This window comes from Cannabis sativa, chromosome 4, assembly GCF_029168945.1.
Source record: "Cannabis sativa cultivar Pink pepper isolate KNU-18-1 chromosome 4, ASM2916894v1, whole genome shotgun sequence".
NCBI lineage: Eukaryota > Viridiplantae > Streptophyta > Magnoliopsida > Rosales > Cannabaceae > Cannabis > Cannabis sativa.
The window spans coordinates 5391543-5463631 of NC_083604.1; the positions used below are offsets into that span (position 1 = coordinate 5391543).

General features: G+C 32.4%; 8 protein-coding genes and 1 pseudogene across 9 annotated transcripts; all 9 read left to right on the top strand.

Moving 5' to 3' along the window:
• Window positions 1–1167: 1167 nt before the first annotated feature.
• Window positions 1168–3445, top strand: LOC115714074 (uncharacterized). Of its 2 annotated transcripts, none has more exons than XM_030642609.2 (5): window positions 1168–1253; window positions 1343–1839; window positions 1942–2011; window positions 2627–3114; window positions 3205–3445. In XM_030642609.2, the coding sequence occupies exons 1-5, from the start codon at window positions 1230–1232 to the stop codon at window positions 3212–3214; spliced, it is 1089 nt and encodes a 362-aa protein (XP_030498469.2). In that variant the 5' UTR covers window positions 1168–1229; the 3' UTR covers window positions 3215–3445. The 2 variants fall into 2 exon arrangements, with proteins under 2 accessions (XP_030498469.2, XP_060969179.1); XM_061113196.1 differs by having other exon boundaries at window positions 2627–2882.
• On the top strand, window positions 3390–5108 carry LOC115714077 (protein DMR6-LIKE OXYGENASE 2-like; annotated as a pseudogene).
• Window positions 5109–5688: 580 nt separating this feature from the next.
• Window positions 5689–7298, top strand: LOC115714075 (protein DMR6-LIKE OXYGENASE 2). Its single transcript, XM_030642610.2, has 3 exons — window positions 5689–6226; window positions 6441–6768; window positions 6843–7298. The coding sequence occupies exons 1-3, from the start codon at window positions 5778–5780 to the stop codon at window positions 7119–7121; spliced, it is 1056 nt and encodes a 351-aa protein (XP_030498470.2). The 5' UTR covers window positions 5689–5777; the 3' UTR covers window positions 7122–7298.
• Window positions 7299–12105: 4807 nt separating this feature from the next.
• LOC115712786 (non-functional NADPH-dependent codeinone reductase 2) lies at window positions 12106–13636 on the top strand. Its single transcript, XM_030641144.2, has 4 exons — window positions 12106–12558; window positions 12652–12895; window positions 12971–13150; window positions 13239–13636. The coding sequence occupies exons 1-4, from the start codon at window positions 12236–12238 to the stop codon at window positions 13464–13466; spliced, it is 975 nt and encodes a 324-aa protein (XP_030497004.2). The 5' UTR covers window positions 12106–12235; the 3' UTR covers window positions 13467–13636.
• A 4368-nt stretch (window positions 13637–18004) lies between these two features.
• LOC115712788 (non-functional NADPH-dependent codeinone reductase 2) lies at window positions 18005–19580 on the top strand. Its single transcript, XM_061113197.1, has 4 exons — window positions 18005–18482; window positions 18573–18816; window positions 18904–19083; window positions 19176–19580. The coding sequence occupies exons 1-4, from the start codon at window positions 18160–18162 to the stop codon at window positions 19401–19403; spliced, it is 975 nt and encodes a 324-aa protein (XP_060969180.1). The 5' UTR covers window positions 18005–18159; the 3' UTR covers window positions 19404–19580.
• Window positions 19581–20239: 659 nt separating this feature from the next.
• Window positions 20240–28506, top strand: LOC115705601 (uncharacterized). The gene is made up of 11 exons (XM_061113475.1): window positions 20240–23195; window positions 23283–23412; window positions 25261–25899; window positions 26014–26151; window positions 26237–26378; window positions 26834–26940; window positions 27029–27136; window positions 27239–27331; window positions 27451–27591; window positions 27680–27865; window positions 27943–28506. The coding sequence occupies exons 3-11, from the start codon at window positions 25279–25281 to the stop codon at window positions 28192–28194; spliced, it is 1788 nt and encodes a 595-aa protein (XP_060969458.1). The 5' UTR covers window positions 20240–23195; window positions 23283–23412; window positions 25261–25278; the 3' UTR covers window positions 28195–28506.
• Window positions 28507–33642: 5136 nt separating this feature from the next.
• On the top strand, window positions 33643–34377 carry LOC133036745 (protein FAR1-RELATED SEQUENCE 5-like). The gene has a single exon (XM_061113476.1). It carries the CDS (start codon window positions 33643–33645, stop codon window positions 34375–34377), a length of 735 nt encoding a protein of 244 aa, XP_060969459.1.
• A 43-nt stretch (window positions 34378–34420) lies between these two features.
• LOC133036746 (protein FAR1-RELATED SEQUENCE 5-like) lies at window positions 34421–35536 on the top strand. The gene has a single exon (XM_061113477.1). It carries the CDS (start codon window positions 34421–34423, stop codon window positions 35534–35536), a length of 1116 nt encoding a protein of 371 aa, XP_060969460.1.
• A 5459-nt stretch (window positions 35537–40995) lies between these two features.
• Window positions 40996–42510, top strand: LOC115712787 (non-functional NADPH-dependent codeinone reductase 2-like). The gene is made up of 4 exons (XM_030641146.2): window positions 40996–41468; window positions 41559–41802; window positions 41882–42061; window positions 42151–42510. The coding sequence occupies exons 1-4, from the start codon at window positions 41146–41148 to the stop codon at window positions 42376–42378; spliced, it is 975 nt and encodes a 324-aa protein (XP_030497006.2). The 5' UTR covers window positions 40996–41145; the 3' UTR covers window positions 42379–42510.
• The last annotated feature ends 29579 nt before the right edge of the window (window positions 42511–72089 follow it).

The following is a 72089-nucleotide window of genomic DNA, read 5'->3' on the forward strand; positions in this document are numbered from 1 at the left end:
CACAATTTTGCTACAATTGTTTTTTCTTACAGCATAGCTACAACAACTTCTCACAGCACAACTATGCCAAATTGGCGCTAAACTAATGTACTAAGTATAATTAGATTATATGCCAAATTGGCCCTAAACTAATGTACTGAGTATAATTAGATTATGCGTGATTGGATTGATATGTAAACGATATATAAGATAAACATCTTTCATCAATTTGTCTTTTATAATGAAAAATAGTTTAGGGTGATTCTACAATGCACTCCCTTAAAAGGGATGTACTGATACACTCTTAACTTGTTTCGGCCTCCAGAAAATTTTTTTAGTCTAATTTTTTTTTCATATTCATGTACGTTATAACTATTTAAGATAACCTATAAAATTTTGAGAAATTCCGAATAATTTACAATATAGAAAACAATGTTCAAACAGTCTATTTTACACGCGTATAAAATAAAATAGTCACGCGTGCAATACACTGTTTGAACGTAGTTTTCGGCGTGTTAAACTTTTTCAAATTTTTTAAAATTTTGCAGGTTGTCTTAAATAACTATAACGTATATGTCCATGAGAAAAAATTTGACTAAAAAATTATTTCGGGTGCTAAAACAGATAAGAGTGCATCAATGTATTCATTTTAAGAGGGTGCATTGTAGAATTTTCCAATAGATTATTATATCACAATGATAATCATTAGTAGATCAACCTAAATATTGACTATACATTAACTCCTATTTGTGTTGATTGAATTTTTTATTCACCCGTTAAATTTTATCACTTTACTTTTGATCTTTTATATTTAGTTTCCCATATTTTAATTATTGTTTAAACTACATTAATTTTTTCCAAATGAAAAAACTCTACCTCCACTTGTCGATCAAATGAAGAAGAAAAAAATGTACGAGCAGTTGAGGATTACAAACTCTCGTTGATTTTCAAATAATAAAGATTAATTTGTTAATTCATATTAAAAAAAGTTGCTAGCAAAATATATATAAAAAAATTAGTTTGTTATTTATTAAAGAAAAATATAATTTGCTATATTATCAAAAAAAAAAAAAAAAGATAATTTGCTATTAAAAATAACATTACATATTATTTTAAATTCAAAAAAGCACAAATGAAGGATATTATTGTTACAACATATTCAAAATTATAACAAAGGTTATCTGTACTATATATTATTATATATCATCATCACTTATTTTCTGTGCATTCATAGGATCACCCTTCAACTCATGGAATCTAGCGTAGTAGTCAAGGTGAGCTTTTTGTTTTGTTTTGTTTTCTTTTTTTTTTTTTTTGGTTATAATTTCAATCTGTGATTTGCTTTATCAATTTAATGTTTCAGGTTAAATATGGGAATAGTGTTCGACGTTTTACAATTGTTCCAAATAATGGAATAACCAACTTGCGTGGACTGAAAGACAAAATTCTTCATCTCTTCAACTTATTTTCTTGGGAAGAACAAGACTTTTCCTTAAAGTACATTGATGAAGATTATGATGAAATCTCTCTTATTGAAGATGAAGATCTTTATGAGGCTTTTAGGTTAAATCTTAAACCTTTGAGAATCTTTGTAACGGCCATCAAACCTAATAATAGGGAAATTATAACCAAAGACAATCTTTGCCCTACTACTAATAATAAAAGTGTTATTATTGATAATAATAATAATAATCATGATGATGAGGAAGTACTACCACCACTCCAAATTCATGATCGTGATCAAATATTACATTTCATGAATAATGTTTCTTCTTGTGATAAGATTGATGAAGATGTTGATCAATGTGTTGAGTCATGTCACAAAGTATTTTCCAGTGAAGAAAATCCTTCTTCATCAATGTAAGTGAAGTCTTCATTGATCTTCTCCAATATTGATGATTGTTATATATGACCATTTGAGTTCTATATTTATGATTTGAGTTTTTTTTTTCCTCTTTGTAGGACGTCCGAAGAAATGGACAAAATTCTCAGAGAAAAAGCTAAAGATCTCATTGTGGAAGAGAAAGTGGATGTAAGTACATTACATACAATTTTATTTTAGTTTATATATATAGATAAATATATATACTTTTGCCCTAGCTAATATAACTTTTTTTTAATACGGGAAGATAATTCGAAATTGGGACCTCATAAAACCACTGTATCACACTTTTACCTCTATCGACACTTTTTTTTTTTGGATTTTTTTTCTTTTATGTTTTGTGTTATACCTTAAAGTTATGGTAAGTTACATTGCAAAAGAAAAAAAAAGTTACAGTAAGTTGCACGTTTTCAAAAAATAAAATTCAAAATATATAGTTAATTATTTGAGTCTTATTTTTACCATTATAAATTATTCAAAATTTTATAAAGAAGAAGTTGATAATATTTTTATATAAGAAAAATAAAAAATGCGTAGGAATAAAAGTCATGATCCTACCTGAAAATTTTCTTATATATAAGAGTCTTTAAGTTGTCTTGTATTTATATTTCTGAAATAATTTATAGTATTGTTAAATTTAATTAAAAATATTATTGCATTGATAATATATAGTAATCAATATATAGTATTCTCTTCTTATTATTATTATTATTATTATTATCAATAATTAACATTATTAACAATTAACAAATTATTATTTCACAGAGTGTTTCGTATAATCAACAATCGGATTGGACAGGATTTGTTGACAATGCTACACAATGGCAAAATAAAAATTTGAACTCGATTTGGATGGAGATTGAGAATGGTCATCACTCTTGTGAAGAAGAAGAAAATTCATTAGTACACCAGCTCATGGGGAAACTATTGTACCATGAAGTTATGGCTAAGAAGATTGATGGAGGAGATACTGCTAATTATTATCATTATCATCATGTTGAAGATGATGAACCAGATACTGGTAATAGTGTTGAAATTGATGATGGTAAATTTTTAATTAGTGATGATAATATAAAAAAAGATGAGGAAGCCATTCTGAATAAAGTTGTTGAAATGGGGTTTAGCTTGAACAACTTAACTGAGGAGATATTGAAAGTGAATGACTATAACTTAGAGCATTCTATGGAGTATTTGTGTGATGATTTTGAGTGGGATTTAATGCTTGAAGACCTCTTTGAGATAAGAGCTGAGAGGTTAATTGATCATCTATTTCTACTCCCTAATATATGTTTCTTCTTTTATCTTTTTCTTTTCAAATTGATTTTTGATGTGTTTGGTTGCAGGAATATGTGAACAAAAATGAAGAAGGAATCCAAGTGAACAATCTGTGGATTGTGCATTGCAGCTGCTAGATACTGAATCATCATAAATAAAGCTAGTTATTTAGTTAATTTGAGAACTTTTTAATTAGTATTTGGTTATGTTTTATTCTGTGTTTTTTGGGAAAATAAAAGGCACAACTTCTTTCATGTTCTCTAAGACATTTGTATGTAGATAATTCTTAGTAAATGATCTCCTTGCTAATTCTAAGTCTTTGTTACTTAATTGTACCTTAAACAATGCATAATTAAGGTGATCAATATTGAGTATTAATAAATAGCCTACACTTGCTTAATGCAACCCCTTAGTCTCTTTGTATGGCCAAAGACAGCACTCCTTTTTCCCTAACAGAGTAAAAGCCCAAAACTCTCAAAAATATCAACTCTGGACTCAATTCCCATCATTGATTTGAGTACTCTTTCTCAGTTCTACTTGATAAGATAACACAAGCTTGTGAAGAGTATGGTTTCTTCCACATCATAAACCATGGAGTCCCTCAAAACTTGTGCAAAAGAATGTTGACTGCCATTTCTGATTTATTCAAATTTCCTCCTCAAGAAAGGTCAAAGCTCTTCTCTAACGATCATAACAAAGAAGCCAGAATTTTGAACTACTACCTCAAATGTCAAAACCAAGAAAAAGTCACAATGTGGAGTGAAAACTTTCTCCATTCATGGGATCCTAATGGAGATTTCATCACTCACTTACCAGAAAATCCTCCTCATTATCGGTATCTTTCTACTTATATAACTCCTCAACCAACTCTGTTATCATTAACTCTTTCTTTTTTGGCTAATTTTTCTCTGTTTTTTTCTTTTAAAGAGAGGTTTTTGTTGAATATGCAAAGGAGATTAATAAGTTGATGGGGACAATATTTGGCCTAATATCTCAAAGTCTTGACCTAGAGAAGAACCGTTTGCTAAGAAAGTTAGGTGAGAAGCCAAGATTGAAAGCACAAGCCAACTTTTACCCACCATGTTCAGACCCTGAACTCACATTAGGACTGTCTGTTCATACTGATCTTCCTGGCAATCTGATGAAGTGAGTGGTCTACAAGTGATTAAAGATGGGAATTGGGTTGATGTTAAACCAATCCCAGATTCATTTGTTATTAATCTTGGTGATCAGCTTCAGGTACAAAATTTTCTTTGATTACAATTGCATGTATTAGTCAACCATTTTTGGAATCTTATATTATATTTATACACACAAAACATTGAAAAGAAAAAACAATTCCCCACTAGTTTATCCTTTGGAATTTTTAATCATAATATAGACTTAAATAAATGTCATGTGACATAACTCCTCACCTTAAAATCTAATGTGATAATTCATGCACACTACCAATTTGATTTATTTTTTTAGCAATAAGGTCAACATTCTTCAACAACTTACTCATAAGACATTATTAGGTATGATTTTTTTGACTCAAAAACATTTATTTGTGGTGGAAAGACTGATTCGATTCGAAAAGAAATTCCTTCCGATTAAGTGTCATTCCTATTAATCTGAAATTTTTTATCACATAAAATGATTTTTTTTCTTTGTATGTAGGTACTAAGAAATGGAAGGTACAAGAGTTTGCAGCACAGAGCTGTGACCAACAAAATGTTACCTCGAATATCAATAGCTATGTTTTATGGACCAAACATGAACACTTGGATTGGTCCAATTGAAGAGTTGGTTGATGAAGAACACCCTCCCCTCTATTCATATTTATAGAACAATCAATAGCCAAGAAGAAACAAGAAGAGTGAATTAAAGAAGCTAATACCATTTGATATGCTATTCAATTCTATGATTGATTTCATAATGTTTTATCTATTATCAACATTAATCCTTATTAACACGTTTTTTTGTTTCTTAATTAATTCTCTATTCCTTTTATTGTTTGTAAACCATGCGCACAACTTATTGCAGGAATTATTATAAAGGATATCTTTTTCTTCTTAAAATGAATATACATCTGATTTACATTTTAAAAAAAATTATATTTTTTAATTTGGACTAATTATTTTCTTATGTAGAAAATTATTCTTATTCTTATATTAACTAAAATAAAAGAAAATGAAGAATTTTTTAGCCAGGTACGTAGTTTTCTCTTGATTGAGGCCATTTACCAATGATATTTCTTCAAGCACATGGCTCTTAAGTATTACTAACATTATACCATATATTCATGCTATTGCTATTTAGTAGCAAGATTCACATATATTTCTTATTTAAATGACACTAATATGGACTTATTTTCTTCTTATGAATGATAATAGATTTAAGTGAGACTATAAGACTCATAGTTGGTTATCAATTAAGATGCTCAACAATTAGTCCAAAAAATCATTTTAATGGGAGCCCTTGAACACGTGGTAATACTAATCAATGCACGTGGTTGTTGAACTTGAACATGTGCTATATTTTCATCTATATTTTCTTGTTGCCTTTGCTTTTAAGAAATTACTTTGAGTGATGAGACTCTTATCAATATAAAAATATATAATCTCTCATAGTCTTTTTTTCTCTCTGTGTGAAGAAAATTATGGAGTCATTCCAAATGGCCAAAGACAACACTCCACTTTCACTAACACAAAATTTCATTGTCCCAGAGAGTAATAGGCCACAACTCTCAAAAGTATCAACTCTGGACTCAATTCCCATCATTGATTTGAGTACTCCTTCTCAGTTTCTACTTGATAAGATAACACAAGCTTGTGAAGAGTATGGTTTCTTCCACATCATAAACCATGGAGTCCCTCAAAACTTGTGCAAAAGAATGTTGACTGCCATTTCTGATTTATTCAAACTGCCTCATCAAGAAAGGTCCAAGCTCTTCTCTTCTGATCATAACAAAGAAGCTAGAATTTTGAACTACTACCTTAAATGTCAAAACCAAGAAAAGGTCACAATGTGGAGCGAAAGCTTTAATCATGTTTGGGATCCTAATGGAGATTTTTTCACTTTGTTACCTGAAAATCCTCCTCATTATCGGTACCTATCTAATTTTATATATAGTTTTTTAGTTCACAAAATCTTCCGTATTTTGTTTTAAAAAAAAAAGTTGAAATCCATAAAAAAAATATTAAAAAAAACTGTAAATTCCTATTTTTGCAAATTTATTTTCATTTTTAGATATTTATAAAAGTATCTCTTCTTCAAATGCTAATTAATTTTTCTTAATTCCCTATTTAATTTTCACTTCTAGGGAGACTTTTGTTGAATATGCAAAAGAGATTGATAAGTTGATGGGGACACTTTTTGGCCTAATATCTCAAAGTCTTGGCCTAGAGAAGAATTGTTTGCAAAGAAAGTTAGGTGAGAAGCCAAGATTGAAAGCACAAGCCAACTTTTACCCACCATGTCCAGACCCTGAACTCACACTAGGACTGTCTGTTCATACTGATCTTCCAGCCCTTACAGTGTTGATGCAATCTGATGAAGTGAGTGGTCTACAAGTGATTAAAGATGGGAAATGGATTGATGTTAAACCAGTCCCACACTCATTTGTTATTAATCTAGGTGATCAACTTCAGGTACATATATCAATGAATATTATTGTTAATGTTATGTTATATATTGGTGAATTTTATTACTAAGCCTTTTGTAGGTACTAAGTAATGGAAGATACAAAAGTGTACACCATAGGGCTGTGACCAACAAAATGTTAGGTCGAATATCAGTAGCTATGTTTTATGGACCAAATATAAACACTTGGATAGGTCCCATTGAAGAGTTGGTTGATGAAGAACACCCTGCTGTGTATCGAAGATATAAATTCTCTGAGTTTTTGGATGAATTTGCTAGACAAGAAGGAACAAGGCGGAGGGTCAAGGAAGCTTTTCAAATTTCTTATGATCATGGAATTTGTTCTTCTTCTACCCCTTAAATGATGATGCTCAGTAATAAGTTTTATGATCGATTATTTGTAATCACTCTACAATGATCCTATATTCCTAGCATGATTTACAAAGTATTAAGAAGAAAAAATGGCTAAGTAAATTGATTAGTAAAAATTCTATCTCAAAATCAAATAAATACATTGAAGTATTAATATTATGATCAAGTTATGGTAAACCCTATTTTGAATTTTGTATTTTGTAAAAATTACCAATTAAACCTTTTATGTTATTAAATGACAAAATGAATCTTATATTTTCTAAAATAGTAAAAATAAAAACCCGATGAACTCAATTTTTGAAAATTTTATTTTTTAATATAACTAACTTAAAGACAATTTATAACACAAACGAAAATGTAACCAGTTTTGTCATAACATCTCTAGATTGGATTATTATTAAGTTTTATTTTGACAAAAAATCAGTTCGGGTTCCTATTTGTACTATTTTATAAAATACAAGGTCTATTTTGTCATTTAACAAAACAGAGAGTCCAGTTGGTAACTTTTGAAAATACAAGATCCAAAATAATATTTAAAGTTATTAGATTGAGAGTTACTAACAGGGTCATCTTAAATATTTTGAACGTCATGTTCTAATTTTAAAAATTGCTCCCCTACAAAAAAAAAAATACAATTTATAAATAATATTTTTAAATATTATTATACGGTTATATATTTTACAAAATACCAAAAAACTCCAATGTATTTATAAAAATTGTTATTGATTTAATACAACAAAAAATGATTGAAAAAAAAAATATGAAAGGTTTGAAAAAAAAATAATAAATAGCAACTGTTCGGGCATAGGTTGGTCCAAAGAATGAGAGTCGGCTTCCTTAAGTCCGTTGTTCCTCAGTAGCTCAGTGGTAGAACCGATCTCATCCACTTGAAAATTCGTGTAAAAGTTAGAAATTCGACTTTCTAATAAAGTCGTTAGTTTCGCTGCTCTGCGAGAAAATTCCATAATTCAATTACTCTTAATAAAACAATTAATTTTTATGTTTTTGCTTAAAAGCAATGATAGAATTGAAAATAGATTTTAGAAATTGACATTGAAATGATCAATGATAAGTTGTTAGCCATTTTTGATGAATTTTTCGAAGTTTGTTGTCGGTGCCGGAAAAGTCGCCAGAGTAGCTGCCAGTGTCGGAAAAGTAGCCGGAGTTGTTTCCGGCGCTGGAAAAGTCGTCAGAATTGGCATTGTCGCCAAAAAAATCACCATGAAAATAGTTTCTTCATCAAGAAACTGGTTTCTTCATCAAGAAACCAGTTTCTTGGTGATTTTTTCAGTGATTTTTTCAACGACTTTTTCAGCATCAGCAGCAATTCTGGCGACTTTTCCGGCACCGGCAGCTACTCCGACGACTTTTCTGGCGCCTACAGCAAACTCCGGCGACTTTTCTGGCATCAGTGACAAATAAAACTCCCTAAACAAATAAAAACATTAAATATGGGCTTTGAAAACCTAATATACATATATATGACATATCAAATACCATAAAAATACTTAAAACAAAAAAATGACATATAAATTGGTCAAACTTAAAAGTGTCATATTGTAAACAACTTTTAAAATCGCATTAATAAGTGTAATTTCTGGCGACAATGCCAATTCCAACGACTTTTGTAGCGTCAACAGAAATTTCGACGACTTTTTCGACACCAGCAACTACTCCGGCGACTTTTATGGCGCTGTCAGCAAACTTTGTCGGCTTTTCCGGCATCAGTGACAAATAAAACTACCTAAACAAAAAAAATCATTAAATGTGAGCTTTGAAAACCTAATTTATATATATATGGCATATTAAATACCATAAAAATACCTAAAAACAAAAAACATATTATATAAATTAAATAAATTTAAAAGTGTCATATTGTAAATAGCTTTTAAAATCCTATAATAAGTATAATTTCCTCGTAAAAAAACAATGTAGTATAGAAAATTTAGTGACTATAAAATAAGTCAATAATAAAACTAATAATTTTATGAAAGTAATTATTTAAGTTTTTTATATGGAGTATTGTTAGAGCATCTCCAATGGTAAACTTTAGAGGATGCTTGATGAGGTGGACATATTATATGGAAAAATATTGAGATGTTATATTATTGGAGAGAAGAGAATATTATTCTAGAAATTTGCATGAATGTTATGTTGTAGCATCAATGCTATTCATTATTTTTTAATAAAAAATTGAAACTAAAAAGTTATTGTAGCTAAAAGTTAGGATATATATTTAATACTAATGTGTGAGATTATAATTATCATTTTTAAAAAATACTATAAATTGGAGTGTTTTTAGAAGTAAGAGTGCCAAAAATAATGTGGAAGAGAGATAAAATAAAATATTATATTTTTAGATGATGTGTAAATTTTTAGATCCTTTAAGAATGATATTATTGGAGATGCTCTTATTGAGTACTAATAGTATCTAGCACCTTTAGATATGTTGCCTTATTATTGACTAGCGATACTCTTTAAAAGTTATTATATTACACTATATAGACTCAATATTTAATTTAACCAATTACAATAAGAGGAGTGCTAAGGACACTCTCTATTACACTCTCTTTTGCACTCTCTTTCCAATTTAATGACAAATGTCATCTTTTAAACAATGTTTAATTTTACTTAATAACTAGTCATAATATTATACTTTTATTACAATAATGCCATTCTCACTAATTTACTCAAATAACTTCCATTTATTGAAAAAAAAAATATTTAAAAAAAATCATAATAATAAAAAAATAAGCTAAGCTTTATAATGTGACATATATATTTGGAAAATGAGAAATGACAAAGCTTATTTTAATAATTTTTATGTTATATAAAATTTATATCTTTAATGAAATAAAAGTTTTTTTTAATTTTTTTTCTTCTAGTTCATATTCTTAAAAAATATACCTATTAAATAAAAATAAATTGTACTTTAAATATTCCGACCAAAAAAATTATATAAAATTTTATCAGCAAAAGAAAAATAATAAAAATTATACATGGTTTAGAAAAACTATGAAAATAAATATTAAAATTAACATAAAATAATGTTAGAAAAAAAATTAAAAAAATATCAAGAATAATTTTTAAAAACGATTTTAAACTTCATTTTCTTGTACTTATTATTTTGTTGGGTGTAAATAGAACTCCACTTAAAAATTTAGTTATAATATTATAATCAAAACTTTAATGAATATAACTCTACTAGATGTATGTCTTTCACAAAATATTAGAAAATAAATTATTCGTCTTAAAAAACTAATCACAAAAAATTAATGCATACATAATAATGTATCATTTTTATTTTCCTTCCTCTTATTTTTTTTTTTAATTTTAATTGTTTATATTTTACTTATTTTCATTTCTTTATATACATATTAAATTATAAATTAATATCTATACATGTCACGAATTTGAGAATATTATAGACACGAGTATTTTTTTTCTTATCTACTGCTATTGATAAATAACATAGATATATTTTTTTAAAAAAAATAAAAAATAGATTTGATGTAAATATATGCACATTAATTTTGTATATATATATATATATTATATATTCAACTTTCACTAAAAATAATCAACAATAATATAATTTTACATACATATTATAGTGCAATACTAATTATGTTTATATAGATAGTATACTCATGTGAGGTGTGGTGTGGTATGAGGTGTTTAATTTTTTTTTTGAAAAAGCTCTTTTTTATTAATTAAGAGAAATTAATAAATCATATGTTTTAGTGGGGCTGGAGTGTCCATTTTGTAATAATGTAGCAGAGACAATTGAGCATGTGCTCTTGTTCTGCAATTTCAGCATTTCTTGTTGGATTCGGTCTGGGTGGGGAAGCGCACCAGCTCAACACGTCAGTTTTGTGGACTGGTTTAATGCTCTAATCAGTCGGCAAACACCAGAAATCATTGAAGAGGGAGTAATGATGTGTTGGTCTATTTGGAAGTCCCGCAACGATGTCGTTTGGAACCAAAAAAATTGTTCTGCAGCTGATGTAGTATGTACCGCGAAGTTAATTCTTGCTCAATGGAAGTACGCTCAATCAAGGAAGTTTGATCCCCTTCATGTGCCGGCTGGTACTTTTGAAGGAAGCGAGCGTTGGTCGAAACCGGATGCAAATATGACTAAGATTAACGTCGACGGGGCTGTGTTTGCTGCTGAAAATGCTTATGGTTCAGGGATGGTTGTTCGTGATGATGGTGGACGGTTGATTGAGGCTACTGCTAGCTTCGTGATTGGGGGTACTCAACCGGAATTGGCCGAGATTATGGGAATCAAGGAAGCACTAAGTTGGGTCAAGAGGAAAGGTATTCAAAATGTTGTCATTGAATCGGATAGCCTACTTTCGATCCAAGCGTTGGAAAGTTCTATTCGAATGCCTTCGGTGTTTGGTTTAATGGTTGTTGAGTGTCAAACTCTTTTACTTTCTCTTGTCAATGTTAAAATTTGTTTCGTTAAGCGATCTGCTAACAGAGTTGCACATTGTATTGCTCGCAACTCTTGTTTTTGGTCAGGTTGTAATTTTGTAGAAGGGACAGCGCCTGCTGCTCTTCAAACTCTTATTCTTGCCGATTCGGCAGTTTAATGGATTGAAGCTTTTCAAAAAAAAATAAAATAAAAAAAAAAATAAATCATATGTAACAATAAAAAACTTATATATGTGTATTGTGCTTATCTATTTATTTATTTTTATCATTACTTTCTTTAAAATATTTAATTTTCAATAAATTAAAGATTATTTGAGTAAATTAATGGGAATGACATAGTTGAAATAAAAGTATAATATCATGACTAGTTATTAAGTAAAATTAAGTCTTGTTGAAAAGATGACATTTGTCATTAAATTAACTAGAGAGTGCAAAAGAGGATGTGATAGAGAGTGTCATTAGTCCTCCTCGTTACAATAATAACACGTCTGGTACCTTTAGCATTTCTCAATTTTTATTTGACTTGGTAAGACCACTTCCCTTAAAAAAAATAATAATCTTTAAAAAAAAAAGAGAGAGAGAGAACTTTATAAAGACCAACTCAATTGGCTCAGCTAAAGAAATTTGAGGGAACCCACAGAAAAGTAAAGAAAGCAAAAAATAATGGCATCGACCACTATTCCAAAGCTGCTTCTGGGTTCTTCCGCCGGCCTCAAGACCATCCCTGTACTTGGTCTTGGAACAGCTTCAAACGACAAAGACCCAATTCCCCTTAAAAATGCAGTCTTGGAAGCTATTAAGCTTGGCTACACACACTTCGACACCGCCTCTGCATATGGATCAGAACAGGGTCTCGGGGAAGCCATAGCAGAAGCTCTAAAACTTGGCCTTGTTGCTTCTCGAGATGAACTCTTCATCACTTCCAAGCTTTGGATTACTGATAGCCACCCTCATCTCGTTCTTCCTTCTCTTAAAACATCACTTGGGTAACTCAGTTTTCACTTTAAAACTATTATATATATCACCTATTGTTGTTTCTTTTAATTTATTTTCTTGTTGTTGTTGATAATTGTTATTAGGAAACTTCAGCTAGAGTACCTTGATTTGTATCTGATTCACTGGCCCGTAAGTGCAAAGCCAGGGGGGCCTGTATTTCCCATTAATGAAAAGGATCTTATGCCAATGGACTTCAAGTCTGTGTGGACAGCCATGGAAGAATGTCAGAAACTTGGTCTCACTAAGTCCATTGGTGTTAGCAATTTCACTTGCAAGAAGCTTCAAAACATTCTCTCTTTTGCTACTATCCCTCCCTCTGTCAACCAAGTTCGTATTATTACACCTATGTATAACATATATATAAGTATTAATAGCTAAGTAGTAAACAATCTTATTTTGTAGGTGGAAATGAACCCAACTTGGCAACAAAAAAAGCTAAGAGAATTTTGTGGTGATAATAATATTGTTGTGACTGCCTACTCACCATTAGGAGCTAAAGGAGCTAGTTGGGGTACCAATCAGGTTTGGGATAATCAAGTGCTTATAGATATAGCCAGAGCTAGAGGAAAGACTGTTGCTCAGGTATATCTATATCTATATATTATAATGAAATTATAGCTAATAAAATGACCATGAAATTGGTAATGATATATATGGTTATGCTATGTAGGTTAGTCTTAGGTGGATATATGAGCAAGGGGCAAGTGTTGTAGTGAAGAGTTACAACAAGGAGAGATTGAAGGAGAATCTTGACATATTTGATTGGGAACTAACAGAGGATGATCTCAACAAGATTAATTTGATTCAACAGAACAGATTCAATCGTTGTGAGGGCTTTGTTTCACCTGAACATGGTCCGTACAAATCAATTGAAGAACTCTGGGATGGAGAGCTTTAATCTGTTTGTGTATGTGTGTATATTTATGTATCAATTTCCTAATTTCTTTGTGTTTGAATAAATGTTCATGACTCTGTTTGATTTCATATTCCAATTTGCTATTACAGCTTGTCCTAAAACTATTTTGATATTAATTATGAAATCAAGTATAGATTCCACATATTTTAACCGTATACTAAATTCCACTAACAAGTAACTAAATATTAGTACCTCTTAAGCATTACATAATTTCCTTGATTTTAACTGAAAAAAAGTTCTATGGTGAGAGAGATAATTTTTTAATTTTATGGTTCTAAATTTCTTGTTTTATTTACAGAGTCCTCACCTATAAGAACGACTAAGCTAGCCTATCATTATCAAAAGGATAAATAGGATGTAGGTAAATAAATATGATTGGTTTGGTATATGGGAACTGTTTTTAAATTTTGAAGTGATTGGTAAGAATTTGAAAATATAACAATTACTTGTAAACAAAATGAAGGTTATAATTTTCCCATTTAGTCTGACGTTACAAAGTTACTCTTAAAAAATTGTAATCGTCGTTAAAGTTAACACATGGAACCCAAATGTGTCTTAGTGGGAATGCATCATTGGAGTGGAAATTGAAAGGGACAGGAAGAAAGGTGTTCTGTTCTTACACCAGAAGACTTCAAATTGAGTACTTCTAAGAAAGAGAAAGAATTAAGGTGTGGTGTGATTGAAAGGAATGGAATTATAAGAATAACAATGGGAATAGAAATATGAATAGAATGAAATAAAATTTTAAATGTATAAAAAATATTGATAAAAAAATTATCAAATTTTTGCTCATGTTAAACTGGAATGGACTTTCTTCTATTTTAAAATGAAATAGTCATTCCACCAAAATGGTAAAAAGAGCATTCTATGGGAATGATATTCCAATACTTTAAAATGCAACCAAACAAAGAAACGAAATGAAAATTGTTTCCTTTTCATTTCATTCAATTTCATTACCTCCAACCAAACGCTACCTAAAAGAATTGAACACAGTTCCTTATGCTAGTGCAGGATGCTCAAACAATGCATGCAAATGGTTTGTATAAGACCGGACATTGCATATGCACTTAGCATATTTAGCAAATTCTTAGTGAATTCAGGCAAAGAGCATTGGCAAGTTTTGAAATGGATTCTCATATATTTGACGGATACCATTGATAAAAGATTGGTGTTTGGAATAAACAAAGTTGCAAATGACAACAACAGTCAATGGCTATGTGGATTCAGACTATGCAGGGTGTTTGGATACCAGAAAATCCTTAACAGGATATGTGCTCACCATGTATGGAACAACCATAAATTTAAAAGCCAACTTACAAAAGGTGTGGCCCTGTCAACCACTGAATTGGAGTACATGGCACAAACAAGGTTGTTAAAGAAGCTCTATGGCTTGCTCCTTTAGTTGAAGAATTGAAGCTAAAGTTGAAAGGAATATCTATGCACTGTGATAATCAAAGTGTAATTCAACTGTCTAAGAACCTAGTGAACCATGAGAGGACCAAGCATATGATATCAGACTCCACTTCATCAGAGAAGTTGCTGAAAAGGGAGTTGTGATGATAAAGAAAATCCCTACTGAACATAACCCAACTGACATGATTGCCAAGGTAGTTTCTAGCAGCAAATTTGAGCATTGCTTGGAGCTAACTTGAGTTTTGTGGGTTAAAGCCCTAGAGACTAGGGGTGTTCATAAAATAATCGATCCAATCCAATCCAATCCGCACGATCCAATCCAATCCAATTCGCAAAGTGTAGATATCCGCACTTGTGTGGATCGGATTGGATTGGAAAATTCAAAAGCCGCATTTGTACGGATTGGATGTTGATTGACATGTAAAAGTAACCATCATTTTCAGTGGCTTCTAGGATAGAACAATTTAGAAAGTATTTATATTTCAAAATTCTGGCATGTAACGACTCTGGGTATAGAAGTAATCTCCACACTTTTTTGGCCAAAAGAGCTTGATTAAAAAAAGTAAAAATCTTGAAACTCAAGACCGCCCATCTCCTTAGGTTAACACTGTGACAGTCAGTAATCCCGTGATCCGTAAGGAGAAATACCGGGTAAGTTGTGCAATCCCACACCGCCTGGGGAAGGTCAAGTGGGATGATTCGGAGACTGTGTAGGTATGGGACTGCACAATTGAAGAGAGCTTAAATGGATTGATTGGTACTACCTATATCAACAAGGTGTATCTTGTTTTTCGGTAGCCCATCACAAAAGAACTCCACAGTTAAGCGTGCTTGACTTGGGGCAATTTCAGGATGGGTGACCTCCTGGGAAGTTTTCCTAAGAAGCGTGCGAGTGAGGAGAAAGCATGCTGGAAACACTCGTGTTGGTTTGTAGGGTCAGTCATCAATCCATGAAGCAGCCAGAGTGACGTACTCGTGTATAAGAGCCATTCATTCCGTGGGTGTGAGGACCTAATGGATGCTTGAAGTAGGGATGTTACAAATGGTATCAGAGCCTTGACCCAGCTGGAAGTGTGGTCGACGAGGACGTCGGACCCCGTAAGGGGGGTGATTGTGACAGTCAGTAGTCCTGTGATCCGTAAGGGGAAACACCGGGTAAGCTTTGCAATCCCACACCGTCTGGAGAAGGTCAAGTGGGATGATTCGGAGACTGTGTAGGTATGGGACTACACAGTTGAAGAGAGCTTAAATGGATTGATTGGTACTACCTATATCAACAAGGTGCATCTTGTTTTTCGGTAGCCCATCACGAAAGAACTCCACAGTTAAGCGTGCTTGACTTGGGCAATTTCAAGACAGGTGACCTCCTGGAAAGTTTTCCTAGGAAGCGTGCGAGTGAGGACAAAGCATGCTGGAAACACTCGTGTTCGTATGTAGGGTCAGTCATCAATCCATGAAGTAGTCAGAGTGACGTACTCGTGTATAAGAGTCATTCATTCCGTTGCTGTGAGGACCTAATGGAGGCTTGAAGTGGGGACGTTACAAAAATGGTCTAAAACTACAACCTCGAGTAATCTTGACATTCTAAATGTCTTACTATATTCCTCACTGTCTCTAAGGTACTAAACCATATCTAAGTGACTATACAGGCCATACGTCGCATTCCACTGTTACCGAGCATAAAACATGTGATTCACAAAAATTTACATATAATATATAATACACCTAGCATTTAAATATATCTCCGTAATTGAAAAAATATTTTTCTAAGGCCTATTTCTGGCAATAAGCCCTAATTTCTACTAAGATGCACAAAATCACATAATAATTAAACCTCTTAATTATCTGCTAATTCCCATGATTTAATTATGTGGTCATTACAATTATTCCCCCATTAAAAGGATTTCGTCCTCAAAATCTAATTCGAATAACTTCAGACAACAAGATCTCAAGTTAGATTCTAATTCTAGGTGGTTCCTTCTACCTTAATGTTTCTTCAAGTATCTTGACTGCTTCAAACAACTTTACATTTCTTATCTAAGATTTCAACTTATTTTCTCTCATATGATAGGTTTGACTGCAGTTCTAGGGTTTCATAACTTTAGAATATGAGTCGAATTTCTCAACATACAACATGGAAGTGCTAGACGGGGTGGAAATTGATCGAGTTTAGTGGTTCCGTCGGGGTGGGTTTAGAGAAAGAGAGAGAGAGAGAGAGAGAGAGAGAGAGAGAGAGAGAGAGAGAGAGAGAGAGAGAGAGAGAGAGAGAGAGAGAGAGAGAGAGAGAGAGAGAGTATGATTTAAATGGGCAAGGTATTTTGGGTTTTTAAGTTTTTTGAGTATTAAAACTAAGGGTGTACATCGATCGGTTTAGTCAGGTTATAGTGTATTTTTACCAATCCAATATAAATTTTGGGTTGTATATATCTAAGTGTAACCCGTCAAATGAAAAAAATAAAAAAAGTATAACACGTCCAATAATTTTCTTCGGTTTGGTCAGGTTAACCCGTTTAAACCGATCTTTATTGTTTTATTTTTTTTCATTGTTGTTAGTTTTTAGTGTTCAAATAATTGATTTGAAAAAATAAATGTATAGTATATGCCTTTCAATATTAAAATAGTTATAGTTTAAATTAATGTTAAAAAAATAAATATGTATTGAATAAACATTAAAGTATTAAACAACAATTTTTAAAAAATATAATAAAAAAATATACTCGTACGTAAATTTTAAATTTTAACTTCAATATTCAAATACAATCAAAATTATCAACTATAAATTTTAAATTTCAAATTAAACACCACAAAATACAAACTTTAAATGTAAAATAGTTTAACTATTAATTGTAATTTATATATTATGTTATAAATAATTTTAGTACAGAATATGTAAATCAGTTTATTCGGATTATCTGGACGGGTTAAAATGATATTCAACCTGTCTAATATATTCATTGGACGATTTGAATTTTTCGTAAAGTTATTCCGGTTGTATTTTTTTTCGTTTGGTTTAAGCGGTTTATTTGGGTTAGACAATTTATTAATTTTTTTGAAATGCTAAAACACCTTCTCCCTATTTTAAGAAATTTCCCTTTTCAATTTATGGCAAGTCATGACAAGGGAATTTTCAATTTATGGGTACTAAGTCGTATGAGGGACGGAAGAAAAGTTCTGAGAGAAACAGAGAAAACTTTATAAAAAACCAACTCCAGTTGGCTTACCTAAAGAGATTTGATCGAAAAAGTCAAGGAAGCAAAAAATAATGGCATCGACCACTATTCCAAAGCTGGTTTTGGGTTCCTCCACCGGCCTGAGGAGCATCCCTGTAATTGGTCTTGGAACAGCTTCAAACGACAAAGACTCAATTCCCCTTAAAAATGCAGTCTTGGAAGCTATTAAGCTTGGTTACACCCACTTTGACACGGCCTCTGTATATGGATCAGAACAGGGTCTTGGGGAAGCCATAGCTGAAGCTCTAAAACTTGGCCTTGTTGCTTCTCGAGATGAACTTTTCATCACTTCCAAGCTTTGGATTACTGATAACCACCCTCATCTCGTTCTTCCTTCTCTTAAAACATCACTTGGGTAATTCAGTTTTCACTTTAAAACTATTATGTGTATCCCCTTTTGCTCTTTCTTTTAATTTATTTTATTCTTGTTGTTGTTGATTATCAGGAATCTTCAGCTAGAGTATCTTGATTTGTATCTGATACACTCGCCCATAAGTGCAAAGCCAGGGAGGGCTGTATTTCCCACTGATGAAAAAGACCTAATGCCAATGGATTTTAAATCTGTATGGAAAGCCATGGAAGAATGTCAAAGACTTGGCCTCACTAAGTCCATTGGTGTTAGCAATTTTTCTTGCAAGAAGCTTCAAAACATTCTCTCTTTCGCCAATATCCCTCCCTCTGTCAATCAAGTTCGTATTATTACATTTATATATATAATATATATATTTATATATAAAAATATTAATAGCTAAGTAATAAACAATCTTATTTTGTAGGTGGAAATGAACCCAACTTGGCAACAAAAAAAGCTAAGAGAATTTTGTAGTGCTAATAATATTGTTGTGACTGCCTACTCACCATTAGGAGCTAAAGGAACTAGTTGGGGTACCAATAAGGTTTGGGATAATGAAGTGCTCGTAGATATAGCCAGAGCTAGAGGAAAGACTGTTGCTCAGGTATATACATATATATCTATATATTATAATGAAATTATAGCTAATAAAATGACCATGAAATTGGTAATGAAATATATGGTTATGCTATGTAGGTTAGTCTTAGGTGGATATATGAGCAAGGGGCAAGTGTTGTGGTGAAGAGTTACAACAAGGAGAGATTGAAGGAGAATCTTGACATATTTGATTGGGAACTAACAGAGGATGATCTCAACAAGATTAATTTGATTCCACAGAACAGAACTAGTGTTTGTGAGGCTTTTGTTTCACCTGAACATGGTCCGTACAAATCATTTGAAGAATTCTGGGATGGAGAGCTTTAATCTCTTTCTGTATGTGTGTATATTTATGTATCAATTTCCTAATGTCTTTGTGTTTGAATAAATTTCATGACTCTGTTTGATTTCATATTCCAATTTGCTATTACAGCTTGTCCTAAAACTATTTTGATATTAATTGATGAAATCAAGTATGGATTCCATACTAAATTACACTAACAAGTAACTAAATATTAGTATTCTTAAGCATTACATAATTTCCTTGATTTCAACTAAAAAAAAAAAATTTACTGTGAGAGGGATATTTTTTTCAATTTTATGGTTACAAATTTCTTGTTTTATTTATACAGAGTCCTCTCTAACTTTTGGCAAGCTATAATAAGAACAACTAAGCTAGCCCAACATGATAATAAATTTGAATGTGGCAGTGATTACATGGGACTTGCATGCCCTAGCCTTTCAAAGACACACCATTAAAAAATTGCATCTTATTTTAATGAAGAAGATGTTATAACTATATTACTATCATGTGTTTGTTTTAAAGTATAAAACACTCAAAATGGTGTCCAATAATATATTTTCATGAACTTGTGATATAAACTTGTTATATCAAATGGTAAATTAACTTTTCTTATGAATTTTGATAATACTAATCAAAACACCACATAAAATAAAAAGGACGATATATTATATATCATTATAGTTCTTTTACATGTGCACTATTGGTCACTTTAGAGCATGTAGCATCTTTTAAGGATATTAAAAATTTACACATTATTTAAAAAATATGATATTTTATTTTATTTTTCTTCCACATTATTTTTTACACTTTTACTTCTAACAATACTCTAATGTATAATACTTTTTAAAAACACTATAATTATAATCTCACACATTAATACATATTTTAATTTTTTAGGTACAATAACTTTTTAACTTCAATTTTTTATTAAAAAAATAAAAAAATAGCATCAATGCTACAACATAACATCCATGCAAATTTATTTAGAATGACATCCTCTGCTCTCCAATAGTATAGCATCTTATTGGAGAACATTGTCCCATATGGATTAAATGTAAAAGTATTGAGCTATATATAAGAACATGAGCTACTCCACTCATTGCTAGCAAGTGATCCTGATTAGTGGTTAAAAATACACTTTTATTTATTTTAAATGATAAAATAAATTGAGTTTTAATTGATATTTCATGAAATTATTGTAATATATTTTATAAATGAAAATATTTGATTTTGATTCAATTTATGTCTTTCTTGTAGGAATTAAAGTGTATTTTTGTTGAAAGAAAGAGGAAGGATCAAAGTTGAAAAGAAATGAAGAAAAAAATGGCATTTTTGTTGAAGTCCAAAGCAACCCAACCCAAAAAGGTCAAGCCTAGCCCATGAAGCTCATCATCAATTTTGTCTCTTCTAAAGCATGTGATGCAATGATGATAAGCTTAGGTTATCATCAACTCTATTTTCCTCTTCCACACTCAACATTCATCCAAAGAGCAGAAGACAAAATCACAATGATAACAAAAATAATATTAATTTTATTTTTGATTTGAAATGTCAAATTTAATCTTAATATTTATTTTATAATCCCAAATTTTTATTTATTTATTTTTAGTCCTTTTATAGCTCTATAAATAGGAGCTCATTTTAGTAATTTGGAGTGTAATTTTTTAGTGTAGAAAAAACTATAGCAAAATTCGCTCAACTTTTCTTCTCATCTTTTCTCTTTAGAAATTTTATGAGAATGATTAGCATAATGGCCTAATCTTCCTTGGAAGGTTAGGGATGATTCCATATGCAAAGTGAGGTTATTTTGTATCTTTGATTTACTTTTTGTTGTAATATTTATTTGAGTAATGCAAGTTCATATTCCACTTTTATTTTTATATTCTTCTTCCATCTATACTATCTATGCTATTATATACCAAATATATATATAGACTTAGTCATGCTCTTTCTATATATTTTTATTTAGTGATTATAGTAAGGCCAAAGATGTAGTACCTCAGTTGGCATTTGAGGTTTTCAACACCTCAACAGATTGTGACCATTGGATGATAAAACAAATTAAATGTTTGGAATCTAAGAGTGAGGAATTATGTACTGTGTAGTAAGGGTAAAAATAGAAGAAACTGGCAACCGGTATGTGATATTAAATGCCATTATTATTATTTTATTTTATTAAGAAAAAAGAAAAAGGATTAAAGCTCTTCTTCTCTTCAAAACAGCTCTTCAATTTTCTTCACTTTTCTTTTTCTTCACAAAAGAAATTATTTTAGATGAGAGGCTACAAACTCAAGGAATAATTTGATAATAATCAAAGGTAAATTTCTCTCACAATAGATAGATCTCCCACACATATATACAGTATTTTTGTTTTAGTTTTCACTTAAAAAAAGTCTTTGTGTGAGTAGATTTCTTTCTCTCTCTCTCGTAGTGTTCAGTGATCATCAACACCTCCGTCCAGCAATCGTCCTTAGCTCCGACAATCATCGTCGGCCCTGTGAGTCGTCCCCTGCTTCGATTTTGCTCCAGCTGCATTTATGTTTGGGTTTCTCGGCACCGATCTTGCTATATGACCATCCAGTAGTTTAGACTAATTGAACATTAATAGACTCTCTTTATAAGCTACTCTTGGTTCCTACTCATTAAACATAGACAATGATGGGAGCACCTTTTGGGTAAGGTTTTTCTTATTCTCTTATGTCTTGTACATCTTGTTTTGCCTGTTTAATTTTAAGAAGAAAAAATAGTAAAGCAAGGGAAGCAACTCTTTTTCTTATTCTTGCTTTGCCTCCCAATTCCAGATGGACTAGAACAAAAAAAAATTTGTAAAGTCTCACTCATAGACAATTAATTTCGTTTTTGTCTAGATTTGCTAGTACCCCATTTATGCATTTCATTTTTTCTCTTTTGTACTTAGACGCACTGATGAACGCACAAGGTCACACTTTTCAAAAGCCCTTTACAATCATGGTTTTTTCTCTATGTATATCCTTAGTCACGCAAATGCAACTTAGTTTTTTGTCAATGTAAACAAACTATCGTGGTTTTCTTTAACATTATTCTTATGTAGTTTCATATTTTAGAAACTACAATCCAATGTTATAAAGATTAACAGAGGCATCGAAAAGCACAAAAGAATACTTAAGCATTAGGCCAATTCCAAATAGGTACCGCTCCCAGCCAATTCCTCAATTGGCTAGCCCCTGTATCCAAGAATCCCTTCATCACCATTGATATAACATATCGATGATTGAATAGGGGTTGTGTGTAGATATTCAGGGTCATATAATATCAGCCCCTTGTCATTTCCTGTTGTAGAGTGTATTTTGATGATCGTATACAATTTTGCTATATGAGTTTTGTTCAATTCTCTTGGTTTTGATTTGGGTTTTTTGAGTTTTTCCACTTTTAATGTTTCAGATCTTTGAAATTTGCTTTGTGTTTTTCACACTTTTCAAAAACCCATTACAACTCGCTATCAAAGTTTTTGACAAATATTTTTTACCCATAGTTGATCGTTCGTACTAACTCCTTTAAAAATGCTACAGTGCAATCTATTATTTGCTTATTGTTGTATTCTTTTCAGCACTAGTAGTCTAGTATTCTTGTTAGATTACATACATATTGCCAAGCCACTCCTCAAGGTCATTGTTTTTATTTTAATGGAATTGTTTTCATTTTTTAATGGAAAAAATTGTAAAGTTTTTCTTCTTTTCAGAAGCGCTCTTCAATTCTGTTAAGTTTTCTTTGACTACGTTAAAAGGATTTGATCAGCCATGGCATAATAAAACTGAAGGATTGATAATAACGAAAGGGTAAATTTATCTCTCTTCAATTTTATTCTTTTTTTGTTTTCTGCTTCTTCTTGTTTATAACTTTATTTTGGGTTATTTTCGCTCAAGTTGTGAAGAAGAGTCTCCCTAAGCCCGCATCGTCCGAGTTCATCAAGTGATCTAATCCTCTGAATTTAAAGTTTCAATCGATCTGTACCTATCTCCACTCAACAAACTCCAGCAATTTGTCAGGCTGCGAGTGAGTATCTCTGATCTTCAAGTTGTTGTTTGAGGTTTACTGTTTGTGCTATGAACATTGTTAGTGTTGTCTTTTGTGAGCATTTCAATCTCTATTTAGATTATTAGTCAGTTATATAACTCTGAGTTCTAAATTAGCAATGTGTCTTCTTGATTTTTTTTTTTTTGTTTTTCTCTTCTTGATTCTGTGCTATATAATTTTAATTTATTAATGAATCTCTTTACGGAACGAAATACTAAAATTATGTTTATTTGACTCTCAACCTTTATATGAGGAGTTAATTATCAAAGAAAGTGCTGCTTGTATTTTAGAATAGAATTCTATTTATCGATGTTTTCAACTCTATTGTAGTTACTGATATTTTTTTTGTTTTTTATGGAGTTGTGGATATTGTCTTCTTTTTTTTTTTCTTTCATTGTTCCATTTTTTGTGCCACTTTATTTGAAGGAAATAATTCAACTTTTTGAATATGCCCACATTCATACCAAAGATTTTACAAATAAGACACATGTTTTCGTATTTATTGAGGCCATATACTAGAAAATAAGAACAACCGTAATGTATAACAAGGTTGTACAATTTCTTTTCCGGGAAAAACTTACCTAAAAAAACCAAATTTCTCAGCATGGTGAAAAGTTTTTGCCTAAATTTTTGTTGCCCTATGCAAATGAATTCTTGACATAGTGATTTGTCATTGTATTTTTTGCTTCATATGCGAAAGACATAATAATACATATAGCTATTTTGAGTTTATTGAAAGTAGTAGAATTTCAAAATGACAGATTTATTGGTTGAGAAGTGAAGTTAGGTTTCCTGAGGTATGAATTTTTGCTCCAAGTATGGGCATTCAATGAAAGTGGCTTTTATACGAGTTAGACTATACTGAACAATTCGGTAGTTGTTTATTTCTTTGAGAAACCTTTTTATTTATGAATGATTTGAACCAATAACATTTTACTCATTTCTGTTAGTTTTGTATTTGTTCATTTTTTGTACTAATTCTATTGATAGGAATATAGTACAGGTACATTAATGCTAAACACTAAGGACTATGAATATTGATCAAATTATGATAAGCTTTAGCATTTTTACCAAATTTATATTTTATGTTGGTTGTATCTGAATTTAAAAAAAAAATGGATTTTATACATATCTTTTAATTAGTGTCGCGGATATCATATCTGATCGGGGTAGAACATGGTTAGAATTTGAGATTAAAACAAGAAATTGCCAATTACGTAGGGAGGCTCTTTGACATGTTCTACCTAAATTGCGAAGAACAAATCGGAGGAAACATAGCTTTCGAGCACCAAAACATGTAGAAGAGAGTATAAAACATTGCAGCTAGACTGAAAAGGGAAGAAATTAATATTAATGATATTGTTTTTTTTTCCTTAACATGTAATTATATTGTTTTATTGGTAAACTTAGTTGTTTATTCCTTTTGAAAAAATCCATATTTATGTAGTTATGCTTTTGATATTGGTTTATTTCTCTTTTCCCTCCTTTTATTCATCTACTTGTTCGTTTTGTCTTTTTCTTTTCAGTTGACGCATAGGTTGTAAGAATATCCTCTGTGGATAGATATTTTCACAATTGAAGATAGTATCATATATTATGGTTGAGAATAGTGTTATATTAATGACGGTTTCAATTGGTTTGCTTGAATTATTTCTTGTAAATGTTGTTAGTTTTGGGCCTACTTGTGTCTATAAAGATGGAAATGCTATATGACAAAGTATGTACTTCACCTTGCTTTTCATTTCTCTTCATGTTTTGTGTAATTTATGTTATTTTTGAGTATTTTATTTTTTGGTTGTTGGTAGATCTAATTTGTATGAATTATAGATTTGTTGCAGTTATATAATGAAAAGAATGGGGGATGCTACAGATAGGGAGACATCCTTTATTTGTAGTCGATGCTCGCCGGGTAGAGTTGTGTCGATTATTAGTCAGCTTAGCAGTGAGCAAAAAACTTTAGTTAACGAAATTGGATTTGGTAACTTATTGGGTTTAAAGAAATGTAATTTGAAGAGGAAATTGATCCAGTGGTTGGTAGATAATTTCAATGTAGAAGATGGTTGTTTAAGAGTCCATGGAAAAGTGTATGAAATGAATAGTCATTTATTTTCATATATTACTGGTATTCATGATGGTGGGGAACACTTATCGGATTCCAAATCTGATAATTGTAATGATGGGCGGATATTGATCTCTCACTTGGAAGAGAAGTTGAAATGCAACAACAAGACTGATATGGGGTTTGTCCATCAGTTCTTACTTTTTATTGTCAGTGTGTTCTTGATGCCTAACACAACAGTTTATGCGAGTCGGGATTACGAGGCTCAAATATTAGCATTGAAGGATTTAGCCAATGTGCGAAGAATTAATTGGGCTTCAATGTCGTTTAAGTATCTCGTGATGGGTTTGAGTGCATTCAAAAGAAGTAGTTCAAAATATGTTTGTGGTTGCTTGTACTTTTTGCAGGTAAATAAATTGTTTAATAGAATAATTCTTTAAATTTTACTTTTAATAGTTATTGTAGTTAATTCTTATTATTTCTTGGTTGATATTTTATTTTATTATTTGAATAATTTATAGGTTTTCTATCTTCATCATGTGCGATGCAGTGAATCATTTGTAGACAGAAGTTTATGTCCGATTTGGTGGTGGTCTGATTGTGAAACTAATAATATGATTGAATGGATTGATAAGAATGGGGGATTAGGCTCTTCGACAGTAAGTTAGTTGTGTCCACGAATTGTTCTTTACTTTATGATATGACTGTTGTTAGTGAAGTCATGAATGCTTTTTTTTTTTATAGATAAACATGCGAGAAATCTTAAGTGCATTCGACATGGATAATGTTGTTCGCAGCCTCTCCCATCTTTGTTGTAGGGTTGAAAATTTAGAGAAAGTTTACTTAGAATTACAACCCAATGTTTTGAAGGAACCTAGTAAAGTCTGTTTGAAATTTTTTCGCGCTAAACCATATTTTACAATGAGAGAGGTTATAATGGACGAGCAGGATTATCATTGTCATTACTTGAGGGATTTTTATCCTATGATTATGGAATCAAATATTGGAAGTTTGGGGACAATGACAATAAAGATTTTGTTATGAATGATATTGAGAAAAATGAACAAAAAGACAAAGTGAACATAGTTGTGAGACTGATGCAAGATGGGAGATGTTGTGTCAAGTATGTTTGGAGTCAAATTTTAGTAATATGATTTCATTGTATAAGAATAGTGATAGTTTGAGGGTCGGTGCATTTAATTTGAGTCATCGCTTGAGTGAAGAAGATTTTTCCTTGGCATTATACATGTTTGATCTTATACTAAGTGAAAGGTAATTGATGTATATTTGGACATTTTTATTTGATAAACTTAAATTAGCATTGTGTTACAATGTTTGTAGTTTATTTTGTTATTTTTTTTAGTGAGGTGTTAGTGGAGAATCCACAGTTTGTTGTGCAAAGAATACATTTTCTAAGTTTAAGGCCACACCATCATGTCCATAGAAAGGTATGTGTTATAAAAGTTTGTTTTTGTTAATATTTGCATCTAATATACATTGTATTACTGATTTTTTTGGGTTTTTTTTTGGTATTAGATAATTGATGCTTATTCAAGTTTTTTGTACTTTATTCATTTGAGAAAATTACGGTCGAGCAATACATCTAATGGAATTATGTTTCTCCCCAGTTTTTATCCTGGACAGGTAATATATTTATTTTATTTATGTTGATTATATTTCATCTTGGGAGTTAGTTTGTTAGATATGTATTGAGCTGTTATAACTTAGTGTACGTTTTGAGTTTAGCTCACTCGCAAGAGTTTTTGTGAGATGGTTGTTAAATGGTGTAAATGTGGTGAAGAAGAGTCATGGAAAACATTGATTGTGCGGATGGAATTGGTATGTAACATTTAACCACACTTTTTGTTTCTTTTGACCCAACTTAATTTTTGCATGATTTTTTTCTTGATGTCATACTATATTGTCGTTGCGGTAATGGTTTTATAAAATCTTTTTAGGTAGTTGTTCCTCTGATGGACGTGGTGAACAATCATGTGATTTTGGTTGTAGTGAATTTAAACAAAAAGTTTGTGACAATATGGGATAGTAAGGACGATTTGAAGCTACATTTGCATAAGCAGGAATTAGTGCTTGAACTGGTAATTGATTCATTACAGCAAGTTTGTGTGGATTTGATGATATTCATTATTTTGATTTAATGAATGTTTAATATTTATATTGTTATAGTTAGAAGTGCTTGATGATTTGTTTTTGGTGGAAGTTTGGAACTGCTTTGGCGTTGGATGGAAATTTTCAAATTCGATGATAATTCCTGGTCCAAGTTTACCTCAGCAGACTGCAGTTAGTGATTGCGGTGTATTTGTGATAAAGTACATGAAAATCCTTTCTGAATGGAGGAACATGTGTGCAGAGGTTGGTGTTGTATTTGAAGAAATTATTACATTTATGCTGTTTAATATAATTGACTTATTCATTGATTTTTTTGGTAGTTTGACCCACTTTCCGAGCGACTAGCAGTCTCACTGGAGTTGGTGGCTGGAGATAATAATCTTGTTAAATTTACTGTTTCTAAAGATGCTACTGAACACCATCAACATCAACTAAGACAAGGAGACATTAGTAGTAAAAGGCAGCGGTGTCGTTCTCCAAAGAAATTGTTGCCTTTATCCAAATTTTCTAGTAAGAAAAAACGAAGGAGATATTGGCAAAGGTTTGCTTCATACAAGAAAACAAGAAAATGAGTGAAAGGGTACTGATTATGTAACTAATAAGTTTATATAATGGTAAATGTACTTTCAATTTATATGAGTCCTAAGTAAACGTTGGAGAAGTCTATTTGTTTTTCTTAATATTTAACTGTGGGCCTTTTTGTTTTAATGTTGGAAATGTTGATAGGTAGTCCATTGTATGGTATGAGGCTTCTATTTAGTTTATAAATGTGGATCACTTGCTCATCCTATGGGTACTATGTGCAATATGATGTACTAAGACATTAGTTACAACTCCCTACAGTTTATTTTAGGTTATATCTTATGTTTATATTTGCTTTTGAGATAACATTTTCATGGAAATATGGCTAAAGTAGTAGCCACATTCCCTTGAAATTGTTGTAGTGGAACCGATTGTTAGTTTAAGTAGCATGATAGTGTTTTTTCTTTTCATCTATTATGTGGTATGAAATTAGTTTTGTGTTAACTGTTATGGAATCATGTAATGAACTTGTAAGAAATTAGTTATGTGTTAACTGTTGTTATTAGAATCATGTTGTGATGGGTGTTTATGAATCTAGCTATGATACCAAACTTAATTGCATATAAACTTTTGTATGGTCTTAAGTAATAATTATAAAAGGCTAAACCTAATGGTAATGGATGAAATAACAAGGAAAAGGAAAACACTGAAATTAAGTTCAGAATCAATTACTTACATGATTGTTTTAAACATGTAAGCAAACTAGAAAGAAAAGATAAATAACCATGCCATCATTTATCCTGTAAGTGATCTTTATTGTAGGAGTCATAATAACATGTTATCTAAAGTGAAATGCATAATATAACAACATAAGAGCTTAAAAAAAGACAAGATTAGCTAAAATAACTTGATGACACAGTGTGAAGAAAAAATAACAGAACAAAAAGTATGGAAAGACAACAAAGTTATTAGTTCTAAATTCTATTGATGTAAACAACCATGGATTCATATTTGATTTAATCTACCATCAAACTTACTTACTCTAAAAAAAGTACTTTATTAAATGAACTCAGAATAACTTGTGAAGCAAATAAGAAGTTGGCTTATTATTACCTCAATGTCTGTGATACGTATGATGGGAAATTAATATTGCTTAATGCACATTTTGTATCAATCTTGGTCTGAATTATTTTCCATAATCTCTTCATTAGCAGCATCTATCTACAACATCACAATGCATACTATTAATGAAAGTAGTAACTACCACATATAAAACCTGCAACTAAATGAAATTATGAATCAAATCTCCACTCTTGACAAATATTTTGGTTTGAGTAGAATATATTTTTGAAGTTGCTTATGTTTGAGGAACAAACTCTTTCATTCGGCTATATAACACATCAAGATGTGTTGCCATTAATATGGTTGTTACAACCATCACTAATTAGTATTTATTTTTCATAGGTTGGTTGGTGAACCTGCATTGCCTAGTGTAATTATATTATTCTGAGTCTTTAATTAATTTTAAGAATAATATGATAGTTGGTTTAAATATAAATTTGATACATGTCAATAAATAATATTATGTACTTACTAATAGGTACTAAAGTTGGATAGACATGTGAAAAAAAAAACACTACACAAAATTAAAAAAAAAAAACAATGCCTCAGACATAATAAAAGCAAGTTATTCAAAGAATTTAGTGAAAAATTTAAAAACCGAACAAATTCTGTCACTTTTAAACAAAGACTTTATGCATGTGTTCAAATTTAGAACCTTAATTTCCATTCAATACTTTCACTATGAGAAGTATTTAAATGAGAATGGAGTTTTTTTTTTTCTTTTATTTGGGAAGATAAATGAGAATGGTGTTGAGAGGCAGGTAGAACCTTGTGGTCTCTATTCCTTTGTCAGAAAAAAGATCTATAAAGGACTATAAGGGTCTGCCAACACAAACATATTCAAATTGACAAGATATATTTTTCTTGCTGTATGAGGTTATCCAACCCTCAATTTAAGGAAGCAATAAATACAACATTAACTAGACCAAAACGAAACCATTTTGGTTGAAAAGTTGAAGAATTTAGTTAGTCAAATCAAGATGGAATAGTGGTGACTAATGGAAAGGTAACAATCATTTCACAAATAGAGTTAGCCATGAACTAAATACTAAACTGACAAAATATCAAATGGAAATCATGTGCAATAACTGATAATCATAATGGAGAACTCTTTCAACATGTGTGTAGTAAGTGAATAACACATGGCATTATCCTATTTGTCATTGGCACAAAAATAAAATAAAAAAAATTGGTTGGAGATGGAATTTATGGCCTGAAAACATATATAAATAGGTGTTGGTGGCTCACTCTACTACCACCTCAAAAAAACCAATTTGCATTCCTAAACAAAATAACCATTAATTTCCATACAAAAATGTCTAACTTGTCACGAAACCTTTTTCCCCCATCAATTGTTAAGCAAGAGCCCTCTGATTCAGAGGATGTTCTGCCTAATGAGTATCCAACTTTGTACCCCCCATATAGAACTTTGCCGAGTTTTGAATCCCCTCCCCAATAACACCAACTTCAAACATCTGCAAGAAAGAATCAGATTCACCATCACCCCCACAAATAACACCAACTTCAACCATATGCAAGAATGAACAAGAATCACCTGCATCTGACTCCTTTGTGAAAAAGGAATCGAGTTCTCCAACCTCACCGCGAGTAAGGAAATATGGAAAAATGAAATCTCCAAGGAAAGGCAAGTGTAAATCTTGCCTTGCTAAGGAGGCTGACAATGTGAAACTGAAGTTCCTCCGTCGCAATGTGTCCACGAAATCTGAGAACCTTCGCTGTGCTGCACTTGATTGTAGAACAGTTGTATTCAAGATTCGCCACTCCTAGATCGGCTAAGTATTATTCTTAATGGAATACGCATACCGTTGCTGGAGACATCTTTGTGCATGCCGCCCATGCCAAAGAACCCAAATAAGTGATAACTATTGATCGAGGCATGGGATATAGACACAACCCTTTAGATGCCTAAGATAAATAAAAAGTACGTACTACTTAAAAACTATTGGTTTTCTATCAAGTTATTATATGAAGGGTGTAATATTAAGGTAGAAGTGAGTTTTGCTATGGTATTGACATTGGCAATGCAAGTTGGGTTTAGATAATATAATCGGTATTTGAAGCGGTGGGGTTGGACTATGAACACCACTTCATGAGAATGTACTTAAACTGAATAGAATTGTGCTGCTATGAGTCCACTTTCGGATAGCTTAATATAAAAAATTTTCTTCATCATTAATTTTGTCTTTCTCAATTAGAATGACAATTTACTTGACTTAATAATTTAATAACAATGTCATACAAAATACTTAACTAATAGTTGAATGCAATAACCTCTTACTAAGATTATTTAGATCAAATAATTTATTGACTTCTACTGTAAAAGTTAAACTTTAAACTTTTGGATAAATACACTTAACACCACAGTTGAGATATATGGGTATAAACAAATCTACACAAGTAAATGGGCCAAATCTACCGATATATGCACAGTATAACTAAAGCCCATGGAAGGACAACCCACTCATTACTCTATAAGAAGGAGGGGTGGGTGGAGACATAATATATTCTCACAATTACTCTGAAAGAAACTACAGTTCCAAAACAATGCCTTCCACTAGTATTCTCAATACAATTTTATTTCACTCAGATGATGTTAAGCTTGTTGCATTCAATATAGAGCCACAACAAACATAAAAGAACCGCATTCATTTCATTTTGGGGCAACTAACCAATTACGTAATGCAGTCATTCACCGGTTAGAGACTACATACCTTCCTCCTCCTCTTCGTAAGAAGATTATGTGTTCAATTTAACCTTCCAATATTAACTACAGCAGTACTCATGAATTTAGCCTTATTTACTTTTTTTTTCTGTGATATATAGCACATTTGAGAGATAAAATTTTGTTTCTAACACTTAGAAACAAATGTTGAAAAAATAATACAATTTTCATTTTTGTATAAGTCAAGAACCCATGCAGAAAACCCTCAATTTTTTTCATTTTATTTTATTTATTAGAGGAGTCTATAGAAAGTGTAAATCTTTCAATGTATTTTTATGGGACACTTAATAAGTCTTTAATATTTTATTTAATTTCAAAAGAGAGTTGTTAATATTTTGTTTTCAGATTTACCCATAGTAGAGTATTTAAAATGTATTCTTCAAATTCACATTCTTAAAGTGAAGGTGTGAAATCTATTCAAAAAAAAAAAGTGAAGGTGTGAAATACATATAGTTCTCTTTAAATAAAAATGGGGATATGGATAGTCAGATGTAGTATTGTAGCCGGATTCAATTAATTTTCTCATGGGTTACATTAAAAGAAGGCTACATAGGAAGTTTTCTCAACTTTATGAGAAAACTTGGACACTTTCTATCATTCTTTTCCATATAATCATAATATAGATTTCTCATAGTTGTCAGACAGTAAAATATATCAAAGTGCAAAAGACCAATGAATAGTTAAACAATCCACAGTTGCAAAGGACTTGTGGAAGTTAACCAATCCACAGTTGCACATATTAAAAAACAGTTTTATGTGCGATAAGTGAACTAGATGAATATGCACTACTAAATTTTATTTAGTCATTCTGAACTAGGTGAATATCATAGTGCACCATTGGCTACAACAAGGTAAGTAAAACGAGATTCACAGGGTGACCTTTATTTATTTATTTATTTTTATGCGTGTATTGTAGTTAAGATAAACCATTACCTACAATATATTCTATTCAGGTCTTCAACTCTTCGAAGCACCCTCAGAAAGTTTTAATATCTTAGTGAATTATAATATAGATATATTTAAAACAGAATCTGGAAAACGTTCAATCTTGCATGTAAAAATAGAATGGATTTCATAGTTTTGCAAAGAAGATAAACTATGTTAAATTTTCATTTCCACTACAGTCCTTACAAATGTAATTTCATGGAGGACACCGCACCACCCCAAATAGATGATGAATCATTTAGTTGTTGGTTAAGCCTAATCAATCAACTCGAAATCAAAGAAAGAACCCAGGGACCTGACAAAAGAAGATCTACTCAACAAATCGCTACCAACTAACAGCCTATGGGAAGCTTTTTACTATAGCTACTCAAGGTGGATTGGATTCAGTGTTAGAAAACATGACGTTAGAAAGGACACTGAAAACAATGAATGGCAGCGTGTTTGGGTTTGCTCAAGACAGGGAACACGAAAAAATAAGTGGATAAACTTGGAAAATCGAAAAAGAATAGCTAAACCAATAACAAGAGTGGGTTGCCCAGCACGTATACGAGTCAATTTGGACAGGTCAAACAATACATGGGTTGTGAGAGACTTTGAGCCACACCACAATCACAACTTAGTGTTGCCCATAGAAAACCAATTCCTAAGATCCAACAGGAAGGTAACCACAGAAATTGGTGAGCAAGTTATGTCTATGAGAAGATCCGGGATACGAACTTGTCACATACTAAATCATTTGGCACAAGAAAGAGGTGGTCAGGATTATGTCCCTTTCCAAAGTAGAGACCTTTATAATTGGATTGGTGATAAGGCAAAATCGACTGAAACAGAAACCGACTCTGAGGGAGCATTAGGATATTTGGAATGTCTTGCAAGAAAGGATGACCAATTCTATGGAATCTACAGCATAGACGACCAGACAAGGCTAGCAAATCTTTTTTGGTGTGATGGAATTTCAAGGCGAGATTACCAAACTTTCGGAGATGTTTTGGCTTTTGACACGACTTACAAGACAAATGCTTACAAGAAGCCATTATTGATCCTTGTTGGTGTGAACCACCACTTTCGAACAACGGTCTTTGGACTTGCTTTACTATGTGACGAGAGTGCCTCAACATTTATATGGGTTCTACAGTGCTTCCTTGATGCGATGTATAACAAACCACCTTCAGTAGTTATCACGGATGGTGACAAGGCAATGCGAGAAGCCATTAATGTTGTAATGCCAAATGCGGTACACCGGTTGTGTGCTTGGCTTATATCAACCAATGCCTCAAAAGCAGTCCCAAATCCCTCTTTCAAAACAGCCATGAATCACCTCTTGTATCATTACTATTTTCAGGAAGAAGAGTGGGAACAGGAGTGGAAATCAGTTATGGAGAAATTCATTCGCAAACAAATGGTTGGTGTCAAAGCTCGATGAAACAAAGAGAAATTGGGCAGAAACTTTTCTTCGCGGTCATTTTATGGCTGGATCAAGGACAACTCAAAGATCAGAGTCAACTAATTCATATTTGAACCAATTCTTGTCAAGTAAACTCAAGCTAAGAGACTTTATTGGTCAAATTGATAATGCATTACAAAAGATACGACACAATGAGCTTGAAGATGACTTCAAAAGCAACCACTCATCACCCCATATTCCACGGGACGTGTTGAGTGTGTACCATGAACAATTTGCAACGTACTACACAAGGAATATGTACGATAAGGTGGCGGAGCAAATAAAAGACAGTCTATTTTACAAAGCAAAGGAAATTGATAGAACCACTGACTCTCGAGAATTTTATTTGGAAAGATTTCCTACTGGTTTGGTACGTCACTCGGTGACCTTGAATGAAATAAACAACCACATGAAGTGCACTTGTTTGCTTTTCGAGACAGATGGGATAGCGTGTAGGCACTTGTTCGCTGTCATGAAAAATGAAAATATTCAACTAATTCCTCCGTCACTAATAAAGGACCGTTGGAGAAAGGATGCAAAGACAAGAATAAATCTAAATGTCACTCCCCATTTAAGGGTGCCCACAGATGTATTGCAAACCACAAGATGGGGAACTTTGACGTCCGCATTCAATTGTATGGCCCAATATGCAACAAAACACGAGGACACTTACGAGGATGCGAAAAAAGAAATAATAGCATTGACATCCAAATTCAAAAATTTGTGTCAACAACGTCAAATTATTATTAATGATGATGAAATAACTACCACAAGAGGGGAATACATACAACGGAGAATTGTACAAGACCCAGTTATAGTTAAGACAAAAGGTCGTGAGGCAAAAAAAGGCAAAGCAAAAGAAAATGACAACACTATTGAAGAAGATTTTTCGAGGAAGCAAAAAAGGTGTCGCCTTTGCAATCAATTGGGCCAACAACAGGTCAACTTGTTCATACAAAGAAGACCCTTTGAAAAACACAGAAGATACATCCCTTCATGTTTAGCGAGCCCCAACCAATCGATACTAACAACTTTTACAACAATAAGGTTGATCGAAACAATTAGGAGGCTCAATTCACACACAACAACGACTCAAGCACATTCCCAACCTACAACCATTTTATATGTGCTGTTATAATCAGAGTTTCATTATGTATGAACTAATTATCAAAAAAATCTTGTGCAAACTTATATTTTGGTTATTGAATCGTGGTTTTTTAGTTTTTAACCTATCTTCTTGGTTATTGATAATGCTGAATTTATGATTTATATTTTCATTATAACTTTAACTTCTCATCTATTATTTGATTATCAACAATCAAATTCATTTCATTAATGCAAATCAATGCAGATATATATATGTATATTCTATACACAGCCAACTTATTATAATGGACTCTATTATTAATTTTTTTGTCATTATTTTTGAAAAAGTGACAAATATCATATGTGTTGGACTAACCTCCAAATTTTATTAATGACCCTCACTTGTGGTGGAGGATAACCGTTTCACAAGCTAGGCTATATAATTTGAAGCACAAAAGCATTAAAATAAAGCTAAATAATACCTATACATTACAGCCATATGGGGGCTAATGTAATGAGCTATATCCATTTCTTCATGAGTTGATAATGTATGAGCTTCTCTTGTTGACCAATCATTGCTTTTAAGAGATTCTTCAATGCTGCCCATTGTATTTACTAATATGTTCATTGTTGGGGCACCTCCAGCCTAAGCAGATAAATACATATTAAGAACAAATCATTGAATCTAACTTTTTGTTAAAAAGAATACACAAATTTACAATCATTGAATCCAACATATGCTGAATGACAGTTTCTACTCTACTCTACTCTTTGAATAATCTTTTGAGCTGCAAACAATAAAAAGTCTTCCTGTAAATAAAACGATTACTCAATAATTAAACAAAAAATACCTTTTCAATGATCTCAGCACCAATTTGCTTGTCAAAATTATCAAATGTAATTTTAAAGGAAGGAATCAGTTCTGAAAGATGTACATATACGGCGCCACCACTGTGCACTACTCCTTCATCCATAGCAGCAAATGTGGCATTTTTTGCATCTTCAATTCTGAGTTTTCGATCTTCAAGTTCTATTTCAGTGTGTGCTCCTACCTAAACCAAATACACATCGCATGCTTGAGTAAACACACATATACATATTTGATGCAAAACATATTCATAGAATAATATTGAAATGTTAAACATCAAAACAAACTGAATCCTCCATGATAAACCTGTAAACCCATTGCTGAAAAAAGTACCATTTCTATTTCTGTTCAAACAACATTTTCTCATTAGGTATTTATTTTTCTTTTTAAACTTGCATTTCTTTGATCCAAGTAGCACTTTGCTTAAAACTTTGCAAACGATGAAAAGTATCAACAAAAGTATAATCACAAATGATAGACTCCCTGGTACCAACAGAAGCAATAGGCAGAATATAGAGAGATGTCCGTGAGTTACCTCCTTCCATATTTATTAAAAGTACACACTAATGGCAGAGGAAACCGTAGCTCTATCCCTAGATTTTAATATGAACTGAAAATAAAGATGTAAAATTGTACCACATGACTAACTTAGAAATAGATCTTCATGTTACCACATGACACTTTTCAACAGACTTTAGTTTTTTAATGTGAGCCACCCAATACATTTTAACCATATCCCATAACAACTAAAACATCCTGTCTAAAGCTTCAAAACTATATAATTCTACCCCTTATACATTGCGAACCTATAGCAACTTCAAACAAAGCCTTCCACTGATTGGGCCAGACTCAAAGTCAGAGACAATTAGAAACCCTGAGTAAAGCCCCTAATGTATTGATACAAATACAAATATACTTCTAGTCTTTTTTTTTTCGGAAAAGAGAAAGAGATCAGTTGTCTTACACTACCTCCACCCCAGTACATACTTCTTGTCTCTAAGTTGTGGATAATCACCCTCGCCGCCCGATACAGCGCACCCGTACCGAGACCCGGCGCACCACTATTCCAAACATCGTCATGATCCTTATCAATTGGCTGCTGATGATCACTCGGGGCGGAGACGAGCATTTCAGAGAGGATAGGGATAACTTGTGGGAGAGAGAGAAGAGACAACACACCTTCAAATCAAATACAATATAGCTTAAAGAAAATACAACTCAACAATAAAAGAAATTTCCATAAATACCCCTAACTATATACATAATTTCGAAAAAATAAAAAAAACTAAATTTTTATATTTTTTAACCCTACAAAACGGTGTAGTTTAAGGATTGGAATAAGTTATATGCAAGTATGTAACCTAAAGAACCGGTACTTTTTTCTTTGTCTTACATGAGGTATGCCAAACCTCAAACCTCAAGTGAGGTTTTATATAAAAGCCCTTATAGTAATGGTAGTATTGCTCATTTCTATCTTTTATGTTCATTTTTATTTACTTTTTGTTAAATGATATATAGGTTTAGTCATGCTCTCCCTATGTGTCAAAAATTAATAAAAGTAATATTAATGTTCATTTCCTTCACTATCACCTCCATCTCCATCTCTATCTCTTTGTCATTATTTTTACTAAAAATATATAGGATTAGTCATGCTCTTTCTATGTGTTACTATTTAGTAAAAATAATATTGATGTTTAGTTTTATATTTAATCTTTTATTGCATTATTGCTTGATGTATGATGTCATTTCTAGGTTCTACATAAGATTAAATTATTTCTTTTATTTTTAAGAACTTGTATACTCAAAATATAATGAACTTTAATGTTACATCATTTGTGTCAACTTAATGAATCAAAGGTACAAAATAGCTAAACAAGCATATGGATGATTCTTGAAGCCTTTCTCTCTTTTATTATTGATTACACCTTTATTTGCTTTCCTTTAATATTTATTACCAAAACAAAAATCCTCAAACTCTTTTGGTTACTTATTTGTTACTTTTTATTAACCTTTTGTTTTTATTTTTCTACTAACGCTTTTGTCCATAATCACTTCCCTGTGGAATCGACCGCCCGATCTATACTACAACCACCGCTAGTGGAAGTCACATTTTAGGCGTTAAACAGATCTTATCCGATCCGCACCTATACAGATAGTGACCATGTCTACTCTGATACAGTTCAAGATTGATGAGCAAAAAATAGCCATCATCTTGAGGGGGAATGTTGTGGACATTGTCCCACATAGAATAAATGGTAGAGAATTGAGCCATATATAAGAATATGGGCTACTCCACTCATTGTCAATTAGTTTTGAGATGGAACCCCATGATCCGAACAAAAATAAGCGAGCAAATGGTAGGGCCTGTGATAAGGTGATTCAAGATTGGTTTGGTTTTGAGATGGAACCCGATGATTCTCAACATGGTATCAGAGTCATATCCCTAGCGGGCTTTCGATCCACACCTATCCAGATTGTTAGCCAGCCGCACGAGATCCAGATGGTGCAAAGATGCCTGAGATCCAAACAAAAATAAGCGAGCAAATGGCAAGGCCTATGATAAGGTGATTCAAGATTGGTGAGCAAAAATAGCCACCATCTTGAGGGGGGATATTGGAGAACATTGTCCCACATGGATTAAATGTAAAAGTATTGAGCCATATATAAGAACATGAGCTACTCCACTCATTGTCAATTGGTTTTGAGATGGAACCCCATGATTCTAACACATCTCAATGTTTTGCCACATAATATGTCCACCTCACCAAACATCCTTTGAAGTTTTACCTTCATGTAAAACCTGTTTTATTTAGATCGAGAAAATCGTACGGTTTTATGAAACCATGTGCTATAGCTCAAATTCGTGACAATTAAATCCAATTTTTTTATTATTTTTGTATTTGTAATAGTGAGAAAAGAAAGCCCGGAGATGCTCTTATGTCCATCAACTTGAGAAGTCTATGCCTCCACCTCATTTTCTCCGCAAACTTTTATTACCTGTCTCTTCAAACTTTTATGGGTAACATTTCTTACTTATCCAACCACTATTTATAGTATAAAGTGGTGAGCTTAAAAAAAAAAACAAAAAAAAAAAAGAGAATGGCTTGATGAGAATTTGTTTATTGAGATTAATTAATTAATACTATAAATGAGTTTTGTTTTAATATTGAATAGAAAATTGAAAGTTAAAAAAAAATACATAATAATGCTCTATAGGTTACGTTTCATTTGTTATTATTATCATAAATTAATAGACATAATGTCAAAACACCTTAGTTATCATTATAACTAAATACATATAATGCCAAAACACTTATATGCAAAATATACATATTTTTTTAATAATTTTTATAAATACTATTTATCTTTATAGTAAAAGCCTAAAAAAAAAAAAATTAGCCTATAGCCCATTTCAACTCAGGGTCGGCCCTAGGTGCAGGTTTAGGTTATTTTTTCAAACCAAGCCGCATATGCAATTAATTTTCGTAATTTTTCAAACTGTAACTGCGCTGCAAGACCTTAAAACCATAAAAACCTCTCGCAAAAATACGGTGCGATATAGTTTCGATAGTTTACACTAACATCATTATCAAACATTAAAATAAAAATTAAAAATTAGTCTAATAAAGTTTCAACAACTAAATAAAAAAAATAGATTATATAATTAATTATTAAATTATTAATTAACATCATAACATATATATTAATTAAATTATTATATTAAATTCTCTCTAAAAAAATTATATAATATACATATATATTTTATATTATATTTTATATATATCAATAATAATATGTTAATAATAAGAAGTTAAGAAAAACATGAGGATAATTTATATGAATGTTCCTTAATTTTAATTGTATGATTTAGACTTTATGGGCTCGTTTGGAACGTCGTAATAGATCGTATTGTATTGTATTGTATTGTATTATATTAAATTGGATTATATATCATATTTTTATATAATACTATGTTAAACTTTAATTTATATTAAAATATTATATATTTAGGTGTTCATAAAAATTAATATCACATATAGTTTTACATAAAAATATTACATAAAATACAATTTAATATAATACCATACAATATAATACGGTGTAATATGCCATACCAAACGAATCCATATGAGTTGCTTAAAAATAGAAATCTTACTATAAAAATTTGTATTTTTGTAATATATAATGCGGTGCGGTTAGAACGGCTATTATTAAATTCAAAACTACAAAGTTCATCACACTGCGTGGTTTGGTGAAATGCAAACTGAAACCATACTACAAAAGATTTTAAACCGTATTTTCAGTGTAGTGTGATGCAGGTAGTTTGGATGGGGTGGGCATTTGATCAACACCCTATTCAGCATGGTTGGTAAAGATATATTGAGAAATGCTAAACGGCACCAATAGTGCTTAGCACCCTCCTATGTGTCAATATTGCTATTGGTCTAACTAAGTATCGGGTCCCATATAATTTAATATAATAGCTTTTAGGGAGTATCACTAACCAATCGCAACGTGACATGTCACAAAGGTGCTAGTGTCTAATAGCAAAATGCTCAGACATATTAACCCAACTAAACCGGCCAGCAAATCATGACAAGGGAATATTCAATTTATTGGTGCTGCTCTCTTCTGCTGACATGTGGCAAAGCAAATGTGCCCTGTAAGTGTATGGTGGACGAATGAGGAACGGAAGAAAAGTTCTGAGAAAAAGAGAGAAAACTATATAAAAAACCAACCCCAGTTGGCCTAGCTAAAGAAATTTGATCTAAAAGTCAACGAAGCAAAAAATAATGGCATCGACCACCATTCCAAAGCTGGGTTTGGGTTCCTCCACAGGCCTGAGGAGCATCCCTGTAATTGGTCTTGGAACAGCTTCAAACGACAAAGACTCAATTCCCCTTAAAAATGCAGTCTTGGAAGCTATTAAGCTTGGCTACACACACTTTGACACGGCCTCTGTATATGGGTCAGAACAGGGTCTTGGGGAAGCCATAGCTGAAGCTCTAAAACTTGGCCTTGTTGCTTCTCGAGATGAACTTTTCATCACTTCCAAGCTTTGGATTACTGATAACCACCCTCATCTCGTTCTCCCTTCTCTTAAAACATCACTTGGGTAATTCAGTTTTCACTTTCAAATTATTATGTGTATCCCCTTTTGTTCTTTCTTTTAATTTATTTTATTCTTGTTGTTGTTGATTATTAGGAATCTTCAGCTAGAGTACCTTGATTTGTATCTGGTACACTCGCCCATAAGTGCAAAGCCAGGGAGGGCTGTATTTCCCACTGATGAAAAAGACCTAATGCCAATGGATTTTAAATCTGTATGGGAAGCCATGGAAGAATGTCAAAGACTTGGCCTCACTAAGTCCATTGGTGTTAGCAATTTCTCTTGCAAGAAGCTTCAAAACATTCTCTCTTTTGCTACTATCCCTCCCTCTGTCAACCAAGTTCGTATTATTACACCTATGTATAACATATATATAAGTAAGTATTAATGGCTAAGTAGTAAACAATCTTATTTTGTAGGTGGAAATGAACCCAACTTGGCAACAAAAAAAGCTAAGAGAATTTTGTGGTGATAATAATATTGTTGTGACTGCCTACTCACCATTAGGAGCTAAAGGAGCTAGTTGGGGTACCAATCAGGTTTGGGATAATCAAGTGCTTATAGATATAGCCAAAGCTAGAGGAAAGACTGTTGCTCAGGTACATCTATATCTATATATTATAATGAATTTATAGCTAATAAAATTACCATGAAAATTGGTAATGATATATATGGTTATGCTATGTAGGTTAGTCTTAGGTGGATATATGAGCAAGGGGCAAGTGTTGTGGTGAAGAGTTACAACAAGGAAAGATTGAAGGAGAACCTTGACATATTTGATTGGGAACTAACAGAGGATGATCTTCACAAGATTAATTTGATTCCACAGAACAGAACTAGTCTTTGTGAGGGTTTTGTTTCACCTGAAAATGGTCCCTACAAATCACTTGAAGAATTCTGGGATGGAGAGATCTAATCTCTTTGTGAATGTTTGTACATTTATGTATCAATTTCCTAGTTTCTTGGTGTGTTTGAATAAAAGGTTCATGGCTATGTTTGACTTCATATTCCAATTTGCTATAATAGTTCTCCTATAACTATTTAGATATTAATTGATGTAGTTAAAGTACGGATTCGGATATATATATATATATATATATATATATATATTTATATGTATTTTGAAAATAAACGTAGTAATGCATTAAATAAAACAACAAAATTAGACCTCGCGGTCATTACAAAGCAGGTTCTCCGGCAAAGAGGAGACCGGAATACAGCCATACATCTAGTGGATAAACGCCTACTTAGCCACATTATGGGCAACATAGTTACAAGATTTACTAACATTTATAAAGTTACAACTAATAAAAGAAGGAGAGGACCTAGTACAAAACGAGACATAGTTCTTAAGTGCCCAATGAGACTCCTTCCCATTGAGAGCATTGATAGCTAATCTCGAGTCACTCTCGATAATAATAAACTTAGAACCTAACTCCATCGCTACAAAAATAGTTAAACAACATGCCGTTGCGATGCAATTTTTACCATAAAATAATAATAATGTATATATAAATTTTGATAATAATAATAATAATAATAATAATAATAATAATAATAATAATAATAATATTATAGTTATATATTATATAGAAATAAGTTATATAAATGTAAAATATAGTTTAATTTGTTAAAAAATTACTTTAATAGTGTGTTAACTTGTGATGTAAATATGTTAAATAACAAAAAGTAATTTAAATTTAGATCACAATGTAGCATGATGCAAAATTTGTATCACAATAAATATTATACTTTTATATTTATCATTATATCATTTTTAATATTTTATTGTTAAATTTTAGTTAACATGCTTACATTATTATTATTATAATTATTATTTCCTTATCAAAATTTATATTTACATTATTATTATTTTATAGTAAAAATTGCGAAAATCGTACCACACTATACCATTTTTTGTAGTGTGATTTTTGCGGTTTTTTAATTTCGCGGTGCATGTGCGGATTGGTTTAGAAAAACAGTCAAAGCTTGTACCACTCATACCGCGAACAGTAATTTATAGGTGTTGAAGATGGAGGCTTCGTTTGTATTTTCAAGTGTATACAGTATAAAAGAAAAAAAAAAAAAACTAAGGTGTAAGATAGTATTTTTATAAAAGTTCCCGTGCGATAGTAAAAATATAAAACTACCTGCAAAATTTAATATCTTTATAAAAGGGAAATTTTTAATAATATACGTAATATTAAAAATAATAACAAAAGTAACCTCATCATTTAATTGGTCCTAATAGAGCCTGTTATACCGAAATCTAAATAAACGTTCCTTTTTATATTTTTGTTTTGTTTAATTGATGCTATCTTATTTCTCTTTCAGTCTTGTTTTGTTTTTCTTCTTTTTTCTTTTTCTTTTTTTTTTTTTTTATGAGCAAAATATATTTATTTTTATAATTTTTTATTAATTTATTCTCTCTAAATTTTATTATTTCAAAAATCTTTTTAAGTTACACTTTTAATTGTTTTAACTCAAACATAATATCATTATAATTTATTTTTTAAAGTAATTATTTTAATAAGACGTATATATTTTTTTATCTATCACTAAAAAAGATGACTAAAATGAAAAGAAACATTTTAATCTTTTTTTTTTTTATGCTAACCAAACTTTTAATTAACAAAAATGTATAGATTAATTTTAGTTACTTATTTCTATGAGTTATTCTTAAAATAATTGTTTCAATTTTAAATTCTAATATAATATTTTATAATATAAGATACATATGTGTTACTTCTTTTAAGCAACTTTTGTATTTTATTCCAACTCAATTAAGAATATAATGAGCTATAATAGATATAGGGAAATTTACATGGTATACTAACTTTTGCTATTTTTTTACAAAAATACTGCCAGGCGGTATTTTTTACTTTTTTACTGTATTTTTTTATAAGTTTCATACTGCAATATACTGTGTTAAGTTTTCACCGGTGTTCTACTAGTGTTTTACTAGTGTTCTACTGTTGTTTTGAGTTAAACTGCTTTGTGTTTTACTGGTGTTTTATAAAAATACAGTATTTTTGAAAAAAAATTCGTGTGACAGTATTTTTGTAAAAGTTAACCCAAATTCCAGTATTTTTGTAAGTTTCCCTAAATATAAGAATTACAAAATAATTCATTAATAAAATTAGTATTGTCTTCTTCTTTTTATATTGTAACTCATTTTAGGATTTTTAAGATACCATTTTATTTCTTAAGTCTTTATTTTTAAAAATCTATCAAAATGACCCTATAAAAAAAATCTATTTAGGTACTATGTGGTAACTTTAAAACTTTTTAGTAATTTATAAGTCCGTTACTTATTCAAAATATGTTACATTACTTTTTTTTTTTTTTTTGTCTTTCATGTTAATTGTTAATGTTTAAAAAATTAATAATTATAATTAAATATGAAAAGTTACTATTGAGTAATAATATATATACATATAAAATGTTACCTTTAAGCTTATTATTTTTTTTATTTAAAAAAAGGCTTATTATTTTATGATGTTTAAGTTACTATTTGATACCTTTAAAAATTATTTTAGATTTATTGAAATTGTTTTATAAAATAACTATATAGACTTAAGAAGAATACAATTTAATAACTTTTAAATGTTAAATAATAAAATAAATATTAATAACTTATAAATTGGCTGGTTTATTAAGTTTTGTTAAAAATTTAAAATTTAATTATTTTTTTATGTAATTAAATAGAAAAAGAAACTAAGAAGTTATACTTGTTTTCAATGATCTTGCTCGGTAAAAGCGACAAAATATATACTTCCTACATATTAAAATGTAAGTTGATATTGTACAATTCTTGAGTCCAAATAATTAATAATGTGGCTGAAAAAGGTTTTTAAAGTTTTGAAAAAAAAAATAAAAAAAAAGAGGAAGAGAGAGAATGTGTGAATAAATGGACGTTCAAAAAAGAAAGAAAAAAAAAAGAAGTGAATGATCTCTCGGTATTCCACCGGAGAATTAATAGATTATTATAAAATGATCGTTATTTTCCAATAATTAAATACTACCGGTCATTTGTATAAATAATTTTTTATTTTTGTTAGTGGGTGTAAATTCCCCTTTATAAAATGCCCTTTCTTACACAAAAGTGAGTGGGCTTACTGTAGGAACAATAATAATAAGTGGGCCTATCCATGAAGGAGAGCTTAATTGGATCTGTTGAAAATGAAGGCCCATTTTCTGTAAAGCCCAATGTGGAAACCGAAGAGATGCTGTTTTCTAATTTTTCAGTCCCAAAAACGAAAGGACGCTTTCTGATTTCGTTGTCTCCATCCCATCCCATCCCATCTCATATCTCATATTCATATTAGTCTTTTAAAACCCTAAACAAATAACGCAGTTGTCTATATCTGGACCAACATCATCACCTACAAGATTTCAGAAAATGTCTATTTATATTTTCCATACAGCTTACCATCTACATTCATATAATTAATTTTTAAGTGTTTTCAATGCAACAAACAACTAAAAAGAAATATTAAAAAGAATCTATGTGTTTAGCACCATTTAAAATGTGATATTGTTATTGGTATAATTAAGTATTGAGTCTCATACACTTAAATGTGATATCGTTACTTATATAATTAAATAATTAAGTATTTACTCTTATATAATTTAATTTGATAACTTTTTTGTAAAATATCACTAAATATTTATAAGTTACAACTTCCTCAAAATAATATTGTTTTAATTTTTTTTTTTACATAAATACTTACTAATAATTATTTTTTATACTAATTATTCTTCGATATATTTTCGCACATTTTTTCTACAATTTAGTACATTTTTTTTTTGTTTTTATCAAAAAACTTAAATTTTATGTTATGTTTATTTATATTATATATATTTTTTTAAAATTTAATGTGACAATATTTATAATTAAAATAAATTATATATTAAATAATAATGTGTGAAATTATAATTATAGTAGGGAAATTTATATGGTATACTAACTTTTGCTATTTTTTTACAAAAATACTGCCTGGCAGTATTTTTTACTTTTTTACTGTGTTTTTTTATAAGTTTCATACTGGAGTATACTGTGTTAAGTTTTCACTGGTGTTCTACTGGTACTTTACTGGTGTTCTATTGTTGTTTTGAGTTGTTCTGTTTTGTATTTTACTGGTGTTTCATAAAAACACAGTATTTTTGAAAAGATTTTTGTGTGACAGTATTTTTGTAAAAGTTAACCTAAATTCCAGTATTATTGTAAGTTTCCCTTATAGTATTTGTTAAGAGTGTTATATTATTGAAGTATTTTTAGAAGTAAAAGTACTAAAAATAATATATAAAGAAAATAAAATAAAATATTATATTTTTAAATGTTACAAAATTTTTTAACATATTTAAAAATAATACTATTAAAAATATTTTAATATAATTTAATTTAATAATTATTACAAAAAAAAATCGTTAATAATTTATAATAGAGAAATGTTAAAGGGCACTCTAGCACTTTCCTATGTTAGTATTGCTATTGGTCCAACTAAGTATCGGATCCTATATAGTTTAATATAATAGTTCTTAAGAAATATCATTAGCCAATCTTAACGTGACATGTCAAGAAAGCATTAGGCACTAATGGTGCCTAATAGCGCAATGCTTTACAATATTTGATAGTGGTGTTAGATAATCTCTAATGTACGTTAGCCAATCCTACTTTTAGAAGTTCTATGATCAGTACCATGGTCGGCCATTTTCGCTTATTACTTTCTCATCATCCATAATATATACATACATACATATATATTATTATATATACTTTGACCTAACTAGCTTATTAATTACTTTCTCAGTACCATGTCTTTTGCTATATAGTATATATAGTTTGACTTAGGTTGCTTATTTTCCCATTCAATATATATATTATACAATTAATTAGTTTATATATACAACCAGAGATGAACAGGGTTAATTATATGAATCACATGACTCGTAATTTAAAGAGAATAGTGTTATTTTTCACGTTGGCGCCTTTGGGGAGAAACACGATTATAGTTCACCCACCAAATTTACTAATTAATTAATAACAAATAATTATATAGAACCATACAGAACAAAGACATTTCAGTTGTGAAACATTGTTATTTGATACTAATAGTTTTCCTTTATTTGGGATAAGCTAAGTGCTCCAAAACAAAAATTTATTACTTAGTTTGCTTGTTGGAAGAGACTCTAAACCAGAGATCGTTTGTTCAAGTTTGACTTAATCACTAATGGTAATTGTTTATTAGTTTTGTGAGAGGAGTTGGAGACACACTGCCATCTCTTCTTCGGGTGTAGGTATACAGTACATAAATTCTTGTGAAAGGTTTGTGATTTGGCTGGGTTAAATACCCATTAAAATGATTTCACTACAAGAAATGTCACTTTTACCAGCACAGTTTGCTACTGCGCTGGTAAAAATAACTTTTACCAGCGCATTTCGCAAACTGCGCTGGCAAAGAGATCAAAGTTTTACCAGCGTATATTTGCAGTGGCTAAAATCTTACTTTTACCAGCACATTTACGCGTTGGGAAAAGTCTTTTTTGTCAGCACTTTTTATTTTATGCTGGCAAAAGTTCTAATACCAACATTGATTTGCCGACCCCCTTTTGCCAACACATCATAGGTAAATTCTATTTTACCAGCGCAACACCAACTTTTGCCAGCATAAAAATGTGCTGGCAAAAGTAACATTTCTTGTAGTGTTTAGATAGCTGCCTGATTGGAAGTGTAGAAGAACGAGATGTAAGTGTGGAGTCTATAGTTTTGAATGCTTTGGTTTACAATATTTAAAAGGCTAGGAATAATACCTTTTGGAATAGCCAAATATATATTGTACTTTTTATTGTAAATAGAAGGGTAATTAGTGGCATAAGTACCTAAAGTTTAAGGTTTGTAAGCGGCATGAATCCAAAGATTTTTTTAGTGGCATAAATATTTAATATTTATAAAACTGTAATTTTCTTCTAGTTTCATTAGTACAGTCTCTGTTATTATTCTAAACAGGGCACATATAAGACTCAGATTCTAGATTATTTAGTTTGGACAGAAATATGTAGTATCATTTGCTTTTAAATCTTTTTTTAATATATAAATTTAAAACGGAACTTGTATTGACGAAAATAGAGAAAAATTACAATTTTATAAACATTAGGTACTTATGCCGCTAAAAAAAATCATTAAGCTTATACCGTTTATAAACTCTAAACTTTAGGACTTATGCCGCTAAAAAAAATCATTAAGCTTATGCCGTTTATAAACTCTAAACTTTAAGTACTTATGCCGCTATTTACGTTAAATAGAATTCAAAAATAATTTTGTACAAAACTTTCTCATTTTGAAAGAGAGAAAGCTAGTATTATTCTTATCATTTGATATTGATTGGTTCAATAATTTAAATACTAGTTATGCCTTGAATTGTAATCAAGTATAAAATTTAATTTGCAATAAAAGTTTTACTAAAAAAGGCTTAGTCTTTTAGCATTTCTCTTATCATTTGGGGTACTAATTATTCTTTAATAATAATAATAATAATAATATCACTGCTACAATATTACAGATGTATTTTTTTTTTTCGAAAAGAATGCATGCAGCTAGCCTTAATTTTCTCTCGCACGCCTACCTCCTCTTTTTCGATCTCCATGCATGATTGGCCCATGCACATATATTCGATCTCCACACTCTTCTCATTCTCATATATAATAATTAAAATTAATGCTTATATATATAAATACATTATCTAATTAATTAGTTTTGCATATGTTAGTAAAAATAAAAATGTTTTTTTAATTATATACACATATAACAAAGTCAACTGTTGCACGGGCAGCCGCAATATTAAGACCTATAGTAAAGACATATATATGTGAATAGTGGCTCGTTGAGTGGTGGTACCCTAACCCTACCTATATAGCTACATGTAATTAGCACTGCCTATGCCCTATAGAGGCTAGAAATTAAACAAAGAGAGATGTAGAGATGTGGATAGTTAAGAAAAGGGGTTTGGCTTTTTGAGCTTTTGGAACTTGAACGTACACAAATTGGGAGGAGTGAGATGAGAGTCCTAGGGTATAAATTAAGGTGAAAAAGACAAATTGATATAGGAGAATTGCTAAAAAGTACATTAGCACTCTCTCGGGTATTATATTACTATTAGTATAATTAAATAGTAAGTATCATATAATTTAAGAAAATAGCTTTTAGAAAATACCACTAACTAATCATGAGATGCTATCGATAAAAGATACTAGGTACTACTGGTGTCCAATAACAATGCTCTTAATATAGAGTGCATTACTATTAAACACCAGTAATACTCAGTACCTTTTATAAGTATCACCTTACAATTGGTTAGTAATATTCTCGAAAGTTATTTTATTAAATTATATAAGGATCTGCTACTTAATTACACCAATAACGATATTATACTATGAAAGTACTAGGTACTAGAGTACCTTCTAACAATTCTCTAATATATATAGAGAAATGCTGGAGGACACTAGTGGTGTTTAGAACTAAGTACGTATCGAGTCCCACATAATTTAATATAATAACTTTTAAAGAGTATCGCTAGTCAATCGCAACGCGACATGTCGATAAGGTACTTGGCACCAATACCTAATACCAATGCTAGCTCATATATATATTATGTATTTAGGTATAAGATCACACGTGGCGCATGATTGGTGGTGCATGAACTTCTTTAGAAATGAATGTAGTACTGACAGTGTGTATCTCCAAAGAAAGCAACGTGTCATTATTATTACTATATATATGCTTAATTTGAGCATAAAGTAAAAACCGACATTGGCATAAATTTACAGCTAAGACGCTTAAATTAGAACCCATTTTCTCTACTTCCATTTTCTTTCTTTTTAATTTTAATTTTAATTTCGTCAGTAAAAAGAACAAAACAAAATTATAAATATGTTACGTGTGTTATAGAGTTTATATATTATTATGTTGGGAACCAACCAGCCAAGAATATATTTAATTAAAATTAGAAAATTAAATATAAATAAAGCTGCATGCAATGCATGCATGTCTTATATATATATTATACACACATAAGTTAATATGTACGGACAATATATTATTAATTATCTGCATCCCTTGTCTATTAAAATTCTGTACCAAAGAACTTTCCAAATATTAATAAGATTATTAATAAAATTATTATAATAGCTAGCTTAGCTTCTTCTACTAGAAAAGAGAAAAGGAAAAATAGGACCACTTATATTAGCTATAGTTTGCAGGTTTTTGTTGGACCTTGTCATCAACAGCTATAAATATATACTCTTTTTTTTTTTATCTAAAGATACATTACATATTTACATGAGTACGTTATCGACAGTAAGTAATTAATATATAACATTTATATATATATAAAAAAGAAAACCATTTTAATTTTCTCCACGCTCTACTTAATTAATTAAAATAATGTAGATATTATTGGTTAAAATTATTTCACAAATATAGACAAGCAATTACATTACAGTTGTCGTTAAACAACAAGAAATTATCTATTTTGGTGTTTAATTATATATGGAAAATTTACATTTAGGGAAATTTAAAGGGTGGCATATATTATACATAAAAGTGTTTGTCAGATGAAGATAATGATAATGGATTCTATTTAATTAAATATTATTACTGCCATGCATGCATGCATGCAATCAATATATATATAGATAGAGATAGAGAGATATATATAAGCATGCATGCATGATAAAGCAGGGATTTATGGATTAGGAGAGTTTAATTATATTAATTAATGAGATGATCAGAGAGGGGTCATATATATGTCCTTTTAAAAAAGCAGAGTTTGGGCAGAAGGAGACAAATTAATTAAAAGGGTAAATAATAAGTAATCAGAAATGCTAAAGGTACTGATGGTTCCTAACACCCTCGATCATATGTGAATATCGCTATTGATCCAACTAAGTATTGGATCTCATATAATTTAATAGGGTAAATAGCGGTATAAGTACTTAAAGTTTTGATTTGTAAGTGGCATAAAACCCAATAATTTTTTTTAGTGGTATAAATACCCATTGTTTGTAAAACTGTAATTTTTCTCTATTTTCGTCAGTACAAGCTCCGTTTTAAATTTATTAAAAAATGATTTGGAAGTAACTGTACTACATATATTTTTCGTCCAGACCAAATAATTTAAAATTTGGGTCTTATATGTGTCTTGTTTAAAAAAATAACAAAGTCTGTATTGATGAAACTAGAAGAAAATTATAGTTTTATAAACATTGAGTACTTATGCCATTAAAAAAAATCATTGGGTTTATGCTGCTTACAAACTTAAAACTTTGGGTACTTATGTCACTATTTACCCTAATTTAATATAATAGTTTTAGGGAAGTATCGCTAGTCAATATTCACAACGCGACATATCGAAAAGGTGCTAAGCACTACTGATGGTTAATAGCGATCCTCATAAGTATTAAGTCATATATATATATTGCTTAATTAATGAGGCTGCAGAGGCTTTATTGGCGGGGGTTTCAGTGGTAATAACATACATACATATATGTGATTAATTTAGACAGAAATATATACCATTATTATTTATAATATAATAGAAAGCAACAATATTATTTGAAATTAAAGAGAGAGAAATCTTGATGTTGTTTGGGTAGACAAAATTGATCAGGAATTGTCTGTCACAACTGTGAGTTTGCAGTCACATTTTATATTTTCACAGAAAGTTGTACATCATGATCCACGCATTAAATTAGTTTTATAATTAATTACTTTGTATATATAGGTTTCTTTTTTTTTTAACATGATACAAATATTATTTATAACATGCACTCGATTAATTGCAGGTTTTTTTTATTTTTATTATGTTTTTTTGGTTGAGAATGCTTGCTATTAGGTTACTTTGATACTATGCCTCCAAGTTCCAATTAATTGTGTTAATTAAAAGATATATAATGTATTTATTTATATGAATACTATAAGAGTTGTTTGGTAAAAAAAATTTATCAGTTTCTCCATTCTAAGAAAGTTTTTTATTTTTTTTTTTCATAATGTAATTGTTTAAGAATATTATTTATAAATTTTTAGAAAATTATTTTACAAATACTACAAATAAATTCAAACAGTTGTTTATTATGCATATAAAAAAGTACTTAAAATAAAATATTTGAACTAAATTTTTGATATGGTAAACTATATATACAGAATTTTCTAAAATTTTATTGTTGAACCTGAATAACTAAACAGATCATAGAGAGTGTCAAAATATCCCTTTTGATCGTGTACTACATCTTTTCTTTTCATAGATTATACCAATATACTTCTTTTGATATTCTCTCTCTGTAAAAAAAAAAAATTACATTTAGTAATAATTTTTTAGTCACATTATAATTTTTTTTTGTAATTAAATGTAACATTTAGTCACAATAAAAATTACTTATGACTAAAATATATTATTTACATACAAGTTGTCACTAATTTAATTTTAGTCACAACAAATATTATGACTAAAAAAGTACATTTAGTCATAACAAATTGTGATTTTTGTAACTAATACATTTAGTCATAGATATTTTAATCACAATATAAAAATATTTATTTATAATTAGTCACAGCTTTTTCATTTTTAGTCACAAGTTTTATTACTAAAAGTAAGACTTTTTGTATCATCTTAAAACAGTGTTATTTCAGTAAGCCCCTATTTGTTTCAACATTCAAATGAGCTTTTTCGTATATCTCTTTTCATGATCATGTATTCTAGTTATTTAGGACCACGTATACAATTTTAGAAAATTCAGAATACTACTTTACAATCGAAAATAAAATTCAAACAATTGCTTACCACGTATATAATAAGAAAAAATAGTCACGTGTGAAATTTATTTTTGAATCCTAAATAATTATAATGTACAAGATTATAAAAATAATTTAAAATGAAAAATTCTCCCAAATGCGAAAATAAATAAAAAATCTACTATTTTGATATTAAAAAAGTGTACGATATATATATATATAAACTTACCCTGCAAAATATTATAATATAATTATATATTGGAGGTATCCTTTACGAGTTTATAGAAAAAGATAATTAAAAAGGATACGCTCTCCTTCATGTAAAATAATGAAATAGATACTTCGATTCTACAATGAAGTACTCTATAAATGAGTGCATTTAACATTTTATTTTTATATATATTTTTAATATTCAAATAGTTTTAATTATACTAACAAGATTTAAGAAATTAAAATAATTTATAATACAGAAAATTAAAGTTTAAAACAGTCTATTTCATTCATATATAAATAAAAAAATACTAGTATAATAAATTATTTAAATTTTATTTTTAATACGTTAAATTATTCTAATTTTATTGAACTTAAATAATATACATATTGTATATATTAGAATATTTTATATATGGAAATTATTTTCTAATTAAGGAAATGATTTTCTATTTAAGGAAATAAATAAATAATTGATTTTCTGATAAATGAATATTTTATATTCATTAAATCTGGACAAAATCAATTATGTAATATTCTATATATGGTCAGATTTCTATATTCATTACCTGATTTCGATTTCGAATTAATTGTCAAAATATTCGACAATTAATGTGGTACGTATACCGATGGAGTATCTCACCTATAAATATAGGGTCTCGGTCCCCGAGCTACTCACTCATTCTGAATTCATTCAGCAAATTCCATCTAAAGAGAGTTGAGAGAGCGAGGAAGCCCGAACTCCAATACTGAAGCTATCGCAGGGATTGAAGCTCAAAGATCAATGGCTGGAGGTACATCGATCCTTTCATTGCATATATTATTGATATGATTTCATTTTATTTTCCGCATTTCATATCATTGTATATGCTATATTATATACACTATATATATAGTCTAACAGTTGGTATCAGAGCGGATTTATCTCTGCCTTGATTTTATTTGAGTTTCATATATATATATACATACATATACTGTTCATATATATACATATTTGTTTTCGGTTCTGTATATATATATATTTATATTCATACCATTTATATTATATATACTTTTTAATCAGTATATGCATATATATATATATATTTTATTGTTCATATATACATATATATTATATACTCATACATTCGTACGTGTATATATATATATTTTATATGTATATATGTTTATATATATATTGTATATTATATATATGTTTTGTCACATAATAATAATCATAATATTCATTTTTTTTTATTATGTGATATATACATGCATATATATATATACATGCGTATATATATCGGTCCATGTTTTTGTTTTTTCCTTTTTTCATTTTTCGGTGTTTATTTCGAATTCTATATACATTACTATATTCGTATAGTATTATAGATCGATCTAAGCATTGAAAATTCATTGAAAAACTTAAAGATGGAAAAAATTTTCAGTTAAAACTTTTTCGGACCCGATTAGTTTCGTGATATTAAAGTATATATTTTTTCGTGTTTTCGTGCATAAAATCTATGTGGATCTCTTTATTATTTGATTTAGAACATTTTAGATTTGAAAACACGCAATTTGGTCGTCGGAAACGCAATTTCCGATCGGGTTTGGGTCGGGTTCGACGGACCCGCGTGCAGAAAAACGGGTCAAAATCGACCCGGTTCGCTGAAGAAGACGACGCAAAACGACATGTCGTTTGGAGAAAACGACGTGTCGTTTGGCGTAAAACGACGTGTCGTTTGAATGGCACATTGCAGCTGTCGTTGTTGAAAAACGACATGTCGTTTTTCACATTGTGGAAAACGACATGTCGTTCATACTCTTGTGAATCAGCCCTGCATTGAAAAAACGACGTGTCGTTTTTCTGTTAGGGAAAACGACGTGTCGTTTTCTTCTTCATTTTCAGCCCTTCAAATTTTGGAAAAACGACGTGTCGTTTTGCTCTTTGCAAAAACGACATGTCGTTTGGCAGTATGGATTTTTCAAAAAAAAAAAAAAAAAAAAAAAAAAAAAAAAGGGAAAAATTCCGAATTTTTTTTATAAATTTTTATTTTTTTGGAATATTAATTATTTTCCCATTTCAGTGTTAATTTAGTCAATAAATTGCATTTAGTTAATTTATCATTTTTGTTTAATACATATATTTAGTATAAATTGAAAATGGAAATTTGTTTAAATTTGGTAATTTATTACATGATTTATTTAGGCATGTAAAAAATTGTGCTAATTTGTGCATTTAATTAAATATTACCAAATTTATGCAATTTATTGTCTAAATTAATTTTGAAAAATCTGCCATTAATTTCATATTAAGGAATTTGCATTTAATTAATGATCATACATTAATTGTATTATTTTGTATTTAATTGACAAATTTATGTTTAATGCAATTAATTTAGATTTGTATGATTTAAATGCTATACATAAATTGCTAGATATATTTAGAAATATTCAAACATTAAGATAGGTTGAATATTTTATTTAGCAATTAAGTTTCATAAAACTTCATAAAATTATTCATAAAATATTCATAAAACTTAATAAAATGAATAAAATATGAATAAAACGTAAGTAGTTTTGTGGTTTGACATAAGAAAACATGAACCTTGGGACAAATGCTCATATCTAGAACGGTTTTTAATGATCTTCGGACGACCACACTAGGAGCACTAATCTCAGTGATTGTCTATTATGTTAATAACGAAATTACTTTTAGGTAGAGCCCAATACCTAATGTCTAAAGTGAAAATATAATTTTTTATAATTAGGGAGTAGCCACAGCATCTTTAATTATATAAAATTATATATTAATTAAAATTCACCTTAATGGACAAAACTTGTAATTAATTATTTGGATATAATAATTTTACCCCACAGGGATTTTATTATATTTTTATAATTAATTAGGATAATATATTAAGTTAAATTCTCTTAATTTACCCCACAGGGAGTTATGAGGATTTGAATTAATAGTGTTATCACAAATTTTAATTAAAGATAGATTTCATTCCTCCATTATTTCTAAATTAAATACTTCATTAAATCTATCATAAAGTTCATCCAATTTTATTAGATTTAAAATTTAGCCCACAGGCAATTTTAGATTTAATAAAATTTTCATCTTCATCATGTTTCTACATTGGTAAAACATGAATTCATTAAAGCCTCAATTCTTTTAACATCTAAATTTTTGTAATCCTATTCTTGCAGCTATTTCATCCACCTCTAAATATGCTGAAATCACTAGTGAAATCCCTGAGCTTAGGAGTGACAACTTCAAAATCTGGAAGGAACGAGTTCTTCTCCACCTAGCTTGCACTGACATGGATTATGCAATAAGGAAAGATGAACCAGCTGCTATCACTGATACTAGCACCGCCGTCGAGATTGCACCGCGTGAAAAGTGGGAGCAATCTAATCGTCTCGCATCATGTTCATTATGTCCGGAATTCCTATGGGAATGCGTGGATCGGTGGGAGCCACCCGAGAAGGTGAAAGACTTTATCAAAGTTATGGATGAGCGGTTTGACACTTCGTATAAATCTTTATTCATCAACCTCATCCAAGAGTTCTCGTCCACAAAACTCACCTAAGTGTTAAAGGAGTTCGAGAACATATTTCTAAAATGAGGGACATCACTGCTCATTTGAAGAAACTCGACGTTATCATTCCTGATACCTTCCTGGTTCATTACATCCTTCACAATCTTCCTTCACATTATGGGCCTTTCAAAATTTCCTACAACACACATAAAGAAAAATGGACTATCAATGAATTGATGACCATGTGTGTTCAAGAGGAAGCCAGGCTCCTACAGGAGCAAGGAGAAAGTGTTCACCTGACCACTCAACCTAAGAAACGCAAGCCATTCAAGAAGAACAAAGGGAAAAAGCCCATGGCTCCCAAGGCTGGCATAAAGAAAGATTCCATCAAATGTTTCTTTTGTAAACAAAAGGGACATGCGAAAAGGGAGTGCAGCCAGTTCAAGAAATGGATGGATGACAAAGGTAATCCAATTTCCTTAGTATGTTATGAATCTAATATGGCTAATGTTAATCTTAACACATGGTGGATTGATTCCGGTTCAACAATTCACATAACAAATTCCTTGCAGGATATTCAAAATCTAAGGAAGCGTGGCAAGTGAGCAAAGCATCTTATCTCGGAAACAAGATGGGCTCACATGTGGAAGCTATTGGAACATGCAATTTAGTTTTAAGTAATGGTTTTATTTTAAAGTTAGAAAAGACCTTTTATGTACCAAGTTTCTCTAGAAACTTGATTTCAGTTTCAAGACTTATACCCTTTGGTTTTTCCTTTACATTTTCAGACAAATATTTTAATTTATATTATAAATCTGAATGTGTTGGAAATGGTATTTTGTCTGATGGTCTTTACTGCCTTAATTTACAAAATAATACCACTAATAATGTTATGCATGTTCACGCTGGCACTAAGAGATGTGTTATGAAAGAGGATTCCTGTACATTGTGGCACCGGAGATTGGGACATATCTCCATTGATAGAATTAAAAGATTGGTAAAAGATGGGGTACTCAATACCTTAGATTTTACTGATTTTAATACTTGTGTGGATTGCATTAAGGGAAAGCAAACCTCCAAGTCTGTCAAAACTGGTGTCCATAGGAGTTCTGAAATATTAGAAATCATACATACTGATATATGTAGTCCAGATATGGAGTCACATGGTCAGAAATACTTCATCTCATTCATAGATGATTACTCACGTTACATGTATATCTACTTACTTCATAATAAAAGTGAAGCATTAGATGTCTTTAAGATATTTAAAGCTGAAGTAGAGAAACAATGCAACAAGCAAATTAAGATAGTGAGATCAGATAGAGGAGGTGAGTATTATGGTAGATACACAGAAGATGGACAAGCACCTGGTGCATTTGCGAAGTTTCTTGAAGAAAATGGGATTGTTGCCCATTACACCTTGCCCGGTACACCCGAGCAAAATGGTGTTGCAGAAAGAAGAAACCGAACATTAATGGACATGGTGCGGAGTATGCTTAGTAGCAACTCTAATCTTCCTAAATCCTTGTGGATCCGAAGCATTAAAGACATCCGTGTACATATTAAACCGAGTTCCAACAAAGGCAGTCTCAAAAACTCCTTTTGAATTATGGAAAGGTTGGAAACCAAGTTTGAATCATGTACGCATTTGGGGATGTCCATCTGAAGTCAGAATATATAAAAGAGAAGAAATTGGACCCAAGGACCATAAGCGGATTCTTTATAGGGTACGCTGAAAAGTCTAAAGGTTACAAGTTTTATTGTCCATCTCATAGCACAAGAATTGTGGAATCAAGGAATGCAAAATTTCTTGAGAATGCCTTGATCAGTGGGAGTGATCAATCAAAGGACTTAGGTCCTGAGAAAGATCCTTCAGAACCTTCCACTTCAAAGGCAAGATTGATAATGGTTAACACTCCTGTCGTTCAAACGAATGTTGAACAACCATTACCAATCACTGAAGATCCACAAGTTGGTAATGATAATCCAAGAGATCAAAATGTTCAAGAGTTGCTCGCAACCGTTGAACAACCCGTCGAACCCGCTCGTCGCTCCCCAAGAGCCTGTTGGTGAAGTCTTAAGAAGATCTACTAGACCTATCAAACCAAGGATTTATAAAGACTATGTTGTGTATTTATTAGAATCTGATATTAGAATTGGAAATGATCCAGAAACGTTTTTACAAGCTATGAACAGTAGAGAATCAAAATTGTGGTACAATGCTATGGATGATGAAATGAATTCTATGAGGTGCAACAGAGTCTGGGAACTTGTAAAGTTGCCTAATGGGGCGAGAGCCATTGGCGGTAAATGGGTCTATAAAACTAAGAAAGACTCATTAGGCAACACTGAGAGGTACAAAGCGAGACTTGTTGCTAAAGGATTCACTCAAGAGGAAGGAATTGACTATACAGAGACTTTTTCTCTTTGTATCAAAGAAAGATTCCCTGAGAGTCATCTTGGCATTAGTTGCTCATTTTGATTTAGAGCTGGAGCAGATGGATGTTAAAACTGCTTTTCTGAATGGTGATCTAGAGGAGGAGGTATACATGAAACAACCAGAAGGATTCTCCTCTAGTGAAGGTCAGGATTTGGTATGCAAGCTCAAGAAGTCCATCTATGGATTAAAACAAGCATCCCGCCAATGGTATTTAAAATTTCATGATGTCATCTCTTCCTTTGGATTTGAAGAGAATGTCATGGACCAATGCATATACCTGAAGGAAAGTGGGAGTAAAATTTGTTTTCTTGTTTTATATGTGGACGATATTCTTCTTGCATCCAATGATAAAGGGTTGCTACGTGAAGTGAAACAATTTCTTTCAAAGAACTTTGAGATGAAAGACATGGGTGAAGCATCCTATGTCATAGGCATTAAGATTCATAGAGATAGATACCGAGGTATCTTAGGTTTATCTCAAGAAGCCTACATCAACAGAAGTTTTAGAAAGATTTCATATGAAAGATTGTTCACCGAGCGTTGCTCCAATTATGAAGGGTGATAAATTAAATTTGAGCCGTTGCCCAAAGAATGATTTTGAAAGAGAACAAATGAAGAACATTCCTTATGCTTCGCCGTCGGAAGCCTAATGTATGCTCGAGTGTGCACAAGACCCGACATTGCTTATTACGTCGGAATGTTAGGAAGATTTCGCAGTAACCCGGGATAGACCACCGGAAAGCCGCAAAGAAAGTTATGAGGTATCTTCGTGGTACTAAGGATTACAAACTGATGTTCAAACGAACCGACAATCTAGAAGTAGTTGGCTACTCGTACTCGCATTTCGCCGGGTTGCACCGATTCACGTAAATCTACATCCGGTTACGTGTTTATGTTCGTCGGTGGAGCCGTGTCCTGGAGGAGTAACAAACAAACCTTGATCGCTACTTCTACTATGGAGGCCGAGTTCGTTTCTTGCTTTGAGGCTACATCACATGGTGTATGGCTAAAGAGTTTCATTTCAGCCTTAGAGTGGTTGATTCCATTGCAAGGCCGCTAAAGATGTTCTCGTGACAATTCAAATGCTTTGTTTTCATGGCTAAGAACAACAAAAGTGGAAGTCGAAGCAAGCACATCGACATTAAGTACTTAGCTATTAGAGAACGTGTTAAGGAAAATAAAGTGGTCATTCAACACATTAGCACTGAATTGATGATTGCCGATCCTATGACAAAAGGCTTGCCACCTCATAAATTCAAGGATCATGTAGAGAACATGGGACTTGGTTCCCTTATGTAATTTGTACAAATAAAGTTATTATTAATGAAACTCTTATTTTGATTTTTCTCATATTTATGCGCATCTTAATTTTACATTTGAGAAAAATTTCAGAGGACCTGAATAAACATAAGGTTTAGGGTTTATTCACTTAAGTACATTGCCACATAAAGTACATTGTTATATAATAAATGTATTGTAATACATGGAAGATAATACTCGATTCATAATGAGGACATGTCGCTATGATTCGTATGTTTATTATATAATGAGGAACGTTGGGTTTGAATATTTTAGTTTAAATGCTGACCAAGTGGGAGAATATTAGAATATTTTATATATGGAAATTATTTTCTAATTAAGGAAATGATTTTCTATTTAAGGAAATAAATAAATAATTGATTTTCTGATAAATGAATATTTTATATTCATTAAATCTGGACAAAATCAATTATGTAATATTCTATATATGGTCAGATTTCTATATTCATTACCTGATTTGATTTCCTGAATTAATTGTCAAAATATTCTGACAATTAATGTGGCACAGATACTGATGGAGTATCTCACCTATAAATATAGGGTCTCGGTCCCCGAGCTACTCACTCATTCTGAATTCATTCAGCAAATTCCATCTAAAGAGAGTTGAGAGAGCGAGGAAGCCCGAACTCCAATACTGAAGCTATCGCAGGGATTGAAGCTCAAAGATCAATGGCTGGAGGTACATCGATCCTTTCATTGCATATATTATTGATATGATTTCATTTTATTTTCCGCATTTCATATCATTGTATATGCTATATTATATACACTATATATATAGTCTAACAGTATACCCATCATGCATGTAAAAATATTAAAATTAAAATTGTCTTAAAAGCACAATGTGTTGATACATTTATTTTTATATTCAAGTTAGATAATTTCAACAATAATTTTATTTTATTTTTTTTTTGTTGAAATGGGCCACATTAATTATTTACTCTTTAGTTTTTTTTTTTTGATGAATTATTTATTCTATGGTTAAATAACTCTACATGTATACGCGTTCTTTAATTTATTTTATTTCCTACCCATAATTAAAGAAATTACAGGCACTGGCAGGTACGTACAACTCTTTTTTTACATGACATTTTAGAATTCTCTTTTATTCATCATTAACTATATATATATATATAGTTATACACCCACCCTCTCATAATAATAATAATATATTAATAATAATAGTAAAAATCATCTAACTTTTTTAATTTATATACAGATGTTTGTAAATATATTTATATTCATCAATTCATGTGCAATTTCGTGGGTTGTTATTGTTATTTTTTTTTTTTCTTTCATATATTGTTATTTATGACATAGAATTTTAATTAGGGCCTACTGGAGGTGACGTAAGATAGTATAATGTATAAAGTAAATTAAATGGGATCTGTCTTCATTCCAAATATTCATCATTAATTTGTTTTAAGAGCTGGCATTCATGTTAATTAAGTATATATGCATAATTGAGATTGTCTTAAATAATGGATACCCTAAAAAAAAAGATTGTCTTAATGGATCTTATTAACCATGCCTAACTCCAACCGAGATTAGCAAAAAGCTACTTAAGTAAGTAATACAATACATCCAACTAATAAGAGTGCAAGGTTCTGTTTGGCTTAATTACACACACTTTCACACTGTATAATGTTTTTTTTTTTTTTTTAATTTTTTTTTATATATATATATTGGCTCAATGTAACTTATAAAAGTCAGATAGAAAAAATCAATAAAACTCATCAATTATTCAAAAAGGAGGCTAATATTATATTATAATAGGACCAACATGAAAAAGAGTTACCCTTGAAAATTAAAGATGAAAAAATTACACTCAGTATGATATTTCGAAACCTTTTTTTTTTTAAAAAAAAAAAATAAAGTAATTTTATATTTGCCTACTTTTTATAGGCTTTGACATTTAATTAAGGCTAATTAGGATTTTTGCCCCCTGAACTTTGACATGTACTAAATCATGCCCCATGAACTTTTAAGGTCATTGAAAATGTCCCCTGAACTATTGAGATTGTAGGATTTAAGGACTTTTTTTCTAATTTTAGTAAAAAAGTCTAACATGGATGAAAGTTCAGGGGGCATAATTTAATACATGTCAAAATTCGAAGGGCATGATTTGGTCGATATCAAAGTCCGGGGAACATGATTTAGTACATAACCAATCATTGATGTAACACCCTAACTACCATAGGCGTATTACGTGAGTTTTAAACATACTGTGCAGCTCGTTGCTAATCAACGAGGTTTATGGAAAAACGTGATTAATTAAAATTTTGCTTTTTAATTAAACTTATAAACAATATTACAAAAGACTCGGGATCCCGATTATAAAAATCATTTACAAAAAGATTTAACTGATTAACTGTTACAAAAATAAAAGTCGTCTAACGACCAGTTACAAAAATCAGCCTCGCTGTCCCGATGATCGTACGCTCCAGGCCTAACCGCCCCGACATGTACAATCTCATAAGCTCGCTCACGGTCCATCAGCTATAGCCTTGCTTTTACCTACACATGAACATAAACTGTGAGTCGACAGACTCAGTAAGAAAAGCATAATAATACTCATACATAATACTAACTGCCGTGTCCAACACGATACTGAGTCCCGCTACTGCCATGTCCAACATGGTACTGAGCCACTACTGCCATGTCCAACATGGTACTGAGTTCTGAACGTTCATAGGGACGGTACTATTGACACGTAACAACCTGATCGGTCGAACCGGTCATACTCCGCCGCCGGTCATACTCCGGCTGTCGTACCGACGTGTTACTATATCCTCTGATCGGTCGAACCGGTCATACTCCGCCGTCGGTCATACTCCAGCTGTACCGACGGGATACGTCAATAGCACGGAACCACCAACCAAGTGTCGGCTGATCGGTCAAACCGGTCATACTCATTCTTGGTCATACTCCGACCCGTACCGACGTGACAGGGTTGGATGGTTCGAAGCCAACATACAACTAATGTAATCTAATAGGCTTCCTACATGCTCGCTAAACATGTAATCTACATATGCATACTGTTATACTAATCTTACCTGGATTCCGAATTCAGGTGTGCCGGTCAACCTGACTGAAACTGAAGCTGAGCGGCGGATTACTGGCTCCTAAACCATAAAAATCACAACGCTATAAGTGACACGCTAAATCACATCCCGGGGACTAAAACTCGAAACTAAAAGTTTCCCTATCGATAAAAAGCATGGCAATACCCCTAAAAACCCAAAAACGAGGAAAACTAGGGTTCTGAAAAATCCCCCATCCGGAAGACCGGTTGCCCAACCGGAATTCCGGTTCTGGGAAATTCAGGACCCCCATCCGGAATTCCGGATGCACAACCGGAATTCCGGTTCCTCGCAGGCAGCCAACTAAAAATCCCATAACTCGACCAATTCAACCCCAATTGGTCCCAAACTTTCCAGACCTGTTCTAAACACCCTAAAGAACAAATCCAAGGCATCAAACCTACCCAGAAACCACAATTACAAAATTTGCCATTGGAGCTCAAGCTTTGAGTTCCAAACTCAAGCTTGAGCAAACCACCTAAACAAGCATGCAAACCAACTTAATTCTACATAACTAAGCACAATATCACTTCTGCAAACTAACAAGAACAACAGCAACATCACAGAACATAATCACAATATTTTCCTTCCAAAATTCATAACTTTTTCACATAAAAACTACAAGCTTGAACAACCTAACTATTATGCATTCAAACAACTCAATCATCATCAAAATAATCATGCTTTGAACCTTAGAAAAATAACAAAATCACAGCAGCAACAAATACTAAAAACTCATGCATGCATCATCATTTTTCACATAATTTTTTCAAGAAATTAAAGGAGGAGAGACATGAACCAACCTAGCTTGCAATGGACCTTAAAAGATGATGAAAAACCAGCCAAAATCAAAGGAGAAAAATCCCCTCCTTGCTGCTCAAAGCTTGGCCGAAAAGAGAGAGAGTTTGTGTGTGTGAGTTTTTGAAATTTTCCTTTCTAATTTGACTAAGTGTGAAATGAGAGAAAAAGAAAGAATAGCCACTTAAACCATTTTATTTCAGCCATTAAAATAAACAATTATCATTTATTTTCCATTTCATAAATCACATAAGACAAAAATACTAATGGGGCAAAAAGACCATTTTGCCCCTCCACCATAAAATCATGAAAATCATACTAAAGGGGTATTTTTGGGACATTCTAAATTCCCGGCCATTCCCGACATTCCCAATGTCTAAAACCCGTCCCCAAAATACTAACATACTAAGTTGTGATTTCTACTGAGCCAAACGCCGCGTTCCAAAATACCGGACACCGGAAATGCAAAATATAAAAGCTACTGATAACATACTCATGCATATCTGAATTCCATAAATATCCATAATAAATTATTTAAATAGCTATAAATAATTTCATGATTAAACATAAACAACTGCTAATTTCCAAATTAACTAAGCGGGCTTTACAACTATCCCCCCCTTAAAAGGATTTCGTCCCCGAAATCTAACCTGAATAACTCTGGATATTGAGCTCGCATATCAGACTCAAGCTCCCAGGTGGCTTCTTCCACCTTACTGTTTCTCCAGAGAACCTTGACCAACGCTATGGTCTTATTCCGAAGGACTTTATCCTTTCTATCCAGGATCTGCACTGGCTGTTCCTCATAAGACATATCTGACTGAAGCTGAAGGCTCTCATAACTGAGTATATGAGAGGGGTCTGAAACGTATTTTCTCAACATTGAGACATGAAATACGTTGTGCACTGCTGATAAGGCTGGAGGCAATGCTAACCGATATGCCACTTGACCTATCTTCTCGAGAATCTCGAAAGGTCCTGTAAATCTAGGGCATAACTTGCCTCTTTTCCCGAAACGTTTAATCCCCTTCATCGGAGATACTCGTAAAAACACATGGTCCCCTACTCGGAACTCAACATCTCTACGTTTCGGATCTGCGTAACTCTTCTGTCTGCTCTGTGAGGCAAGCATTCTGGCTTTTATCTTTTCTATTGCCTCATTGGTCCGCTGAACTGACTCCGGACCTAGGTATTTCCTCTCCCCTGTCTCATCCCAGTGGATAGGGGATCTACACTTCCTACCGTACAACAGTTCATAGGGAGCCATCCCTATCGTACTCTGATAACTGTTGTTGTAAGAGAACTCTATCAACGGTAGATATTTACTCCATGAACCCTCAAAGTCCATAACACAGGCTCTCAGCATATCCTCCAATATCTGAATTGTCCTTTCGGACTGACCATCTGTCTGAGGATGAAATGCTGTACTGAATTTCAGCTTCGTACCCATTGCCCGTTGCAAACTCTGCCAAAATTTGGAGGTGAATTTCGGATCCCTGTCCGAAACTATAGACTTCGGTACCCCGTGAAGTCTCACTATTTCCCTGACGTACAGTTCTGCCAACTGATCCACTGAAAACGTTGTTCTAACCGGCAGAAAATGAGCAGATTTCGTAAATCGATCCACCACTACCCAGATGGAATCATACATACCCGTGGTCCTAGGTAACCCGACCACAAAATCCATAGTAATATCCTCCCATTTCCATTCTGGTAGGGTTAGAGGCTGCAACAACCCTGCTGGTCTCTGATGTTCAGCCTTGATCTGCTGACAGGTGAGGCATCTCGATACGAATTCTACCAAATTCTTCTTCATACCGCTCCACCAGAAGTACGGTTTCAAATCTTGGTACATCTTGGTGGTGCCGGGATGCAGAGAATATGGAGTAGAATGAGCCTCCTCAAAGATCTCGTTTCTCAATTCCACACTGTTCGGAACACAAACCCTGGCTTTATACAAAAGCATCCCACCATCTGACACTGAAAAGTCTTTGGCTTGACCAGCCAATACCTCATCTCGGATTTTCACTAACTCCGGATCTGTCGTCTGAGCAACCTTTATTCTTTCTAACAGGTCAGATTGCAGCGTCAAGTTGTGAAGCTGACCTACCACAAACTCAATGCTGGATCTAACCATGTCCTCTGCTAGCTGAGGTGAGATCTGAACCATGCTAGCTACTTGCCCGGGACCCTTTCTGCTCAGGGCATCGGCCACTACATTGGCTTTTCCGGGATGATAGAGGATCTCACAATCATAATCCTTCACTAATTCCAACCAACGCCTTTGTCTCATGTTCAAATCTTTCTGAGTAAAGAAATACTTGAGACTCTTATGGTCGGTATAGATCTCACACTTCTCCCCATACAGGTAATGCCGCCAAATCTTCAGTGCAAAAACCACTGCGGCTAATTCTAAATCATGAGTCGGGTATCGCTGTTCATAATCCTTTAACTGACGGGAGGCATAAGCGATAACCCGATCGGCTTGCATCAATACACACCCCAAACCCTGTTTGGATGCGTCACAGTAGACTACGAACTTCTCCTTGTCCGAAGGCAAAGCTAGTACCGGAGCAGTAATCCACCTCTGTTTCAGCTCCTGAAAACTAGCTTCGCATTTATCTAACCAGATAAATCGCTGATTCTTCTTTGTAAGCTCGGTTAGGGGCATTGAGATTTTGGAGAACCCCTCCACGAACCTACGGTAGTACCCAGCTAATCCCAAGAAGCTTCTGATCTCTGTCACTGTCTTCGGTCTCGGCCAACCCCTGACGAATTCAATCTTCCCGGGATCCACCTTGATCCCATCATTACTCACAATGTGCCCTAGGAAGGACACCTGAGACAACCGGAACTCACATTTCTTGAACTTGGCGTAAAATCTATGTTCTCGAAGCCGTTGCAGTACCATCTGAAGGTGTAACTCAGGCCCCTCTTCTGATTGAGAGTACACGAGGATGTCGTCGATAAACACAATCACACAGATATCGAGGAAATCCTTGAATACTCTATTCATCAGGTCCATGAATGTTGCAGGAGCATTGGTTAGTCCGAATGACATAACCAGAAACTCGTAGTGTCCATACCTAGTGCGGAAAGCCGTCTTTGGAATGTCCTCCTCTCGGATTCTCAACTGATGATAACCCGAACGGAGATCAATCTTAGAAAAGACCGTCTTCCCCTGAAGCTGATCGAACAAGTCATCGATCCTAGGTAATGGATATTTATTCTTCACTGTTAGCTTGTTCAACTCCCTGTAGTCGATGCACATCCTCATAGATCCATCCTTCTTCTTGACGAACAAAACCGGGGCTCCCCAGGGTGACACACTGGGCCGAAAGAACCCTATGTCAAGCAACCCTTGGAGCTAAATCTTTAATTCCTTAAGTTCAGCTGGAGCCATCCTGTACGGGGCTTTGGAAACCGGATCCACCCCTGGTGCCAAGTCAATCACGAAATCGATCTCCCGCTGAGGTGGTAACCCTGGAAGTTCTTCGGGAAAGACGTCCAAAAATTCCCGAACCACTCTGATGTCCTCTGGCCGAATGGTGTCTGGCCGAGTGGTGTCCACCACCACGGCCAGAAACCCTAAGCACCCACCGTGCAATAATTCTCTCGCTGACATAGCCGAGATCACCGGGATCCGAGATCCCTGAACCGAACCCACAAATACAAACGGTTCTTCACTTTCCGGTTGGAAGACCACCATCTTCCTTTTTACAGTCAATGCTCGCCGAATATTTAGATAGGAAGTCCATTCCTAAAATAATATCGAATTCGACTACACTCATCTCTACCAGATCAGCACTTAACTCTCTACCATCTATCCTGATCAGCATAGACCTAATCCACCTATTGGAGATAACCAATTCTCCGCCAGGTAACAGGGTTCCAAACCCTGATTCACATCTATCAAAGGGTCTACCCAATTTACTAGAGATTCTAGCAGCCACACAAAAACAACCTTGACCCAAGCACCCACCCGGAGGATGCCTCTTACTAATGAGACACTCCATTAGGAATAACGGGTCTCAACACTAGCCTGACGACTGTCTTGATTCTGGTTCCCTCGGAACCTCTTGTTCTGCCTCGAGCCACCGGATGCAGTGGATGATTTCCTCCTCCAGTCCATGGCCGAACCACTACCTCCCCTGCTGAAACCTGACGCAGAAGGGGTAGGAGCCCCGCCACATTCCGAAGTCCTAACTGATTCCACATACATCTAGTTGCGCCCTCAGCTCACCATGCTTTCTTCGCCATCTCAACTTAGATGGTCTTATCGTCGGTAGTGATCATAAGGTCATACTTGATCTTCACCTTAAGTCCATCGAGATATTTTCTTTCTTACTGAAATCGGTTGGCGCAAATCCCGAGGCTAACCTCGCCAACCGGCTGAACTGAGTAATATATTCCGTCATGCTCATATTCTCTCGCTGGGTCAGGTGGGCGAACTCTTTCCTCTTGGCGCTTCTGACCGCCTCGTTATAACATTTAACGCTGAAGAGTTCCTAAAACCTTTCCCAGGTCATAGTGATAACGTCATGGATCAAAGACACCATGTCCCACCAGACCAGAGCGTCCTCTTAAAACTGAAAAGTGGCACTCACCACTCTGTCGTTCCCGGTGACACTCATAAAGTTCAAGATCTTGGTGATCACCGTCAGCCACTGCTCGGCTTTCATCACGTCCGGACCTCCCAGGAAAACCGGAGGTGCCTGCTTCCGGAACCGCTCGTACCAAGGTTCCAATCTAATGGCCGCCACCACTATCTCGGCCTGGGCAGCAGGGGCAGGTGCCACTGGAACTACGGGCACTGGGACTGCAAGAGCACCCTGCTGTCTCAACCTCTGAATCTCGAGATCTTGCTCTTCTATCCGGGCTTGCATTTCCGCAAACCGTAACTTCCCAATTCCCCGGGCTTCTGATTGACTTGGGCAGCCTGCGGCGAGTTAACATCACTCCAACCGCGAACCCTGCCCCTGGGACCTCTACCTCGGCCCATAACACTTGAGGGGAACTGAGCTCCTCGACCTTGATCTGACCCGACTGAGATGCCCTGACTCCTAACATTTCGTCTGGCGTCCATCTAGTCTGAACCGCCTCGAAATCCCGAGTTGGCACTCAGGTCACGATCATCGAGAGCTTACTAATGCCGCTTAATTTGGAAATTAAAAACGAAACATGCGCCTATTCTACTATCAGGCTACTAACATGCTTCCTAACAGGCTTTTCTTTTTCATAACTGAATAAAATAAACTACTAAAGCAATAAAGGCTTACTGAACCGTGAACCGAGCTAACTGCTGATGATGATTGTACATGTCGTGACGATCTTCGGAAGACAACCTGGCGGCTCTGATACCAAATTGTAACACCCTAACTACCATAGGCGTATTACGTGAGTTTTAAACATACTGTGCAGCTCGTTGCTAATCAACGAGGTTTATGGAAAAACGTGATTAATTAAAATTTTGCTTTTTAATTAAACTTATAAACAATATTACAAAAGACTCGGGATCCCGATTATAAAAATCATTTACAAAAAGATTTAACTGATTAACTGTTACAAAAATAAAAGTCGTCTAACGACCAGTTACAAAAATCAGCCTCGCTGTCCCGATGATCGTACGCTCCAGGCCTAACCGCCCCGACATGTACAATCTCATAAGCTCGCTCACGGTCCATCAGCTATAGCCTTGCTTTTACCTACACATGAACATAAACTGTGAGTCGACAGACTCAGTAAGAAAAGCATAATAATACTCATACATAATACTAACTGCCGTGTCCAACACGATACTGAGTCCCGCTACTGCCATGTCCAACATGGTACTGAGCCACTACTGCCATGTCCAACATGGTACTGAGTTCTGAACGTTCATAGGGACGGTACTATTGACACGTAACAACCTGATCGGCCGAACCGGCCATACTCCGCCGTGGTCATACTCCACCTGTACCGACGTGTTACTATATCCTCCCGATCGGTCGAACCGGTCATACTCCGCCGCCTTGGTCATACTCCGGCTGTACCGACGGTATAGGTCAATAGCACTGACCCACCAACCAAGTGTCAGCCTGATCGGTCAAACCGGTCATACTCCGCCGCCGGTCATACTCCACTCGTACCGACGTGACAGGGTTGGATGGTTCGAAGCCAACATACAACTAATGTAATCTAATAGGCTTCCTACATGCTCGCTAAACATGTAATCTACATATGCATACTGTTATACTAATCTTACCTGGATTCCGATTTCAGGTGTGCCGCCAACCCGACCGAAACCGAAGCCGAGCGGCGGACATCGGCTCCTAAACCATAAAAATCACAACGCTATAAGTGACACGCTAAATCACATCCCGGACTAAAACTCGAAACTAAAAGTTTCCCTATCGATAAAAAGCATGGCAATACCCCTAAAAACCCAAAAACGAGGAAAACTAGGGTTCGAAAAATCCCCCATCCGGAAGACCGGTTGCCCAACCTAATTCCGGTTCTGGGAAATTCAGGACCCCCATCCGGAATTCCGGATGCACAACCGGAATTCCGGTTCCTCGCAGGCAGCCAACTAAAAATCCCATAACTCGACCAATTCAACCCCAATTGGTCCCAAACTTTCCAGACCTGTTCTAAACACCCTAAAGAACAAATCCAAGGCATCAAACCTACCCAGAAACCACAATTACAAAATTTGCCATTGGAGCTCAAGCTTTGAGTTCCAAACTCAAGCTTGAGCAAACCACCTAAACAAGCATGCAAACCAACTTAATTCTACATAACTAAGCACAATATCACTTCTGCAAACTAACAAGAACAACAGCAACATCACAGAACATAATCACAACATTTTCCTTCCAAAATTCATAACTTTTTCACATAAAAACTACAAGCTTGAACAACCTAACTATTATGCATTCAAACAACTCAATCATCATCAAAATAATCATGCTTTGAACCTTAGAAAAATAACAAAATCACAGCAGCAACAAATACTAAAAACTCATGCATGCATCATCATTTTTCACATAATTTTTTCAAGAAATTAAAGGAGGAGAGACATGAACCAACCTAGCTTGCAATGGACCTTAAAAGATGATGAAAAACCAGCCAAAATCAAAGGAGAAAAATCCCCTCCTTGCTGCTCAAAGCTTGGCCGAAAAGAGAGAGAGTTTGTGTGTGTGAGTTTTTGAAATTTTCCTTTCTAATTTGACTAAGTGTGAAATGAGAGAAAAAGAAAGAATAGCCACTTAAACCATTTTATTTCAGCCATTAAAATAAACAATTATCATTTATTTTCCATTTCATAAATCACATAAGACAAAAATACTAATGGGGCAAAAAGACCATTTTGCCCCTCCACCATAAAATCATGAAAATCATACTAAAGGGGTATTTTTGGGACATTCTAAATTCCCGGCCATTCCCGACATTCCCAATGTCTAAAACCCGTCCCCAAAATACTAA

Coding starts and splice junctions, on each gene's coding strand:
- LOC115714075 (XM_030642610.2), top strand. CDS start 5,778: ATGGAGTCATTCCAAATGGCCAAAGACAACACTCCACTTTCACTAACA. Junction 6,227..6,440: donor GAAAATCCTCCTCATTATCG/GTACCTATCTAA, acceptor TTTCACTTCTAG/GGAGACTTTTGTTGAATATG. Junction 6,769..6,842: donor ATCTAGGTGATCAACTTCAG/GTACATATATCA, acceptor AGCCTTTTGTAG/GTACTAAGTAATGGAAGATA.
- LOC115712786 (XM_030641144.2), top strand. CDS start 12,236: ATGGCATCGACCACTATTCCAAAGCTGCTTCTGGGTTCTTCCGCCGGC. Junction 12,559..12,651: donor TCTCTTAAAACATCACTTGG/GTAACTCAGTTT, acceptor AATTGTTATTAG/GAAACTTCAGCTAGAGTACC. Junction 12,896..12,970: donor TCCCTCCCTCTGTCAACCAA/GTTCGTATTATT, acceptor CTTATTTTGTAG/GTGGAAATGAACCCAACTTG.
- LOC133036746 (XM_061113477.1), top strand. CDS start 34,421: ATGGCTGGATCAAGGACAACTCAAAGATCAGAGTCAACTAATTCATAT.
- LOC115714074 (XM_030642609.2), top strand. CDS start 1,230: ATGGAATCTAGCGTAGTAGTCAAG. Junction 1,254..1,342: donor AATCTAGCGTAGTAGTCAAG/GTGAGCTTTTTG, acceptor TTAATGTTTCAG/GTTAAATATGGGAATAGTGT. Junction 1,840..1,941: donor GAAAATCCTTCTTCATCAAT/GTAAGTGAAGTC, acceptor TCCTCTTTGTAG/GACGTCCGAAGAAATGGACA.
- LOC115712787 (XM_030641146.2), top strand. CDS start 41,146: ATGGCATCGACCACCATTCCAAAGCTGGGTTTGGGTTCCTCCACAGGC. Junction 41,469..41,558: donor TCTCTTAAAACATCACTTGG/GTAATTCAGTTT, acceptor GTTGATTATTAG/GAATCTTCAGCTAGAGTACC. Junction 42,062..42,150: donor GAGGAAAGACTGTTGCTCAG/GTACATCTATAT, acceptor TATGCTATGTAG/GTTAGTCTTAGGTGGATATA.
- LOC115712788 (XM_061113197.1), top strand. CDS start 18,160: ATGGCATCGACCACTATTCCAAAGCTGGTTTTGGGTTCCTCCACCGGC. Junction 18,483..18,572: donor TCTCTTAAAACATCACTTGG/GTAATTCAGTTT, acceptor GTTGATTATCAG/GAATCTTCAGCTAGAGTATC. Junction 18,817..18,903: donor TCCCTCCCTCTGTCAATCAA/GTTCGTATTATT, acceptor CTTATTTTGTAG/GTGGAAATGAACCCAACTTG.
- LOC133036745 (XM_061113476.1), top strand. CDS start 33,643: ATGTCTATGAGAAGATCCGGGATACGAACTTGTCACATACTAAATCAT.
- LOC115705601 (XM_061113475.1), top strand. CDS start 25,279: ATGAAAAGAATGGGGGATGCTACAGATAGGGAGACATCCTTTATTTGT. Junction 27,137..27,238: donor CCAGTTTTTATCCTGGACAG/GTAATATATTTA, acceptor TTTTGAGTTTAG/CTCACTCGCAAGAGTTTTTG. Junction 27,332..27,450: donor TGATTGTGCGGATGGAATTG/GTATGTAACATT, acceptor AAATCTTTTTAG/GTAGTTGTTCCTCTGATGGA.